Source organism: Symphodus melops (genome assembly GCF_947650265.1).
Source record: "Symphodus melops genome assembly, chromosome: 9".
Classification (NCBI taxonomy): domain Eukaryota; kingdom Metazoa; phylum Chordata; class Actinopteri; order Labriformes; family Labridae; genus Symphodus; species Symphodus melops.
In genome coordinates this window covers 25,918,245-25,984,403 of record NC_136699.1, presented here as the reverse complement: position 1 = coordinate 25,984,403, position 66,159 = coordinate 25,918,245, and the positions used below count along the sequence as shown (strand labels likewise).

At 45.6% G+C, this 66,159-nt stretch overlaps 1 protein-coding gene across 1 annotated transcript; it reads left to right on the top strand.

The window, feature by feature from the left end:
- Positions 1-10,290: 10,290 nt before the first annotated feature.
- gfra3 (GDNF family receptor alpha 3) lies at positions 10,291-51,462 on the top strand. Its single transcript, XM_079352718.1, has 8 exons — positions 10,291-10,791; positions 30,150-30,446; positions 35,966-36,037; positions 37,547-37,901; positions 38,252-38,361; positions 40,415-40,549; positions 43,335-43,471; positions 49,212-51,462. Exons 1-8 carry the CDS (start codon positions 10,752-10,754, stop codon positions 49,428-49,430), a joined length of 1,365 nt encoding a protein of 454 aa, XP_079208844.1. The 5' UTR covers positions 10,291-10,751; the 3' UTR covers positions 49,431-51,462.
- The last annotated feature ends 14,697 nt before the right edge of the window (positions 51,463-66,159 follow it).

Sequence of the window (66,159 nt, the reverse complement as noted above, 5' to 3'; positions counted from 1 at the left end):
CGGGGGACTCCGGCGCCCCCTGCAGGAACACACAGGGGACTCCAGCGCCCCCTGCAGGGACACACGGGGGACTCCAGCGCCCCCTGTAGGAACACACGGGGGACTCCAGCGCCCCCTGCAGGGACACATGGGGGGACTCCAGCGCCCCCTGCAGGGACACACGGGGGACTCCAGCGCCCCCTGCAGGAACACACGGGGGACTCCAGCGCCCCCTGCAGGAACACACAGGGGACTCCAGCGCCCCCTGCAAGGACACACGGGGGACTCCAGCGCCCCCTGCAGGGACACATGGGGGACTCCAGCGCCCCCTGCAGGGACACACGGGGGACTCCAGCGCCCCCAGCAGGGACACATGGGGGACTCCAGCGCCCCCTGCAGGGACACATGGGGGACTCCAGCGCCCCCTGCAGGGACACACGGGGGACTCCAGCGCCCCCTGCAGGGACACACGGGGGACTCCAGCGCCAGTTGGAGTCACCTTACGTGAGTAACAGAGACAAAAAAAAGAGATTAAGACCAAAAACTGAACGAGCAATGAGCTTATAAAAAAAGGATCATGAGCCAGGAAGAAGACAACGCTCTATGATAAACACACTGTCCTCTGTCCTCTGTCCTCTGTCCCTTAGCTTACAAAGGGAATAATATTAAATACATGTAAGAAACAACAAGTGATGTATGAGGATTCTCTAAAGGGGAGAACGAATAAAGCAGAACACAAATATAAGATAAATAACAACAAATTAAGAGGAATGATCCGAATCAGTAAAAGGAAATACGAGTGCAACGTACTGAATGACAACAAGAATTACATAACAAACAGCTGGGATGTACTGAAGGACATTATGAGGTCTGCAACAACAGGATATCCAAACTACGTCCTTAAAAAAGACCTTAAGTGCAAATGAATGTCATGATGTTTTTGGTTCTGTGAAGAGAGACGTGGAGGGTCTGAAGGTATAAACATGACTCTGATGACAGAGCTTAAAGGATTTAAGAGTAAGAACTGAACATTGATGTGACACATGGTGAAAAGTATCATTAACCTTTCACAATCCATCTCTGAGAAATGGAGTCTTAAAGAATAATGTAAGTTTATAAATCAGGTGACAAACACAGCCGGGACTCTTTACTGCATCAGTTCTCTAAGTCTGAGACAAACTATGTATCTATAGATGATTTTATTACTCAGCACAATATATTGTATGATCAATGATATCGATGTAGAAACAACAGGACGGCCTCAGTGACACTTCTCTAAGATTCATAACTTAAGGAAATGAATTTAAAATAAGCCTAAGACAGTGTGTGTGGATAAAGACAGATTCAGACATGCTGCTTTTTGAATTTAAAAACACGTCTAAACATGGTCCCAGTATCACAGTGGGGACACGAGTGAGTGTACATTTAAAACATGTCAACAGGCTGTGGACAATACAGTCTTCATTTAAATTCTTTCAGTTTCATATTTGGATACTTCTGACAGTTTTCAGCTCCTGAAATGATGTGAAACAATAAAAAAAAAAAACATGTCAGACAGATTGAGTGATTTAAAGAAAGAAAACAAAAACACAGCGGTAAAACGTCAAACTGCGAACGCCTCACAGTGAGGACTTTTCTCTCCTCCGACAAATGTTAAATATTTCTCTTCCTGTTTTGTGTTTTTTGCTGCCAATTTGATTCCTGACAGGAAGCTCTGCACGAACTGACGAAACTAAAGAAATGTTCACAGTTGTTTTTTTTTTTCTTCAGTCCAAAGCTGTCAGCTGTGAATCAAGAGCGGCTCAATTATTGTTATTAATACGTTTGGAGTACCTGCTGTTAGCCGAACACTTCCTGTTCACCTGCTGCTCCGCTGTCAGCTCTGATCACTCTGCGACGTACACGCATCATGAAGAAGAGTGAAAACACAGAACAACATCTAAAGGGTGACATGTGCGGGTACTGTTCACCGTTCGTAGCTTCTCAGTAAGATGGCGGACGTTGCTTTTACATCCTGGCAGGAAGGTCCCGCCCACTGCTCTGTGATTGGTCTGTAGGTTGACAATAAGAGGAACTAGCGATGATGCATGATGGGCGGGAAACAGGGAAAGTATCTCTTTAAATGATAAAATGATAAAATGTACTCCAGCGGTCTGGCAGTGACCCGGCTCGTTTTTCCTTTTTCTCTTCCATGTCAGATTTTCTCGTTCAGACTTGTTGAGTCGATTCACTGAAACGACCTTCCAGGGATTCAACGCGCTGCCGTGTCCCGGACCCCGACGCAAACAACCGCTCTCCTCCCGTCCGCCGGCCGTGAATTTGGTTTGTGAGTGAAAACTGGAAGAATTTAATAACACATGAAGGTGGTTTCCATTCAGCAGACTGAGGAGAGAACAGATTCACTCTTTCTTTAAAGGGGAGACACAATAAAGAAAATCGACCCACAAAATGTGAAATAAAAACCTCCAGTTGTTTGTTTGTGTTCTGCATGAGTCTGACAAAAAGGCTCCATTTATAATCTGCTCCCCTTGTGATGTCACAGTGGGAGAAAGTAGAAACCTCCCCTCCCCAGGTATCTCCCCCCATGGACTCCACCTCCAGACTAGAGCTAAACTTTTGCACAGGTCGGCCATTTTTATTCTCTCTACAGAGGAGTGATGTCTGCTGGGAAAACTCAGGGGGCGGGGCTTATTGCATTTAAAGAGACACACACAGCGTTCAGAGAGAGCTGGTTTCTTCAGGGTCACAAACCTCCTCTGCTGCTTCATGTTATATTTGGACCAAAGCTCAGAAACACAGATGTTTCATTCAGACCACAGGGGGGCGCTGTTTGGAAAGGTGAAGGATCTTTCCCCTTTAAGGTTCTAGTTTCTTTCGTCTTTGCTTTTTGAGAAAGTAATTTAAACCACCCATAGTGACATGCAGGTCATTACTGCATCACTGGCTGCACCTGCAGGCCTCCTGTTGGTTATTCACACATGATGCACCTCACAGTGGGAGACCACACCTGGCAGACTGGAGGGTCGGGGGTCGCAGGAGGCAAGACGTGGCGAGGAAGCTCTATGATGCTACGACGTGTCTCTCTGTCAACGCCACGTGTCGTTCAACAGAATCACAATCTGAACTAAAGAGCGGAGAAGAACACGTCGAGATACCAAGCGGGCACGTGCAGACCTTCTGTGGTCGTGCACCAATCACAGGGAATAAATGTCACCGCCCACTCCGGCTGAGTCGAGGTGAATTCTCCTGATTGTGTCGTTCTGCCTTTTCAAATCAGTTCCTCCGACTTCTGGCAGGAAAAAAAAAAAAAAAAGTCCAGGCATCGGCACCTTTAAGGTTTAGAGTAGCGACTGATCAATAACAATTTCTACTCACAGGCACGAGCTGCGTTTGAGCAAACATTGAAGAAAACCAAATTTATTACTTGAAATTACTGGACGTTCATTTGACTCTCACTGATCCAAAATGTTCCCGCCTCCAAAAGGTTTCCGCCCGACGTCATTCACACAAATGTTCTGAGTAAAACGCCCACAAGACAAACGTGCAAACTTCTGCAGTGAACATGCAGTGTGTGTGTGTGTGTGTGTGTGTGTGTGCGTGTGCGTGTGTGTGTGTGTGTGGGTGCGTGTGTGCGTGTGTGTGTGTGTGTGTGTGTGTGTGTGTGTGTGCGTGTGTGTGTGCGTGTGTGTGTGTGTGTGCGTGTGTGTGTGTGCATGTGTGTGTGTGTGTGTGGGTGCGTGTGTGTGCGTGTGTGTGTGTGTGTGTGTGTGTGTGTGTGCGTGGGTGCGTTAATGTAATATGACATCATTTTATGAGATAGCTTTAAATGACGCTCTCTGTGGTCAGACCTCACAGCAGCCAGATGTGTTCACAAAGACATTTACGGCCCACTTTGTGATGTCACAGCTGTGGTTGTTTGTTGTGATGTCACAGTGTTGTTCGCCATATGTCTCTCCCCGGAGAGAGGAGGCTCTCTGCTGATTAGCTGAACAGCTTGTTGCCCAACAGGCCATGAGGTTGAATGACCTCTGGGGGGGAACAGAGAGGCGTGTAATTTGCTTGATGGGACAAGGTTGCTACACTTCACTGTGCGTGTGTGTGTGTGTGTGTGTGTGTGTGTGTGTGTGTGTGTGTGTGTGTGTTCGTGTCATCATTAAAACAGACTCTCTGATTAGGGATTGAAATTTGTAAGTGAGGCTGAAAACAACAACAAGCGTTCAGCTCGTCTTCGTCCCCCCTCGATCTCGTTCTTCTGATTCTGTGCAGAACATTTTCTTTGGACTCTGATTCTTTGATCTTCTTTCTCCTGTTGTGTCTGAGACGAGTCTGTAACGTTCAGGCATTAGCATTTTGCAGACGCTCCCCCATAAAAACTCGCCACTATCTCAGCTGCTCTCATCGCCAATTAAAGAAATTGCATGTGAGGAGATTTGAGCACACGCGATGGTCGACACGTGTGCGTGTGTTCCTGCTATTTATGGTCGACGAGCCGTAAAAGTGTCTCCTCTCGTCCTCCACTTCCAGCAGTGCACTGAGCGGCCCGTCTTAGACTCCTCAGCTCCACGCTCAGGATGCAGGAAAAAACCCGACGCCATCCACGACGCCATCCACGCACTGATGAGCCGGAGACGGACAACGAGCACAGACAGGCAGAGAGCTGTAAGCAACAACAGTCTGACACATTTTTCCAGTTTTTCCCGTTTGAGTGATTCTACGTATTTTCTCGAGCTGTGTCCTTGAACGAGCGTGTTCCGGCGGGCTCGACCTGTTTCGCTCTAGCTGGTTATTTTCGTCTTTGCGTGTATATTTCCCCGTACTCGTTTGCTGCTGTTACAGGAACACGTGTTCATCAGCTGTACTCGTCTAACCAATGGCACGGCGTTCCAGCCGATCATCGATCTGCTCCCCTTTCTAAGTGTGATTCTTTCTCCGCCTTTAGTTTCTTCGTGCTGGTGTTTCGTGCACGCCTCCACCTCCCCGTCACCGCCATCTCCATCATCCGTCAATTCTTCACCCATCAAGTCCTCAGCTTCACCTCCACCAGGGTCCGGACTCCTCACATCAACCAGCCCCCCGAGAGTCCAAGCGCCAAAGCACGGTCACATGTTCATATAATTTTTAAGATAAAGAATCTCGTCCTGAGCGCTCTTGAGTCGGACACGTGCGTCGTCTCTGCAGCGACGGAGGTGTTATCGTCCTGCAGGCACTCGGAGCGTGCTCCTGTTTTTCTGATGTGCAAATGAAACAGGTGTAGCCCCCGCAGCCCTCTCACTGACCCCGCGCTGTAATCCTCTGCTGCTGAGAAACTGAACAACTTTGAAGACTACATGTGGGGAAATATTGTATTAATGTATAATCCTCCCATACTCGCTTCCTTTTATAGTTCCCATCCTGTGCTTGTCACCGCAGGTCATCTCAGCCTCCACACTTCTTTATGTGTACTTCTATGTGATTCCATTGTGGATGTTAATCTTAGTTCTCACTGAAAGAAAGGGGAAAGATGTCTCTGAAATAAAACACAACACATTTGAACATGATTATATGTAGAGGAGCTTCACGAAACAGCCCCAAAAAGGATCCGATCGGGACGTTCTGACAGATTCTCTGTTAAACTTCAGCTCTGAAAGGAAGAGAGTGAATGTGTAAGGGCGAGAGACGGACACGAGCGAGAGGAAGCGATCGGCTCCACAGAACATTTTTAATCACTTCTTGGTTTTTTTTTGTTTCAAACGAAGGGCTCGATGACCACTGAGAGTCCCCGAGCATAGCCTCGCACCCAAAACACTACAAGGATGTAACAGCACTGTGAGTGAGTTTAACAACGCTGAATCTCAAAGCTCCAATCAGAGAGCTGCTCTCTTCCTGTGTGATCATGAAGGAAACCTGCTGTGTTGAAGCTTCTCTGACAACAATGCAGCAGCCAGTATGTCCTCCTTCTAACTTTAGATTCTGCTCCTGAATGCTCTGGATCTGATTGGACCAGAGAAGGTAGGCGGGGCTTTGAAGGCCGTTTTGGACGCCCCTGGGTTTGCCAGATATGAGAGCAGTTATCAGGTGAACAGGTGTTGCAGCGATGGAAGCGGGCAGTGGAACTGCTTCAGATAGAAGTGATTGTAGCCGAGCTAAAAAGCCTCTGCATGTTTCTAATAAGCTCCAGCAGCAGGACGCTCTGCCAACGATCACGAGGAACCTACAAGACATATCTCAGGAAATATGGTTAGTAACTAAGATTTACAGATAGCAACATGCAGGAGAGAGAGAGAGAGAGAGAGAGAGAGAGAGAGAGAGAGAGAGAGAGAGAGAGAGAGTTTCCTCTGCAAATCTCGATCATGTTGATGATCAAATCCAATTTTACTTTGAAAAACCAGAATAAAATTAATATTTCTTACTTGGTTCCAGGTAAAAAAAAAACATATTTCCAAATCCAGAATAAACTTTTTTGGACATCAAGGCCCAAGAAATGAAAAATGATTATTATTATTATTATCAGAAGACTGCCTTTTTTGTTTTTGTAAAAAAAAACAGCCAAAACGAGGTTTAAACTAAAAAGCACCACTCTGAGACGGAGGTTAAAACGGACCCGACGGGATGAAAGTCAACAGCATGATGACTTTTCTGTGAAGAGAAAATAAAAAGCTCATCACTTAGTCGAAGTAATGAGCTTTTGCAGCAGTTGTGACGATATGAAGAGCAATTAAAATTTCAAAAGTATTCATTTGTAAATCACAACCGTCTCTCTCTCTTTCTTTAAGGGCTGCTGTCGAAACATGGCGAGCTTTGTGAAAGACGATCTGTCCCTTTAAAGATACGAGAGCCCTACAGTTTTTATTTTCAGGTGATTATACACATCCAGACAGCGTGTGCGTCGTGTGTCCGCTCCGGTGCTGGACCATCAAAACGGAGTGTTTTATTCTGAAAATAAACTACTAATGTTGTTTTGGTGTCTGACTTCCTGTCCTGCTCTCTTTGCTCTGTGATACGTTGATGTGTCAAAAAAACAAAACAAACTAAAATGTCGGCTTTATTTGGCCATGTGACACAGCTAAACTGATAAGCTAAATCAGCGACGTAATTTAGCCACGAACGACGGACGACTTGAGAAGCAGAAACGACCACGTAGACACAGCTGAGTCAGTTTGAACTGTTAGCACAGGAAGCTAACACAGCTGATGATGCGCAGGAGAAGAAGTGGGGCGTCTCTGATTGGTCGACGCTGCCCCCTGGACGATTTTAATGTTAATGGCTTTAAAATCGCCAAATTTCACAGCTAGCCATTTCAACGTCTTTTTTACATTTACAACAGAGGATCATGTGGTCAGAGTGTGCAGCTCGCTCCGACCTGCCCACACTGCTACACACTGTAGCTGTTAGCAACATGCTAAACCACAGGTTTACTTGATGTACTTCGAATCCAAGCTATGTTGGATAAGCTAGCATTAAGCTAGTACAGTCACCAGTTCATAACAACAATAAACATCTCTTCATTACTTATACAGCTACGTTTTCATTTTAATATTAATTAGCATTAGCATGTAAAATGTGTATTTGTAAGCCGCTGCATGGCGAGCTTTACAGTAAGACAGTCTGAGTCTTTATCGGGTTTGTTGACAGCTAGCATGACACACGTCACCTGCACCCAGATCAGCCAATTAATGAGTTGCAGTATCTATATTTCAACCTGTAGAGGGCAGTCACGGTGCATGTTTGAACACATGTTTAATTGAAACACTTCATACTCAAATGTGGATTTGAACCTGAATTAATCTCTTTTTTGGTCTCCACCAACTCCTGAGAAACACATTTAAGTCTGCAGCATCTCAGTGATCCAACATTTTCACCCTTTTTTTGTTATTTATTTTTTATCATACCAAGCATTTTCTTGCCCCGCCCACTGTGCTGTGATTGGCTAGAAAAACCAAAAGGTCAAACGTAGGACTTTTCATCCTGCAGGGCTCAGCTGTTCCAAAGAAATCTGATCACGTTAAAATCATCAGATTAGATCAGATCTTTAAAAAAAAAAAAAAAAAAAAAGACAAAGTGGTTTATGAAGTCCGATAAGATCAGCCTCTAAATGAAATGTATTCACAGAAAGAAACGACAAACTGTGCAGATTGTTCTTTTAGTCACTGGAAAGATATCTTCTGGTCAGGGTGTTGGGCGTTTGGAAACTCTCTGCTCCACACCGTCTGGTCTCTAAACGGGATCGTAACTTACTAAATGAACGCCATGCTGTCATGAAGGAGACGTGAAACTGGAGATTGAGAACTTGTTTGGAAAAGGTTGATTCATTCTTCTCTTTCCCTCCCGTCTTCACAGTTTTTGGATTTTTTAAATCTCGAGTACTTTTAGAGAAGCGACATACACAAGAGATTTCTTCCATCCCTTTTATGGAGGTCGGGTCACCGAGGCAGCAGGCAAAGTAAGTCAAACAATGACCGGCCTCTCTCCAGCTACGTTAGCTCCTCCTCGGGGGATTACGTTCCCAGGTCAATTGGAGTACATAATCCATCCAGCAAACCCCCGGGGTCTTCTCCAAGTTGGGTGTTGGTGAAAAAAACCTCCAAAGGGGGGCGTCCAGGAGACGTCCTAATCAGACGCCTGAACCACCTGAACCTGCTCCTTCGAATGAGAAGGAGTAACATTAAAAACCCTTTTATAGGGCATGTGACTGTTTCTGGTAATTTCCACAAACAGTACATACGGCCAGCCGTCTGCACCTCAGTGAGGTCGAGAAACACGTGATCCTCACTCAGCCAATCAGAAGAGATCACCCTACGTCACTGATCCTGCTATTGTGGCATTTTGAACCAAATATGGAAACTTTGTCAACGTTTGTTACACTTAAAAAAATCAACGACACGGAAAAGCACAACCAGCGAGGGATCACTACGCCACAGACTTTCAGGATTTGCGGTCGCCACCGTTTTGTTTCGTGTCACCGCCTTTTATCAACAGTGATGTGCAAATCCAGCGAGCTCATTGGTCGAAGAGCGTGTGGAGCAAGTGGAACAGGTCTATTTGAGGCGGATCACGTCTTGGGAAGAATCCGTTCTCTTTGGAAGTAAAGGTGGGTTTACTAAGAACTTACAGATGATGCAGCTGCACTTACCATCCTGACGTTATTCGTCCCCACAGCTAACATGCTGCACTCGATGCTAGGTTGTTGACATCATGTTGCAGCCTACAGGTTCCGCAACCGAAGTATAAAACACATTTCAAATGACCTATTTTGGTCTCATGAAACGTGATAAATTCACACTGAAGAGTGAAACATGTATTTTTGGAAATAGATGTCTGTGGTTCTGACCTTCACAGACTCCATGATGCCTTCCTCCGAAATATTTGGTCACATTATCTTTTCTTTAAACATAGTTTCCTAGCAACAAGGCGTGGCTCAACTAAGCCCAGTCTCCCCAGAGCTCCACAGCGTGGTTTTGGAAATGGAAATCTCATTTTCTTGGATTTGATCATCAGCTGTAATATTTGAAGGATCTCAGGGAGCGCGACCACGATCGACCCGAGCGTGAAACCAGTTCGTAGTTTTAAGACCAACGTGGGTTGGTTCGCAGTCTTGGGGAAAAGAACCGCATCACCCACGATCAAACAGTATCACAATGACTTTGTTGATAAGTGCGACCCGCTGTTACCATGGAAACGTTTTTTTCTCTCCCGCAATCAGCTGCTATTAAAGATCATTAAGTTTCAATGTAAACGTAATTTTATGAGAACCTTATTATTAACTAAAGAAGAATTTAAATAAAGGTAGAAGAGGCGCACAAAGCCACTGGGTCACGCTAAAATCGCAATGGATTGTGGGATAAGTTCCCTCGGCCTCAGGTACCTTTTTCCATTTTTCTCCATCTTCTTTTTTCACCAGATTAAATATTTTATAGTCACGAATAATCAGGTAGCTGGTTGTGATGGTTCCAATGATTATTAAATTTGATATGAGGATTTTCTGAAATGTCAAAGGAGGATTTAAACGGGTAAATTTACTTCCTGAAACAGAGCAAACTTAAACATGGGCGGTCTCTGGTGAGCTCCACATCTCTGTGGGACCTTTTCACCATGAACTCCTGGTGCTGAACAACATATCCCGGATTTACTTTTAAAACAGAGAGTTATTATTTTGTAGAATATTTGAAAAGTCAGCTATAAGCTATCATTTAAATATCTGCCTGCTCAGGTACTCTAACCTTTTTGTATGTTGTCCCTAAAGGTGATGATGATGATGATGATGGTCTGAGGAGGAGGAAGAGGAGGGAGAGAGGAGGGGGGAGAGGGAGGGATATCACCAGTTAATAACCTCAGCCCCCTCTGCCTGTCAGCATCATGATCGCAGAATGAACCGGGATCTCTTCAGCAGCGCAGCCGCGTCGTGATGACTGTCCGCGGGCAGAGCTGCAGCCCGGTGACGCTTGACATCCCCTCGGTGTGAATCTGGAGTCTTGGCACACACACACAAACACACACATTCACTCACACACACTCAGAGGCTGCGCGCACTCTGCTCGGACACATTCCTCCGAGGTTTCTCCTTTCTTCCATCTGGGGATTTGAAACTTGAGGGACTTTAACGCGTCGCAGGGGGAGAGAACAAAAGGTCTCCCGGACTGCCTGGAGGACGGATCGTGTCGGTGCGGTGCATGTAGCAGGGCAGGCTGGGTTCTGTCTGCGCGGCGCACAGCGGTGCTGCTGGACCAGCCGAGAACGCACCAAGTCCGGTCCCGCATCCCCGTCTTAACCCCCCTGTTGTCCCGCGCGCTTCAGCCATGATTCTCCCGGGGTTTGTGATCTTTCTCTTCTTCTCAGGTACGTTCACTGATTTCCATAATACATCGCAGTAAAAGAAAAAGAGATACACGAGCTGTTTGAACATCCACTCTTTGTCTGGATGGGCTCCGACGCGCGAGTTGGAGGATGAAGCTGGAGAGAGAAAAGTCACACTCTCTTCATCGTAGCCCCGCAGTAAAGTCAGATAATTCCCCTTCCTCTTCCTGTTATATATATATATTTTTTTGTGACCAAATTCCTGTATTGATATTTTTCCACTTTCCTCCTCTTATTATTTTGCTGAGCTGCTCTCTCTTTTTTTGGCTCGTTTGGTTGATTTCACGCTCTTTGGAGGCACGGTGATGTGACAGAAGTCTTTCTTCTTTTTTTCCATCCCAACTTTTCAGCACTTGCATGTCCTCTGTAACTTTCTGAGTAAATCTTGTTAATGTCTCCTTGACTCTGGTTCTTTGCTCCATAGTCCAGGGCAGACTACGCCCTTTGAGCTCCACATCCTGAACTGAAACTTTACTATAGGTGAGCAGACACATGCACTGCTCCTTTCATCCTTTCACTCCCTGCACTGATTTATTTTTTCATTTTTTTTTTTTTTTGCTGTTATAAAAACAATTTTACACTTTAAAAAAAATATGTATATATAAAGTCAGTCTGGCATGTTTTGCAATCCAGAGGTTGTAAAAAACAAAACATCCATCTGACTTCTCTCAAATTTAAAAAGTCAAAGCAGAACCTTCATGATGAAACGAAATATATCTGAATTATTTTATTTGACTGTAAAATCGATTTGAAGGATGTCAGCGTTAAAAACAGAGTAAGTCATTTTTTATCCTCGACGTTGAAGCTGTCGGTTTGAATCCATTTTATTTTGTTTATTAAATTCTCTCATTTTTAAAGGCTTTATATGTGTTCAACCATAATTAAGAGATAATCGTCCTCTTCAGATCTCTTCTTCAAACCTCCATCGATGCTTTAACTTGTGTTTTTTTTCGGTTAATCTTCTCGATGTCTTAAGATGAACTCGAGCTTTGTGTTGACGCGGATCATTTGCAGGATGACACGGTGAAAAAGTTTGTCTGGATTTCATGAAGAACAGAAACGTTTCCTCCAAACAGAATCAACACTGGAGGGTTAAACACACTTTGATTTAGTCATCGTGGCTTTAATGAACCGACTGTTCAACGTGAGCCCGGTGTTCTCCTGTTTCAGAGCATTGAGTCCAGAGGTAGTGTGTGTGTGTGTGTGTGTGTGTGTGTGTGTGTGTGTGGGCTCTCCTTGTTTGTGAAGCAGAAAGACAAGTGACAGAGAGCAGCCTTTTTCTAAACACGCTGCTCCTGAAACGAGCATCCTGTGTGTGCGCTGAAACAAAGAGCCCAACTTCAGGAGGAGATTCAGCACTGAGGGAACGAGAGTAGAGGTCAAGGTTGTCGTGTTGATTGTCCCTCTTTACACACACACACACACACACACACACACACACACACACACACACACACACTACGTGCGGCTCAGTGTGCAGCCACACGATCTAACCTGATGCCGAGTGAAAATGGCCGGACGCAATGAAAACAAGATGAGAGCAAACCGTGGTTAATCAAAATCACAAGGGTCAGTGATCGCAGGAAATGTTAGCGAAGGCTTCGCTGGGCCGTTTCTCCTCGCCCGAGTCACAACTCGACCCTGAAGAGTTGAAAACAGCAGCAGGAGATTTAATCGCCTGAAATTTGGTTTCGATTTCTCTTTTTTCGCCGTTTCAGGAGATTTGAGGAGGTGATATTTTTGCTCAGTTAGAAGTTTTCTCTCCATGTTGGTGAAAACGTGAAACGCTGACTTGCTAACTGAGCTGTACCAGGACACGCCCAAATTAAAAATGTCTGTCATCTGGTGACCTTTACATTTAACCCTCAACACTCAGCAGACGGACAAGTCCGCTCTGATCTTTGTTCTCATTGTTATTTCTTACAGTATTTAGATTATTTAGAAATATTATCATCATGATAACTTCATTTATTTAACCGCTTCAGAAACAGGAAAAAACAAAGGCAGCAAAGTGGAGAATAAAAGATTTCCTTAAAGTGCAGTTAGATTTCTTCTGAATGTAAGAGTTTGTATTTCAGATAAATAAACAGTTTTTATGAATAAATATCTCCCGTGTGGTCAAACACGCCCCGCTATCTTCCCGCTCTCCTCCGTGTTGACCTGCACGTGAAAGAAGATGAAGGCCACGACGAGGGGAGAGCCGCCAGCTTTAACTTTTTAGTCTAGAAGTCCACAGCTGGCAAAGTTTGAATTTGAGATGATGTGAAAGAGGATCCTGTTGGTGGTCTACCTTCAGCAGCCACAGGGGGGCAGCACACTCAGGGTCAAAAGACGAAGAGTGAAAGTCTTCCTGGATGACCAATCAATGACATGATGATGAGGATGATGAAGATGGAAGCTGACATCTTTGTGATTGATGTTTAGTTGTTAATGTGAACCATGAAGAGTCACATACAACATGTACATGAAGGGGGGGGGGGGGGTCACGGAGGTCACGGAGGTCATGGAGGTCATGGAGGTCATGGAGGTCATGGTCCATCTTAAAGTGAAGCAACGATCAGCAGATGTTTGAAAGATGATTACTCAACAGAACCTATTGTAACCCATATGAAATATAAGGCTACTAAACCTATATTTGTTGTTTAGATATAGGTGCAATATCCTATTTCCCCAGTAGAGGGCGCTTGTCACCAAGCAGCAGCAGTAGCGCGTGTAACGATGTCGCTGCTTGTGACCTGTCAATCACGCCGCTGACGTGACGTTCACAGCCACGAGCAGACAGAACGAGCATACCGGTATTATTGCTGTAAAATAATTATAAAACCGTGATTAATCTAGTCTCAGGAATATTCTGATGTTAATAAGTTCGCTCTTTCTAGCAGAAACAAGTTGTGAACCTGAGGACGACAGCTTTGGTCCAGTTATTATTGTTTCTATGACTCTCTCGTGTAGCATGTTAGCATAATGTCAGCATAATGTTGTGTTAGCCTCTCTGGTGAGAGAATGGACCAATATAAGCTGTTTAAGTTTAGATACGTTTGCTAAAGGATCAAATGTATTTATGAGATGGCTTTCTTAAGCTACCACTGTATTGTGGTGCACTTTATGTCATTGTTTATGTTTCGTAAAAAGATCGTAATGCTAACGCGGGATGCTCGCGCGAGTTGCTACTAGCTAATCTACTGTATTAGCCTGGTTAATTTGATGAGTCATTGTGTGCTAGAAGCTAGCGAATGCTAATTACTAAGCTCAGGTGTCATTCAGAGCAGCACATCTTCAAAGGTTTAAACCACAATTCAAATTTATTAAAATGCACTAGTTATGTTTAACAGTAGTTATAATTTAATTGTTTTTCCTGTTTTAAAATGCAAATCTTTATTTAAAAGAGTTTAAAGAAAGGAAATATGAAAAGTAAAAAGGTTAAAAAAGATAAATACTTCATTTATTTTCTAAAATACCATGACATATGGTGATTCATTGAAAGACTATATGTTTGTTGTTAAAAGGTAATTGTTGTGACAGACAGCATTTCATTTTGAATGTATTAGAGGTATTAGATTAGATTTTGGTTATACATTGACAAATACTGATTGAAGTAGAAGTTAATGAGGTCTCATGTTAGAAACAGAATAAGAACTAGATAATTTACAATTCTGCACTATTTGTGTAGGTTTATTTTTTTTTAAGTATCCAAAAAGAGATGAACTAGATGGCGAGCCCAGCCTGTGAGTGAGGAGTTCGAGGACGCAGTGTGGCCGGCTGCAGGACCGGCTCAGAGGACGTCGGATTGCTTGAGTCATTCATTCGTCTTATCCCAGATAAGACACGTACACTCTTCTCACCCGTGCACTCTTTTTTGCACGTTGAACGAGTCCAACTCGAGAGGACATTTTATTTTGGTTTTGTTTTCACAGAACTCTATTTTTCCTGTTTACACACATCATCACTGTAAATGGTTTTCATGCTGTTTTAGGACCTCGACTGATGTTAGTATCTATCCAACCAGGTTAGGACCACAGGTGCTGCACTATCAAAGAGTGAAGCACCTTTTATCGCTTCTCTAAACTGAAGCGCAAAGTTGAAACGCCCTTTTTGTTGAATGCTGGGAGCTCTCTGAGCGGAGCTGTGACGTTATGCCGAGTCCCGCTCCACAGTCAGCACGCTGAAACAGAAAAGAGGAGAGAAAGAAGGAGCTGGCTCCAGCACAGCCAGTCTCTGAGGCTGGATCTGGACTCTGCTGAGCTGGACTGGATGTGAACCGGGGCCGGAGGAAAATCACAAACTGACCTTTTGTAACATAACCTCGAGGAAGGTCTTTTGCTTTTTATAACTGGGGATAGAATCTGTTGTGAACAGTAGAAAATAAAGAGAGAGGTTGGAAATCAGTTTTTTTTTAAAAGAGGAACATTTTCTCTGTCTCTACAAATGTGTCCATGAATATAAAGAACAGAATCAACACAGAGCCCTCCAGCTGATTTATTTAGTCAGACTGACGATCAGCTGCTTATTTTTCCTTCCATTGTACTTTTTGAGACATGATCCGGGTTGTGCAGCAGCAGAACTTCCCCGTTGTGTTTAATCCTCTCTGATCTGGAGTCGGTGCTTCTCGCAGTGCTGCAGCAGGACTAATGAAATTCCTCCACAGAGGCTTTTACACGAGCGCACTGCTGCAGCGCGGCCCGCTCCCTTCATTAGCCATGTTAATGATTGTCCGGCGTGTAGTGGCAGGGTAATGTTGAGTGACAGGCTCGTCTCTCTCTCTCTCCCCCCCCCCCTGCAGGCTTTCAGGTCGTGTCTGATTTTCCTTTTTTTTTTTTTTTCATCTCAATCTAAATTCCTTCTCGGATTCAGCGGCGCGTCAGAATAAATTGTTCGAGTCGTTCAATGAGGAAGTGCAGTCAACCGACGCCGGCGTGCAAACACATTTGGAGCGGCGGAGGTTGACGTCTTATCGGTGCACGGGCAGGTGTGTGCGTGTTTGTGAGTGTATTTTTAGGGACGGTGACGGGGCTCATTTTACCCTGAAGCGACTTGTTGGTTTTTGAGGAGCCACACTGATACGGATACTTCCCAGAGGGAATATTTACCTGGATCATAAGCCCTTAACAAACACTCTGCTCAGAGGTCTCCCAGCTTCATGCTCCGAGTGAGAGGATCCTGAAAAACTCACACGATCTCTCACTCTGTTTCATCAAGAGACGTTTTAAATATAAAGAGGACATACTGATTCATCCTTTTAAAGTACACTGAAGATGCATCAGCTGGACGTCCCCAAACCCAGAGAAGTGAAATATATAACAGACTAAAGTAATGACAGGAGGGGTCTGGGGGGGGAGGGGGGGGATTCTCCCCCAGGAGGAAACTATTGTAACGTGCAAATGAAGATGTGATTGACAGTGAGAGTAAATATCATCACGATGTGAAACTGACAGAACTCTGTGGTGGTGACGGTGAAGTGTGATCTGCAGAGCGTTTCTCACTTCAGACTTCTGTGGTTGTGGTCGCTCTTATTTCAACTGTAGTTCATGTTTTTTTAACACGCTCTGAATCTGCAGAGTGTTCGCTCACTTTGTGCTGGTAGTCCAAACGGACAGGTCGATTCACGCCGTTAAACCCGCCGTGTCCCGGTGTATGAACATGGAGTGTTTATTGACAGTCTGTCTCCTTGTTTTCATTTCAGCCATCCAGCAGACCTTTAACATCCTTTAGCATGTTCACATCCTTTAGCATGTTAACATCCTTTAGCATGTTCACATCCTTTAGCGTGTTCACATCCTTCAGCCTGTTCACATCCTTTAGCATGTTCACATCCTTTAGCGTGTTCACATCCTTTAGCGTGTTCACATCCTTTAGCGTGTTCACATCCTTCAGCCTGTTCACATCCTTTAGCATGTTCACATCCTTTAGCATGTTCACATCCTTTAGCGTGTTCACATCCTTTAGCGTGTTCACATCCTTCAGCCTGTTCACATCCTTTAGCATGTTCACATCCTTTAGCATGTTCACATCCTTTAGCGTGTTCACATCCTTTAGCGTGTTCACATCCTTTAGCATGTTCACATCCTTTAGCGTGTTCACATCCTTTAGCATGTTCACATCCTTTAGCGTGTTCGCATCCTTTAGTGTGTTCGCATCCTTCAGCCTGTTCACATCCTTTAGCGTGTTCACATCCTTTAGCATGTTCACATCCTTTAGCGTGTTCACATCCTTAGCGTGTTCACATCCTTAGCGTGTTCACATCCTTTAGCATGTTCGCATCCTTTAGCGTGTTCGCATCCTTCAGCGTGTTCGCATCCTTTAGCGTGTTCACATCCTTTAGCGTGTTCACATCCTTTAGCGTGTTCACATTCTTTAGTGTGTTCACATCCTTTAGCGTGTTCACATCCTTTAGCATGTTCACATCCTTTAGCGTGTTCACATCCTTTAGCGTGTTCACATTCTTTAGTGTGTTCACATCCTTTAGCGTGTTCACATCCTTTAGCATGTTCACATCCTTTAGCATGTTCACATCCTTTAGCGTGTTCAGATCCTTTCAGCGTGTTCACATCCTTTAGCATGTTCACATTCTTTAGCGTGTTCACATTCTTTAGCGTGTTCACATCCTTTAGCGTGTTCACATCCTTTAGCGTGTTCACATCCTTTAGCTTGTTCACATCCTTTCAGCGTGTTCACATCCTTTAGCATGTTCACATCCTTTAGCGTGTTCACATCCTTTAGCTTGTTCACATCCTTTAGCGTGTTCACATCCTTTAGTGTGTTCACATCCTTTAGCGTGTTCACATCCTTTAGTGTGTTCACATCCTTTAGCGTGTTCACATCCTTAGCGTGTTCACATCCTTTAGCGTGTTCACATCCTTTTGTATGTTCACATCCTTTAGTGTGTTCACATCCTTTAGCGTGTTCACATCCTTAGCGTGTTCACATCCTTTAGCGTGTTCACATCCTTTTGTATGTTCACATCCTTTAGCATGTTCACATCCTTTAGCGTGTTCACATCCTTTAGCGTGTTCACATCCTTTTGTATGTTCACATCCTTTAGCGTGTTCACATCCTTTAGCGTGTTCACATCCTTCAGCATGTTCACATCCTTAGCGTGTTCACATCCTTTAGCATGTTCACATTCTTTAGCGTGTTCACATCCTTTAGCGTGTTCACATCCTTTAGCGTGTTCACATCCTTTAGCTTGTTCACATCCTTTAGCGTGTTCACGTCCTTTAGCGTGTTCACATCCTTTAGCGTGTTCACATCCTTAGCGTGTTCACATCCTTTAGCGTGTTCACATCCTTTTGTATGTTCACATCCTTTAGCGTGTTCACATCCTTTAGCGTGTTCACATCCTTCAGCATGTTCACATCCTTAGCGTGTTCACATCCTTTAGCGTGTTCACATCCTTTAGCGTGTTCACATCCTTTAGCGTGTTCACATCCTTCAGCGTGTTCACATCCTTTAGCGTGTTCACATCCTTTAGCGTGTTCACATCCTTTAGCGTGCGTGTTCACATCCTTTAGCGTGTTCACATCCTTTAGCGTGTTCACATCCTTCAGCTGACACAACATGAACTTTGTTTCCATCGTCTGTTTGTTCTCGCTCTCGTACCGTCGATGCCTCCATCTTGTTTTCTTTCTGGCTTTCTTCTGCACGTGTGGCGTTGTTCTTGTGGGAGTGGCGTGTAAAGCGTCTCGTCCTCTTTAGTGGCTGTTTGAGGCGTTTACATGAAACATGATCTTTTAGAATCACGTCTAAAAGAGTGAATTATTTCTGTCCGTCAGAGTGTCGATGAGGGATTGATTTTAAAGCTGATCAGAAGCGATCAACGTGGCGAGCGCTCGTTGTAGGTGAGAGGAGACGGGTTGTGTTGCGTGGTATGAAATGTACAGCACCATGTTTTCCCTGTTTGACTCTCAGCCAGCTCGCTGCCCGTGTGACCTAAAACAGGTCAACAGCACAAAGTAGCTGAAATATAAGAAACGTTCTGATTCATTTTCATAGATATTTAAATATTTGAGCTCTGATTATTTTCAATTACATATTTTTATGTTTCAGCTTCAGGTTTTTAGTGGATTCTACGATGAAGATGAGGTTGAGGTGAAGGTGAAGGTTATGCTTGAGTTAGAGTCCTGTATTTAAAGGGGAGTGGCTCCAGCTTCAACACGTATGACCCAACGTCAGAACAGATTCATGTTTCAACGCTTTAAATATTAAAACAAGTTTTCAAACAGGTAAATGTAACATGTCAGCCATCGGTAATACGATCAATCAGTCTCCGATCAGCTGATCTATCAGGCTGGCTCGGAGCCTGAGGCGGTGGAGCGATCTGCCAGAGGAGATCAGATCAGCGGAGTCAGTGAACTCTTTAAACTCTTTCACAGATTTCACTTTTATTCTTCTGGTGTTTTTAAGCAACAACGTGAAACTCGTCCAATCAGTAACGTCGTTCTCATCGCACATTAACTTTCAACAGAGCGCCGAGGCCTCGTCTTTGTTCGCCCTGCAGGACGCTGTGGCTCAGTGGGAAGAGTCTCTCTCTACCGGACAGTTGTGGGTTCAGTCCTCATGTCCGATGTTTCCTTCACAAAGTGAACTTGATCCTGCTGCTTGAGTTCATACTGATGGACTCTGCAGCAGCCTCTACCATCAGTGTGTGAATGTGTATGAATGGATGAGTTCATACTGATGATAATATTATATATATATAATATAATATATGAGACATGATAAACTTCATCTCACACGGCCACCATCAGGACAAACTCATCTACACACACGGCTCATTAAACACTCAGGTGTCAGTGGCTGCAGACTGCAGACTAACACGCCTTTAAGACGACAACAGGCGACTTGAGAAGGTCGAGAGAGAGAGAGAGAGAGAGCGAGCGAGCGAGCGAGTCTTATCTGTATTGATCCTCGGTGACAGACGGCGACGTCTACGAAGAGCAATGAGGCCGGAGAAACGAGCATCATAAACCTGCTGCGATGAGAAGTGGGAGAAAGATTGCTTCAAAAAGGTGCGGCCATCATCCCAGGTCAGGAGAGAGTGTGTGTGTGTGTGTGTGTGTTTGGGTGTGTGTGTGTGTGTGTGTGTGTGTGTGTGTGTGTGTGTGTGTGTGTGTGTGTGTGTGTAAAGAAGTGTGTGAGGTGAATGAACTTAGAGAAAGAAGTGAGGAAACCCATCTTCCTTCTTCTGTCACATTTAATAAAAAATGAGCAGCTCACCTGGTTCCATCTGATCCGTGTGTGTGTGTGCGTGTGTGTGTGCATGCGTGTGTGCGTGTGTGTGTGCATGCGTGTGTGTGTGTGTGTCAGCGCTCTTCTCAAAGGGAACGGTGTATCCAAGGGGCTAGTTTGGAGGTCTTCTGTGTGTTTTGTTGATAACTGGGATTTGGAACTCAAACACAGGAGCAGCAGATGGTGTGTTGGCTTCTGTGTGAGTGTGTGTGTGTTCAGTGTGTACACAGGCATTAGACTGTGTGTGTGTGTGTGTGTGTGTGTGTGTGTGTGTGTGTGTCCTTACTCAACATCAGACACGAGTCGTTGGTCCCTGAAGGTAGAGACGCTCTCTGTGGTCGGAGTGCGGGCTGATCCCGGGTCAGCGGTGGTCGACCTCCGGCCCATCTGCTCTCATGATGACAGATGTGTCAGGAGCTGGCTGCAGCTCCGTCCCCTGTCGGCCTTCCTGACAGGCCGCCCTCCATGTGGTCAGGACGAGCTCGAGCCGACGCGTTCTTCAAATCAGAGAGATTCAGAAACTCGCTGAATGAGACGCAGCAGCGACTCGACGTGTGGAGAAGACTTCACATGCGCTCCTGAACCCGTCCACAGAGTCTGAACCCCTGGCGTGCTCCGGCTCACACTCACAACACCGATGATGGCGTTCGTACTGTGTTTGTCTTTGGAGTAGTAAAATAGTCACTTTTTTATTTTTTAAGTTTAGTGTTTACTTCCCTCTGAATGAGACCGAAGAGCTGAGGTCCGCTTCAGGAGCAACTGTGCCTGTGTGTGAGAGTTAGGGGGCGGGGCTTCGGACGGAGCACATAGGGGGCGTGGCTTTAGACAGAGCACAGGGGGTGTGGCTTTAGACAGAGCACAGGGGGTGTGGCTTTAGACAGGGCACAGAGGGGGGGGGGGGCTTTAGAGGGCACAAGGGAGCGTGGCTTTAGAGAGCCACAGAGGGGGCGTGGCTTTAGAGGGAGCACAGAGGGGGCGGGGCACATAGGGGGCGTGGCTTTAGACTGAGCACAGAGTTCCATGCCACCTCTTCTCCAGCATATCAATCCCAACTCTCCCTGTCTTTTATCCCGTCTGTCCAATAAAGGAACAAAAAAAATCCTTAAAAAAAAGGACAGCTAACGTGTTTCCAGTTGTCGTTTGCGTCCACACTTCGTAAGGAGAACGTACGCTGCGTTGAAGTATCTGAAGCCGTCTCATTGGGTGCACTGAGGTCGTGATGAAACGGTGTAAGCATCCTCACTCGTGCATCGTCGTGGTGAATGTTGCTGAATGTTTCCTCAGAAGCAGAAACCTTGAGCAGAACCAAACGGATGCAGAGCAGCCTCTGAGACATCGAACCTTCAGCGTGGTGCGTTCAATTACTCAGGAGGAACGAGCGCTCACACAGAGGGTGTGAAATACCGCCCACTGCTAATTGGACCCTTTTTTTTTAAACTTTCCCATGTTGCAGTGCGGCTGCCTTTGTTCGGATTCAGCTCCCATCGACTGGCATCATGTAGTGCTCTCCGTGAACGAGTGTGTCTCCGTGAGCAGAGTTTAACTTCTCGTCACCCCGCGGGCCTCACACACTCTTTTTCTTGAGTTAAAAAAAAACAGACTTCACCGAAGCGCGGGGACACACAATCACACCGCGGGAGTGCTTTTGAAAAATAGAAGGAAAAATGGGAGGCATTCATCACAGTCTGAGACCTTTGCAACCATTCAGACATTATCCATTATTGTGCTTTTTGATCACAATTACACCAATTATAGCCCCTCTATTAGCTCAGATTCTCCTAAAGTAGGAGGAGAGGCTCTGTGAGTCAGAGTCTCTGAGTGTCTGTGAAATGTGATTAGAAATGTGCAGGTGACACGCTGACTCTTCTGCTTAAAGCAGGAGAGAGACGAGCAGCGGGGGGGAGGACCCGAGCTCTGCTCAGGTTGTTGATTTTCTGAAAATCGCTCCACACAATCCTACGTTTTATTCCATCGTTTGATTGGTTGACCTGCCCGAGTGCTGCAGAGCTAATTTTACCAGCATGACGAAGTTTTTAGCTCTGGTGAAAAGGTCACTCACACTCCAATAATTGGCTCTCAACTTAAGCAGAGAATAAGGAGGCAGAGTCCAACGCAGAAGTCCTTCTCCTCCGAGTCTGTTTCAGCCCCTCACACGCCACTCTCCTGAGGACGCCACTCTCAGACGGCGTGCAATGACTGACATCACATTGATTTGAGAATAGGAGGAGAAACCAGGTTATCCATACCGCTGTGCTCATGATCCTGATCAATCCTCTTATTCCGGTTTTTATGATCGTCTTGTTTGCACGGCGGCCGTGATGTCAAACGGGTTCTGTCGTGACCAGCGGACGGACGCCACCCATCTCGGCCACGATTATGTGACATTGGAAAGTTGCTTCCGCAGGAGTCCGGAAAGCGGTGGAGGAGTTCAAAGAGATGAGAGAGAATACTGAGGAGATCCGATCTAGCTGCTCAGACCGCTTTGAGTATGAAACGACCGTGCACGCCGTCCACGCCGCGCCGACCAAAAGAAGCATAAATGAGGCATTAAGCTTTTAGTTCTTTAATGAGTGCATAACAAAACTCAGATTTCATCATCGCTCCACAAAGAAGGCGGTGTTGTTGCTGCCGCCATGTTTGTTTTTGCTGTTCAGAAATGTGTCTGAAGCTGCACGTGTGCAGGTGGTCGTCAGCTGTCAGAGGAAACACGCCACAGTTCTGTCAACACGTGAGGCTGGAGCCGTGTGCACCAGATTATCACACAATCACTTCTCATGACTGAGTCTGCTTCAAACTGAAACAAGACTGAGCGAGTGACCTTTGACCTTTCATTAGTAAATGTCTGTTTGCTCCACCATGTTTTCTTCTTTGCATGTCCAAGTTTAAAATGACCCCCCCCCCTCCCCCGCTGCAGGGGGGTTCTGGCTTCACTTCACTGGACAGAGACACGCTGTCCATATTTGTAAACAGAAGTGGAGAAACGCTGTTTATCCGTGTCTGCAGGTGAACTCTGCTGAGGGCACGCGGTCACACAGTTCCTCTCTCTACACACTCAGATAGTGTTGAATTATTTAGTCAGTAAGTTTATAATTGCTCTCGTCTTACGTGAGTTAGTTTGATTAAAGCCAATAAGGTAGCTTGAGTCATATATAAATATAGTTTCTGATTCCTCCTTTTTGCAGAAAGAACATTTACTGTCTGCAGTGAAACACAAAGACAAACGGTGACCGCTGCTCCTCTTCTTCTTCTTCGTCTTCTTCTTCGTCTCTTTGTTCCAGACAAACTCTGACATTGTGAAACGCGTCACTTCGACTCACAGTGGTGGGAATAGTTTCACCTTCTGTCCTGTTTCCTCACCACAGCTCGCCCTCCGGTCTCTGTGGGCCGAGTGGAAGCAGACTTTATAATCTGCAGGTTAGTGCGGCCTTCGGATCACTCGCTGGATTAGCTGCTGTTTTGTACAATAATCCAGCAGCTCTGAGATGAAATCCCAGCCTGTGGCAGACAATGTAAAATACACCGTGATGATGCTGTTTGCTCATGGTGATTATATCCCCTCCTCTCAGTCGGCCTGTGAAGCAGATTAATGGAGGTGCAGCATTACGAGCTGATGAGCTGCTACCTGTGATAGGTGGAGCAGCCTCAGGTGATTGTATTGACCTCTGTAGTCATCATCACTGCGCGGGGGGGCGGGGAGGGGGGGGTGATTGAGTTGTTTATCATTTTTCTGAGCGTGCTCAGAGAGGGATGGAGACGCCTGGGGGGGTTTGTATAATTGTTTTTTATTCATGAAAGCACGGTGACCTGCAGACGCTTCACTCTCTGAATAATCATCTGTGTGTGTTAAAGGCTTTTAGTAATCCTGGACTGAAACATGTGTCCAGAACCAAACTTCCCCTGCTTCAATCAGAGGTCAGCTGACCTGAACACGAGCTACCAACACGCCGAATTCTGCATTTTGAACAGTAGTGGACAAGCGATGGTCACTATCCAAGCAATATACGCCATCAATATACCATCATGCATTGCGGTTTTATGAGCGGAGAGCGACCGGCGTAAACGCAGAACGACAGTAAAGTAAATGTTTGGAGTTTTTAATGAATCAGTTTAAATGAAGAGTAAATATGGTGTTAATGTTTGTGACCCTGATGATGGTGACACACACACGAGAGTCTGTCAGCATAAAGAAATCTCTTTCATTATATGTAACATTCAATATTTTATCTGTTTATTACATGTAAATGTTTTAGTGAACATAAACTCAGTGTTTCATTATTTACTGTTTTTATTGATCCTCAGCTGTTGCTAAGACAGTGATGTCACTGTCAGCGGCCGGCGAGGGAGTGAGGAGTGTCTTTTTTATTTTTTATTTTTTCCTGAGTCAGTGCACCAGATAGTCCACTGCATTAAACTCAATATATAGTTAGTGTGAGTGTCTGAAGACGAGCTGTCTGATCTTCAGAGTTGCTTTGTTAGCAAATGAAGTCAAATCTGAAAAGTGGAAAAACACGAATCAACAAATCCTCAGTCTGACTCGTACTGACCACTGAAGACTACACACACACACACACACACACACACACACACACACACTGCTTCAGAGCAGCTTCCACAGCTGACGAGAGACACATTTAGATTTTCACGATTCAGGGAATCAAAAACAAAAGGTCTGATTGGGATTACTTCCTGTGTTACCGTGGCTGTTCTGTTTTCATCTCTGACCTGGTGCTTTGCATTGTGGGTAACGGTACTCTAGGTCTGATGCAGAGTGTTATTTTTACAGAATCGGTACGACACCCGGGTGTTTCTGTCAGACTGTGGGTCTCACCTTCTTCTTCTGTAATCTGCAGCGCTGTCTCCTCGAGATCAGCGTGTGAGTCACCCGTCCTCGTGTTAAATAGATGAACCAAGGGAATCTCTGGGCTGTAGGAAAAGAGCGACACTTTCTGAAACACTCGCAGCAGCTTCAGCACACACTGAACCTGTGCAGAGAAGACAATCCACAACCTGCTGGTGCTGCCAGTGTTTATTTAACGGAACCATTATGAAGCTGTTTGGGGAAAAATTGGCCCATTTAAATCAGCGTCACTGCAAGAAAAAACAGCAGCCCTGATGGTCCCAAGCGTCCGCAGAGACAAGTCTTAACTCTGAGAGTTGGTGGTAACTGCGCCGCAGAATTTTGTCCTCATTGCAAAAAGCCTCTCTTTTAATGGTGCTAATGAACATAAAAACAAATCCACCTCTGTCTGAAAATATGACTTGAACATGTCTCTCATTAATATAAGCGCGGGTTAATTCAGTCCAGGGCTCCATACTTCATCCACGTGTGGAGCATTTATCCAATATGTCCCCCCCCCCCCGAGCTCATGACCTTTATGTGGTCAGAACTGAGGTCCGTCAATATGAGAGAGCAGCCCTGTTAAGCCCCGTTTCCACCGAGCGGTCCAGTTTGGTTCGTCTCAGTACGGCGCGCGTTTCCATAGACTAATCCCGGGAAAGATTCCCAAATAACCGATCCGTACTGTTCCACTTTTTGGGACCCTTCCGTTGGGGAGCCAAGAATGTGGAGCCGACCCGAAAAGGTGGAGCTAAACACTGCAGTCTGCTGATTGGTTGAAAGAATCGTCACTTCCTGTGTGACAACAGTAAACAAAACTCTGGCGTGTTTAAACCATTGACTGTAACACAGCTGAGTGTTTCCGTGTGTATTTGTCCTCGCCGCTCACAGCCTTCTCTGAAACAAAGCTGGATTGAGTTCTTGTAATAAAGAGTCACATGACAGTGACAGAGGAGATGACCTGATGGATGTCTTCTTCGTTGGTTTTGTTTGTGTAGCGTTTTTCTCCTTTGTTGAATTCATTAGTTAGCGGTTAGCTGCTATCATATGACGCTATTTACATAGCGGCTATCGTCATCCAGCTTACACACTGCCTAGCAAACAGGGCACGGGTGGCTGTGGAAACACAAACCGATCCGTACCGGACTGCTGTGTGGAAACGGGGCTTTAGAGAGAAAGAGAGAGCAGCTCTTTACACTTCCTCATCACAGCTTTATACTTAGTGAATTCGACCTTGAGAAGATAGAGGGAGCTCATTGTGCACATATATTTTTGAGCTTTTGCCAGCAGCCATTCGCTCCTGGTGAATCAGGCCCTGAAATGGTTACCTGAGTTAGTTGCATCAAATGAGTGTTGAATAGCGATGCTCTCAGACTGAAGCAGCTCTCAGCGTTGTTCTCAGTGTGCACATATTGCAGCAGATGGCACTCTGGATGTTGCTTGTTTTCGATGAGAAAACAAATATAAAGTTGTGCAGCAGGGATGGAGGGAGCTGCTGTCCACCTGCAGACTCAGCCGTGCTGCTGATGACAAACAGTCTACTGAAACAGAGGCACGTTTGTTTTATTTGTTGACGTGTTCTCTCTGTTCTTCAGTGAGAATAAATAAGTGAGGGGCTTTCTTCCTGTGACTGACCACTTTGGAGTCAGCACAGAGAAAAGGCTTAGTGCCAAAGTTAGCTAAACAATTTCTCTTCCCTGCCTGGCTCTGGCTGCAGTTAACCGGCCCTCCGGCTTGGAAACAAACACACTGTGACTTGGACTTCCTGTGGGAACACCTCAAGGGGCTCACCGCTCCAATAACAAGACATCCAAAACACTGGGAACCTTTTTCCTTTAATGGGGGCTTCCTCTGGTTCGGCTGGGGGTCCAGTCACAAACAGTTAGTTCTGGCTCGGTGAGCTCGGCACTACGTGTTTGTCTCTCTTATTACCAACTTTATTTATAATGCTTCAAAATACTGAAGTCAATGTGTTTACTACATTTACATAACAAGTGCATGCATGTTGAAATACAAATAAAGTGTCATTATAAGACATCTTTGAATGGAAGATATTTGTACTTATTCCAGACAGTCTTATTTTGTACTTTTTATACGTGTCCTCTTCATCATGTGTGTGAAGTGTGTTGTTGTAAATCCACTCTGATCCTGTATTTGATCATGTCTATAAACCCCTCTATTTCAGCCCTGCTCAGAACAGGCTGTTTCTGTGTCTGTAGCTTTAAATATGTAAATGAGCTGTGTCTGACCACGCCCCCTCTCTGGAAGGGCTCGGGTGTACCCGCTGCTTTCTGGCTCCATGTCCTATTGTTTACGGTGAGAAGGCAGACTCAGAGGGCAGAACAAACACCTAGCTGTGGGAGTGTCACCCACCTGGGGGAGGGGCTACTGCCCTTTGTGATGTCATGAAGGGAAAATCTCCAAACGGCCTGTTTGAGCACACATGGACTTTTGTCATCATTGGAGGGTTTGTAGAATAGAGACATGTGAGAGGAAGATGGAGGAGAGGATCGTGTTGAATGTGACCTTTAAGTCCACTTTCATTAACGTTCCTTTGATGTCTTCTTCTTTATTGCCCTTCATTGTTTTTGGACCAAATTCCTGTTGAGGCACATGAGCTGATTCTGATTGGCTGCGTGCAGGAGAACAGAAGTGTCGATGGCCTGATAACAATCCAGAAGTAGACTGAATAGAAAAGTAAAAAGCCTTTAATGAGAGGACGGACTGTTTCTACATCCTCATATTTAAAGTGTCAAACCTTTCTGCAGGGTCGACGTCCGACGCAGAGAACAACTGTTTTTACAAAGGTTTTCAACAAGTTATATTTGATCATTAAAATAAAGCAGAGTGAGACTTCGGGGTGTCTGAACATCTGCGTGCATGAACAGAAAAGAGAGTGTTGACCAGAAGTCAGCTAGCGCTAATTGCTGGCTGCACTGGAGACGAGTGTGAAGGGTTTACCGGCTCCCTGCACAAACCCACGTTCAGAACCAGTCAGTGATCTTCTAACGTTAACTCACTGCAGCTTTTAACAGGCGGAGTTTGGTTTCATAGTCAGACGTGCAGCAGAATAACATTCAGCAGCTGAGATCAGCTGTGTGTGAGGTGACCATCATCACATCAGCTGTACTCCACTGAGCGTGCTCGTCTTTCTTTACTTACAAATAATAATAATAATAATAATAATAATGACTGATTACAACACAGTGCTGAACATTTACAGTGTTGGCTCACACGCTGTCGGCATGTTTTAAGTATCTGTGGTTGTTTTATTAGATGTCATAATAATAATCTTTAAGTCCTGTCAGCGCCAAGTGAAAGCCATATAAAGTTACTCGTCATCACATGGTTTACTCGCTGTACAAAAACATCCTCTCTAAATAATTCCCTCCATTTTTGAGTTTAGCTCAGACAAGATAACGTGATGCTGTGTGGCAGGACGCCACGACTCCACGACGAGCTGCTAACATTTGGACTCCATTAATCTGAGGCCAAAGTTTGAGCTCTAGTCAGAGATCAGGTCTGGATCGGGTGTAGCTCAGGTCTGGCTCAGGTCTGGATCGGGTGTAGCTCAGGTCTGGATCAGGGTCTGGATCAAGGTCTGGATCAGGGTCTGGATCAAGGTCTGGATTAGGTCTGGATCAGGTGTGAGTCCGGTCTGGATCAGGTGTGAGTCGGGTCTGGATCAGGTCTGGGTCTGGATCGGGTCTGGATCAGGTCTGGGTCTGGATCAGGTCTGGGTCTGGATCAGGTGTGGATCATGTCTGGGTCTGGCTCAGGTCTGACTCAGGTCTGGCTCAGGTGTGGATCAGGGTCTGGCTCAGGTCTGGCTCAGGTCTGGATCAGGGTCTGGCTCAGGTCTGGCTCAGGTCTGACTCAGGTCTGGCTCAGGTGTGGATCAGGGTCTGGCTCAGGTCTGGCTCAGGTCTGGATCAGGTGTGGATCAGGTCTGGCTCAGGTCTGACTCAGGTCTGGCTCAGGTCTGGCTCAGGTCTGGATCAGGTGTGGATCAGGTCTGGCTCAGGTCTGGATCAGGTCTGGATCAGGGTCTGGCTCAGGTCTGGCTCAGGGTCTGGCTCAGGTCTGGCTCAGGGTCTGGCTCAGGTCTGGATCAGGTCTGGCTCAGGTCTGGCTCAGGTGGATGTTTGTTCGACCTCTGATGTTTTATGTATGTGGTTCGTCTTTCATCAGCACTCTCAGTATTCAATTTCCATAACGTCTCCTGATCCGCCGCTGAATGTTAAGCTGTTTATGCTCTCTCAGCCACTTTATTCTGACACCAGTGTGTGTGTGTGTGTGTGTGTGTGTGTGTGTGTGTGTGTGTAAGACAGATTGCTTTGCCCCCTTCGCCCCCTCCCCTGTGGTTGTGCAGTATTGTGTTCTGGTAGTAATGATGGGTTCTGTGCTTCCCAGTCTCCCTCCCAGCAGGACACACACATAAAAGGGTCCTTCTCAGGGCAGCCATGCGCACAAGTGTGTGTGTGTTGTTTTCTGTGATTGTGTGTGTGTGTGTGTGTGTGTGTGTGTGTGATTGTAAGAACATCATTTTCAGCAGTGCATGCTGATTGGGCCCCACACTGAGCGCGTGTCCAACCCATCAAGGTTCACATTGGCACCCTCTCTCTCTCTCTCTCTCTCTCTCGCTCGCCCTCTCCTTCGCTCCCATCTCTCCTCCCTGTGTGACATTCCTGCTGTCCTCACACACCTCCTCTGTGCGGATGAGCTATTGGATTTTTAGCGGGGGAGCCTCTCCTTTTCGTTATTGCAAATCGAAGCAGACACACAGTCGAGAGAGAAAACGACAGTTCCTCTTTGAGAAAGTTTGGGTTCCACACAATCCAAACACTGTCTGTGATCAATGTAATCAAGAACGTCCTCCACACCTGTAGGCGGATTAAAGATAATCTAAACCAAGACTGGAAACACCAGAGAGACTCTCAGTCAACACTTTGAAGCTGCTCTTTGTTTGATTTGTTGGACTGTCACGTGTCGTCCACAGGGGTCTCCTCCCGACCTCCGGGGTTGACCTCTGAGACAACAAACGTGGGCTCGCTTCATACTGTGGTAGGTCGCCATGGCAACGTCTGCTTAATTTACGGGATTACAGCGTCGTCATCCACAGATGATGAGCGCTACAGTCGAGATAGATGCAGGAAAACAGGGTCAAGTAAAACGTCTATGCTGCTCACACACACACACACACACACTCACACACACACTCACACACACACTCACACACACACTCACACACACCTTTGACTCTTCTGTCCTCCCTCAGGTGTGTCACCGTCCTCCTCACCCATCTTCCCCTACCCGCTGCCCCCCACTGACTGTGTGGAAGCCCACCGGATGTGCTCTGTGGACCCCCGGTGCGAGGCCTTGTATCGGGGTTTGGAGCTGTGTGCGTCCGACGCCGCCATGTCTCCGCTGAGCGAGCAGGTGGCTGCAGAATGTCTGGAGAGACAGGACGCCCTTCTGGCCCGATACCCCGCCCTGCTGGCCTGCAAGTGTCACCGTGGCCTCCGCAAAGAGGAGCAGTGTCTGCGCATATACTGGAGGGTTCGCCTGCTGCCAGGTCAGTGTGTGTGTGTGTGTGTGTGTGTGTGTGTGTGTGTGTGTGTGTGTGTGTGTGTGTGTGTTTTCATCGCAGGCCTAAAACAAAGGCAAAACTTTTTTTGAATTAATTCAAAGAAACAGGAACATCAACGTTTTTCATAGTTCAGATTAAAGTCATAAAAAAAACTTTTTTTATTGGATACAAAATTTAATCAAAAAATACAAAAATAATTAAATCTAAGTGTGGAATCAAATCAAATAATTTCAGTAAGGAGGTAATTGAACAATATAAGTTACATGTCACATGGTCTTATTTAACCTAACACCTCCGTGTACTGTGCTTTGTTCCATATGTGACGTTAGTCAGCAGCTCTTTCTCGTTCAGTGTGCAGGTGATAGTCAGTAACCATGGTGACGGTCTTACACATCTCCACCTTGGAAATCAATTTTTCAACGACTTCTTTCACAGTCACCAAAAACTCTGTTTTCATTTGTTTCCATGTGGAGTGGAGAGGAAATACTGTGTTTTCAGAAACCTCCAGAAAAGTTTACTTTAAAGTGGAGCATGTTCTGAGGGAGACCTCCTGACCCCCTATAAGACTTTCTGAATGTTTTTATAGAGGGAAGTTATCAGCTCAGATTTAGTGCATACATGGTAATAAGTGATTGAACTGGTCAGTATCTTATAAGATAAGATAATCCTTTATTCGTCTCGTAAGCAGAGCAGGATAGCAGAAGAAAATCACACAGTGCAAAAAAATTTAAATACATTAAAAAAATGCATCAAAACAAAAAAAGATCAGAATGAAAAAGAATCGGGATCAAATCATGATACTGACCAAAAAAATCATATTAATTTTTTCCCCATCACCCACCTGAAGGCTGGTGGTACTAGCGTGCTAACGTTAGCCACACTAAATCAACCATCTGACATTGTTTACTGTCACACTGAGATCACGTGTTCGCCACTTTACATAAACTGTGCTCACATGGGATTGTTTTATTTGTATTGACCTTACAGTGTTTTTACTTCTATTGTCTTTATGTCGATGGAGAAATGAGTTGGCAGAAACATGGCGAGTTAAAAGCCTGGTTCCCCTTTATTCTTGATCTTGACCAACACGTGCAGCTGGAGGCTGCAGGAGTGAAAGCGGATGGATTTAGTGAGAGGTGAGGCCCATTCTGGACAGGGTGAAGGTTTATCAAAGGGCTTAAAGCTGCGCCCATTTAAATATTCATATAATCAAAGACTCACATAATTTAGCTGAATGTGAAAGAGGTTACGTCTGTGCTGCTTGTTCTGCCCGGGCCTGGTTCTGAAAAGGCTTTTGTGCCGGTTAAACGTGTGCAAGTTTAATTCCCAGCAAAAGAAGGGCAGAAGGGTTAAACATAGATCAAATCTCTGGGCTGTTCCTGCAATATGGAATCGAGTCGTTTGGGAAAACAATGGTCCCATTTAAATTGGCCTCATTTTAAAAACTTCAAATGTACAGGCGCAACCGTTTATAGAGAGTTGGTCGTAACTGCGCTGTCGTAGAGACGCCGCTCAGAAAGAATCCAGCAAATCTTCAGTTTGAGCCCAAAAATAAAGGATCTGTAAATATGAATCTGATGTCACTATGATATGACCGGTGGGTTACATCAGTCCCGGGCTGGCAGGGGTGGACCCGGCCCACCTGCTGGGTGTGAAATACAGAGGGTCTAGGGGGGTCTGAGACCTCCTGATTGACTGTTGAATCCCCCAAAACAGCAACATGTTGGAGGTCTCTGGAAAAAAACTAAAGAAATCACCTGCGATTGACTTTAAACTCTGCAGAGGACCAGAGAGAGAGAGAGAGAGAGAGACAGAGAGAGAGAGAGAGAGAGAGAGAGAGAGAGAGAGAGAGAGACAGAGACAGAGAGAGAGAGACAGAGAGAGAGAGAGAGAGAGAGAGAGAGAGAGAGAGAGAGAGCGAGCGAGCGATGTCCACTGATTGGTCTTTGAACACAAAGCACACAACTACAAACGATGTCTTTTCCTGTTTCCTGCGGCTGCTTGCTGCAGGTGTGATTCGGCGCTCTCTTGGCGTTTGCTTTATCTTGATAAGAAATCTTCCCACACGCCGCTCCCGGATCAGAACATTTTAAAACTGGAGTTCTGTTGTCTTGCACGGAGACACTCGCTCGTCCAAACCGTTGGACACTTTGCAGCGTGCTGTATCAGCGTGTGAAGGCCAGTGTGAGCGAGTCACTGAAATGATCCAGAAACATCAGAACTCTGCAGGCCACATGTTTACACGAGAGTTCAAATGAATGTTGTTCTGATGAACAACTATAAAAACACTGGATTATAACTGTTTATAGAAAGAGAAAAGTATTAGTCCCGCCTCTGATAAGGCCAATAAATAGCCAATCTTTGATTTAGATTTTGGGGTGGAACCTGGGTCGGCCAATCAGATTCCAAGAGGGGGCCATGGCCACCACTGGTCAGCCCTTTGGACACGCCCCTGCTGTCAGTCGCTCAACACTGCATTCAGATGTGCAGAAACGTTCTGGAGCTGTAACCATGGCGAGGCTGTAAATGTGGTCGAGGGGTCGATTTTGTTTCTTCAGGTGAAACATTTTAATCTCCAGAAAATGTGACGTTTACGTTCCACAACACTTCAAACAAATCACAACAGTTTCAGCCAAAAGAACTGACGTTATTTAAATCCAGACTCATGAAGATATGAGGCCCAGTTAAAAGGACCCTAACACACACACACACACACACACACACACACACACTGGGAGTCACAGTCGTAAAGCAGTGCTGGTCTGATGTGTGCATCAGTAAGTGAGCTAACACTAGCTAGCGGACTCCTCCTCCCCTGTGGCCTATTAGTCAGCCGAGCATTAGTGTAATTACACACTCTTCAGTTCCCAATGCTGCTCGGCTGCTCTAGCGTGTCATTACCATAAATATATAGCCCAGAATAGGATTTACATACATAAACACTTTACATGCCATTACATTCCTGATTGAGTTTGTTCTTTGGAGTGTGTTTAAATCATTTGCAGGAACAAACGGCTCGTCCACTCGTCAATCAAGACTCTGCTGACGGCTTTAACAAGTGGACAAAAGCTGTCCTCACTTACATGAAATCACTGTGACTACAATCTCACATTTGTATTCTCATAATGGAAGCTCCATTCGGGCCTTGTTGATGGGATTTAAATGAGAAAGGAGGCTGGTGTAGGTAGTTCATTACATTCTTTGAACTGTTGTAGAAATACTCACACATGATGTCGTGTATTAGTCAGATTAAAATGTTGAAAAGTGGCGCCACCAGTCTTGTCCACATTGCTATGTATCCCAGCATGCTTTGTCAAAGCACACTGAAGGCCTCTGAATATTTGTTTGGTGTTTAAGTGTTGTCTTAAGTGTCTTTTAATCTCGTCTTTGTGATGCGAGACAAATGTTATCAATCAATCAATCAATAATGTCTGGGGGCTAATCTTGAGTGTATTTCGTTGGTCACTGTGGTAGAGTGTGGTGGCTGCCCTCGTGGTCATGACCACATGTCAACTTGCAATATCCCAGGTATTGTAAGAAGACATGAGGGTGAGTGCTGATTTCCAACCCGGCACAGTTTGGATGATTATATTGATTATATTGATTATAATATCAATTATAATCAATATATCATCATGGTTATATTGGTGATATAGACGGGAAAAGTGATGACGTATTTTTGTAGGCCAACCCAGAAGAATCTTCACCATGAGTTCTAATGAGGATCCTCTTATGGGATTTTGGATCATTGCAGAAAATAATCTGTGTGTCAAACACACGTTTCTGATATGTAGCTGTTTAGTTCAGCTGGATAATCTTCACAGATGAACATCATTTATATGAAGTTTGAAAAGTTAATGCAGCCCAGAGAAGTAAAAAGCTAATGCTACGCTACAAGCTAACGAGACTGTTGATTTTGACATCATGACCGTTATGCTTCATCGCTCTAATCAGTGGATTTGACAAGCTAGCTAAACATTAGCTTAATAAGTTGTTTATGAATCTAATATTTGCAGGAACACTGAAAACATGACTAGAGGCTGTAAGGAGGATTAGGGAGAGAGTTCCCAGCGTGATGACGTTTAATGTCTCCATGACAACCACTGTAGTTTCAGTTAGCTACTCGTTAGCAACCGCCGTTTTAAGTATGCATAAAAATTTTAGTGGGGGTTTTAGCTAACGTAGTTTATCTCGTCTAACAAAACGTCAACATCTCTTCAGCTTGTGTTAACCACAGATCTTATTTCAGTCTAAACACAAACGCATTCAAAATCCACTTTGACTTTTAGAGTTAGGAACCCATGGAGCTAACATGCTAACTCACATCCTGGTTTTAGGACTCGTTCTGGTGCCGGTCTATTAAGGATGGTTTTGCTGCTGATCAGGACTCTCATGTGTGTCTGATTGGACATAAAGCTTCCTCCACTCTACATCCGTGCTCGTGTTGTTCTCACTCTTTGATGTTCGTCACTTTGGATAAAAAACATCTAAAAAATTAAACATATAATTAACTTTTCATGCATTTGGGATGACAAAACAAGACACACCTCATTTTCTTAAACACTTATGTTGCAATTCATGAAGCAAAATCCATCTTTAAAATCTAAAATCTGTTATTTTCCTGTTTTTTTTAAAGATGTTTTTACTGCAGTTTGTTGATTCAATTCAGAAAGGTTCCCAATTCTGTGATCTTGTTAGCTTGTTAGCTTGTTAGCTTGCAGCAACAGTCTCACTCAAAATGATAAACTATATAAGGATCTTTTCTGGGACTTCTGAACTTCTCAGGTTTTTATTACAATAAGTGTCTATCACATTTTAGAGGTTTGAATTCTTCTCAAATCTTAAACTGGTTTAGATTTTTTTTACCAACTAATTTGAGAGAATTTAAGACATTTATTAGCAATTTTATAGATTAAGCAGCTTTTTAAACTTTTTTTAGAAGTGACCTTGTTGTGCTCGTTTGAACATTTTATTTAACATTAAATACTTTATAAATAACCAGCTGCCGAGTCGACGTGACCTTGATAAGACCTTTTTCTGGTCTCGGATTTAAAAAGCATTTTGACTCCGTCACGACCACCACGGACTTCTTTCCCACGTCAACACCGGGATTAGAAGGAACAACATTAATTGATTCATAATTTGATTGTGACAGCCACAAGCTTCCCCGTAAAGAAGTTACCTTCCTGTTGATGATTCTTCACTGATATTCTTGGTCCTGGTCTTGACTGGGTCTGGATCCCTGGGTCTCTGTCCCCGCAGCACTCTGGGCTCGGGTATGTCTTGGTCTCGGTTAATGTGGTCTTGACTACAACACTACAGTCTAGATTCTAGACCTTCTTCAGGTGCTTTTGAGGAATGCCTCATTGGTGTTTCTGCATCACTGTTCTCTCTCCTCAGCTTCATGTTGGTCTTGGATGTGTTCCCTCCTGTGGCCCACTTTTCAAACCTTAACTCAATTCTTGCCGGTGGCGTTCTCTCTCTCTGTCTGTTTTTTTCCCCAGGGGAGGATGAACTGGAAATGTCTCCCTATGATGACACACTAATGGATACTCGCATGGCCTCCTTAGTGGCAGGTAAAACACACACACACACACACACACACACACACACACACACACACACACACACTGAGTCACTCATGCGCTCTTTGTTATGATTGGGTAGTTTGCATCAGTGTCCATCAGTGTCACACAACGAATGTATAATGACAGACGGCTCTATTGCTCCATCTTACCAGTCGTCCTCAGTGACGCAGTTCAATGAATCATCAAGCCTTGGACATGTTAATCAATATGTATGAATCAATAGAGACATATTAACTCCCAACCTGCTGAGGACACTCTGCTCTTTATACGTCTCCTCTGCTCGCTGGCTCAGCCTCTATTTACAACCGAAGACTGAATAAGAAAACCGTAAAGGTTCCCAAGGACGGTGAGACGTGCTGTAAGTTGGATTTCAATCAGTGCAAACGATAATTACTGTCAGTCGCCAAGGTAACGGGTCTCAGTCCGTCAGTGGGACCAAGCAACCACCTCATCCGCCCAGATCTCGACGAGGTGTTCCAAGTCAGCCCATGACTCAAGTGGTTTGTCGATGAGCTAGCTAGCCTTACTCAGCCAGATCACATGTTAACAGTGAATTCATTCTTATTCGTCTTCTGTCTCCTCAAATCACTGTCACACCGAAGGTCAAAGCCCGACGCTGCCATCAGTGTCCCAATCCTACACATTCACACGCAGCCAACAGCAACAAGTGTCTCCACCTAGGACACATGGGACATGTGTCTACAGGAGCTGGGGATCGAACCCCTGACCCTCAGGTTGAGAGGCGGCCTAGTTTACCACTGGGGCACAACCGCCATATTGTATTTGTTTACCTATTGTATAGTTCTTACAAAGAGTAAGCTCAAATTATTTCATGGTTCACAGATCAGGCTCCGCAGTGGTTAACACTGTTTCATAACAGTAAGGATGATCCTGGTTCGAATCCTCCCGTCGGACAGCCTCTCAGTTTGGCATGTTCGTGGGTTCTTAGAGACCCATGACTGGACGGATTCTTGAACCTGAGTTATAGTTTCTAATTTGTTGAATCAACTCCTTTTTTTTAGGCAAAACTTCCAAAGAAAAGAAGGATTTTTGTTTTTAGGACTTTTTTTCTGATTTGTTCATGAGAACTGGTTTCAGCTGCACAGGTAGCTACTTTGTTGAATTGCACGTAGCATAGGCTAATGCTTTCCAGCATAAGCCCCTGGTGTGACGGAGGTGACATCATGACAGGAAACCACAAAGACAATAGATATTTAATAAATGAAGAGACTTATCCATAGATATTATCCATAATCTATGCTAACAACTGACGTTAGCATTTAGCCGCTTCCTATTTAAAATGTACGTTTGAGAATCACGTAAACAACACGAAAGGTACATAATAATTCTAGATATTAATGCTCATATTAAACCTAATTATCTAAGATTCAGCGTCATGAAAACATCAACAGAAATCTACATTATAACTGTCTCTCAAGCACCAGGTACTGACTGCCTGACTGCTTTCTGTTGGTCTAATGTGACTCCTCCTTTCAGCCTCATCTTTCATGCAGCTGGATGGTGAGAATCAGTGCCTGAAGGCAGCACAGGACTGCGGCCTTTATGAGAAGTGTGGCTCCCTGAGATCAGAGTATGTACTGGCTTGCACCAAAAGGGTGCCGGGGACCAACCGATGCAACCAGCACAAGTGCCATCGGGCCCTCCGACGCTTCCTGGAACGGGTGCCTGAGGAGTACAGCCTGGGTGTCCTGTTCTGCCCCTGCACCAACAACCTGTGCGGTGAAAGGAGGAGGAAAACAATCGTCCCGTCCTGCTCTTACCAGGAGATGGAAGGACTGCAACCGAACTGCCTCCACCAGCAGAGCTTCTGCCGCAGAGACGACCTCTGCAGGTGAGTGTTGCAAATATCGTTCACGTGTCTTTGAGATGATCGAGGAGGACGATGGTCAGAAAAACGTAGGACATAGTTCGATCCAAATGGTGGAGAACAATCCCACAAGGAAGATGACGATGCAACTGGCACATTTTTTAATCCTTTTTTTTAAATTCCTTTTTAAGGGGAAGAAGAAGCTGGAGGGTACAATGAGTGCAAATCAAAGAAACATCCAGAATGGTTATGAATATAGATTGAGAGACGTAATGACACTCAGCTTCATCTGAGACATTTGTATTAAAACCCCCGAACGTACAAATCCAGATTTCTTGTGTTTGATGTGGAGTTGTTGTTTGTGTTGTTGCCAGGTCCAGACTGGCTGATTTCCTCAACAACTGCCAGCCCTCTCCTCTGACGGCCAGCGGCTGCCTGAAAGACTCAGCAGGCCTGTGCCTGCGAGCCTACGCCGGACTCATCGGTAAGGGGGGAGGCAGGATGGATGGATATACGGGGTGGGAAGATGAATAGTTGTCTCAGAAAACAGATGGCTTTATTCACTACCAGCGGAGGTTTTGGCACGTAATCCAGTTCATCTGCAGGACATTTCAAAACCCTTAAACGGAAAGACCTCGGGCACGTGAACTCGGGATGGAAATCAAGTCGTGATTTTATTTTGGAAAACTATTCAAAGTTGAGCTAGAGCAACACATCCACCTGTCAGTCAGCCAAGCTCCACCGCCATTTAGATGATTATGAAGAAGTGAGCTGTGCGGAGGGATTAGGGCAACATCAACAGTTGTCACGAGTTGTCACTTCCTGTTTTTTGAGTATGATTTGATTGTAATGCAAGACAAAGACATGAAGTGGTATCTTATGTTATCCTACCTGTTGTTGTTGTTGTCATGAGCTTTGGGTCGTGCTGATAGAAGGAGAGTTTCCTCTGATGGGTGGCCGGGCTCATCCAGCCAGCTGAGGTGGTTCGAGTATTCGATTGGGATGCCTCCTGGTCGCCTGCCTTCAAACATCAAACTGAGGGTAGATCCAGAACCAGCTGGAGGGATAATATGGCCTCTCTTAACCTGCTGATACAAGGACCTGACATGGAATAAGGATGGGTCTCATATGACAGCTGATTCATCTACAGCTGGCTTTTCCTTTTTCTTGAACGCTGCCATTAAACGACGACTGATAGATATAAACCGTCCCCAGAGATAAGAACCTCTGTCCTTTGTTTTCAGTGTCAGGGAGCGAGCGGATGGAGGCTGGATGTGGAGAGTAATAGATGCAGAGGCGGAAAGTGTTAGGAGGTTATCAGACAGAGCAGAAGTGGAGGTGGGAAAAGTGAGGGTGCATGACAGCTGACAAGAGATGTGGATAGAGAAAGTGTAGAGTGGCTTCCTGCTCGCTCTGACGATGATGGATGACTTTTTTCTTCTATGAGGCTCAAAGCTTTCTTAATAAAGGTACAACCCGTAACCCACGTTGTGACAGAAGGCTCTCTCGTACTTTCACTTATTTTATTAAGCCTCCGTTAGAGAAAGAATAACTCAAGATGTGGATCTTTTTGAGCGCCCATGTTGTTTAAGGGTGAGATGCAGAAACTGAAGGAACGTTTCTGTGGTTTTGTGTTGGAGGACTTTGAAACCCATGAGGACATTTGGGACCTGCTGTGTTGAGTCACTCGGGGAGCGACTTCAGTAGATGGCGCCTCGGTCTCATCCCTGACGTCACGCGATGGTTCGATTGGACTCCACGTCTCGGCGTATTTTAAAATAGTAGCAGTACAACCAGGCTGTGTGTTTTAATAAACTATGATCAGCATGGAAACCCACACACGTGTCATTGTGACCCAGAACGTTACAACGTGATGACCAATATTTGTTCCTGCATGATAAGTATTTGTTTTTAAAACAGATCACTGAGTCTTGAATGTGACATGATAGCTAATAGAGGAACCGGTGAGACCGAATGTTGAATAGGGAGCTGTACACACGTCTGTATGTCTTTAATTCAACTTTGGACCTTGCTAGTTTTCCACTACTTGGATTTATGCTAAGCTAGGCTAATTGAGTCATTATGTATGCTTTAAAACTAACCATAAGGACCTCAGAGTTGTGTCGGTTTTAGAAGCTCTGTAGCATCTAAACGTGTCGTATTTTGGGATTGTGCTACACTCATCTATGTTTTTTAAACTTTGTATTTCCTGGCTTTGAAAAATGCTTGGACGGCAAAAAAGCAGAAAAACATAAAAGTCCAGGATTCAAAATGTCCTTCAGCTCCTTTAGGAAACCCAGAGTCTCTGCTCTGTTTTTCCACAGGCTTAGTTTCAGCTTTTCTCTTTGTTCCTGCCATAACGCAATTTAGCTGATTTCAGAGTTAAACACAGAGCAGCCGCCAACAGAAGCTTCCAGGTTTTCTAAATGTGTTTCTCTTGATTGTGTCTGAATCTCTGAATTCCTTTGACAAAGATAGGTTGACATTATAGTAATGCATGCTGGTCCTTTGCCTGCTTCTGTCTGTGTGACTTGCAGGAACCCTCATGACTCCGAACTACATCAGTAACAGCTCTGCAGACGTTTCTCTGTGGTGTAACTGTGAAGGCAGCGGGAACCAGTGGCAGGACTGTCTGAGGCTGCAGCGCATGTTCACCCACAACATCTGCCTGCGTGAGTGCTCAGCTGCATGTCTCCTCTGACCTGCTTATGTGCTGCCTTTCATATCTGCAGGGACAGATTTAAATTGTTGTCTAAATTGTATTGAACTGAATTTATTCACCAGAATCACTTTAGCCATGTGTGTTCAAACAAGCAAAGAGTTTAACCTTGGTGAACTGTGCTCTGTACAAACATGCAAGATTATTAATAAACAAAATAAACAAAGATTAACATGTAATAGATAAAATAACACAGTGTAACTCTCCTTTAACAACAGGTGAAACTCTCCTTTATTAACAGGTGAAACTCTCCTTTATGAACAGGTGAAACTCTCCTTTAATAACAGGTGTAACTCTCCTTTATCTACAGGTGAAACTCTCCTTTAATAACAGGTGAAACTCTCCTTTAATAACAGGTGAAACTCTCCTTTATCTACAGGTGAAACTCTCCTTTAATAACAGGTGAAACTCTCCTTTATCTACAGGTGAAACTCTCCTTTAATAACAGGTGAAACTCTCCTTTATTAACAGGTGAAACTCTCCTTTATCTACAGGTGAAACTCTCCTTTATCTACAGGTGAAACTCTCCTTTAATAACAGGTGAAACTCTCCTTTAATAACAGGTGAAACTCTCCTTTAATAACAGGTGAAACTCTCCTTTATTCACAGGTGTAACTCTCCTTTATCTTCAGGTGAAACTCTCCTTTAATAACAGGTGAAACTCTCCTTTAATAACAGGTGAAACTCTCCTTTAATAACAGGTGAAACTCTCCTTTAATAACAGGTGAAACTCTCCTTTATTCACAGATGTAACTCTCCTTTATCTACAGGTGAAACTCTCCTTTAATATCAGGTGAAACTCTCCTTTAATAACAGGTGAAACTCTCCTTTAATAACAGGTGAAACTCTCCTTTATTCACAGGTGTAACTCTCCTTTATCTTCAGGTGAAACTCTCCTTTAATAACAGGTGAAACTCTCCTTTAATAACAGGTGAAACTCTCCTTTATCTACAGGTGAAACTCTCCTTTAATAACAGGTGAAACTCTCCTTTAATAACAGGTGAAACTCTCCTTTATCTACAGGTGAAACTCTCCTTTAATAACAGGTGAAACTCTCCTTTATCTACAGGTGAAACTCTCCTTTATTAACAGGTGAAACTCTCCTTTAATAACAGGTGAAACTCTCCTTTATCTACAGGTGAAACTCTCCTTTATCTACAGGTGAAACTCTCCTTTATTAACAGGTGAAACTCTCCTTTAATAACAGGTGAAACTCTCCTTTAATAACAGGTGAAACTCTCCTTTAATAACAGGTGAAACTCTCCTTCATCTACAGGTGAAACTCTCCTTTATCTACAGGTGAAACTCTCCTTCATCTACAGGTGAAACTCTCCTTTAATAACAGGTGAAACTCTCCTTTATCTACAGGTGAAACTCTCCTTTATCTACAGGTGAAACTCTCCTTTATTAACAGGTGAAACTCTCCTTTATCTACAGGTGAAACTCTCCTTTAATAACAGGTGAAACTCTCCTTTAATAACAGGTGAAACTCTCCTTTATCTACAGGTGAAACTCTCCTTTAATAACAGGTGAAACTCTCCTTTAATAACAGGTGAAACTCTCCTTTAATAACAGGTGAAACTCTCCTTTAATAACAGGTGAAACTCTCCTTTATTAACAGGTGAAACTCTCCTTTATCTACAGGTGAAACTCTCCTTTAATAACAGGTGAAACTCTCCTTTAATAACAGGTGAAACTCTCCTTTAATAACAGGTGAAACTCTCCTTCATCTACAGGTGAAACTCTCCTTTATCTACAGGTGAAACTCTCCTTCATCTACAGGTGAAACTCTCCTTTATCTACAGGTGAAACTCTCCTTTATCTACAGGTGAAACTCTCCTTTATTAACAGGTGAAACTCTCCTTTAATAACAGGTGAAACTCTCCTTTAATAACAGGTGAAACTCTCCTTTAAGAACAGGTGAAACTCTCCTTTAATAACAGGTGAAACTCTCCTCGCTCTGTGGACAGACGCAGCTTGATCCCTGTGCGTTTTGAGTACGACACATTTTGTCTCATACAGCAAATAGAAAAATAAACGCTTCTGTTTCAGTGTACAAGATGTGCGTAACCTTTTTTTTTTTTCTCTCCTTTTTTTGGTTAAATTACGAATCCATAAAGAACGCATCAGAATCAGTTTTAAGTCCTGAACATGTGACACTTTTGGGAAGAGATTGGAATTGTTTATTCTCATTTTATCTCATCTGGATGACCAAACATTTCACTGACGTGTTTGAGGGTCAGAATTAAGAAAACAGTGAACATGAGAGACTCTCTGGGAAACAATCAAATGGAATAATTCAGAAAAACGTCTCCTGAATCTGTGTGGGTGGTCGATCCCCTGCAGCGGCGCTCTCAGCGTGACCTGAACTCTGCCTCTTCATGCCTCAGCATGTGTAACAGCCCCACAGTCTGGATCTGCAGCGTTGGGTTTCTGCAGGGCTCCTCAGATGTGAGCCCGAGGGTAGAGCCCTGCAGCTGTCACTCAATCACAGCAGCTGTCAATAAGCCTGTCGATACACACTGAGCCTGTATGTCCAAACACTAACGCCCCGATCGATGCCTCAATGCTCTTCCCATAAAACCCGGTGATTTATCAACCTGCCGACAGCTCAAACAATAAAGCTGCCACATAGATATGTAGGTTCACGCCTACTGAGGTGCAGCACCGCAGCACTCACACACACACACACACACACACACACACACAGGCAGTGATGGGGCTGTGTCTCCTTGCAGGTAACTCTATCAGTTGGATGGGAAGCCCCGGCTCCCTGCCTGCAGACATCACCCCCCCTCCGGCTCCCAGACCCTCCCCGCTGGTTCAGGAGGACGACCTGCTGAGCAACAACCACCTGCCTGAACACAACAACATTGTGAGTGCGCCGCAGCGTTCACACTTTCAATTACCTTTCAGACTTTGGTGTGCGGGCCTTTTCCATTATCTTTGCTTTGAGCTCATCTTGTCACTGTCACACACATGCTGTTCTTTATTTATTGTGGTTTCATCTCCATTGTTGGGCCCTTTTTTTTTTTTTTACCGTTTTCTATTTTAATCATCTTTGCTGTTTTGCTGTTTTTTAAAAGCTAAAAACTTTGAATTCATCGTCTTTCTTTGGAATCGTCAGCAGAAGATGGAGATGTTTTTTTAATGGGTTTATTTTGATCGAAAATGTGTTTGATTAAATTCACCACGAGAGGTCGAACTCAGGTCTACTGGACACAGAGTTGAGAACAACAAGTCGCCTGGCCTCGTTTTTAGTTGTTTAAACAGATAGATAGATAGATAGATAGATAGATAGATAGATAGATAGATAGATAGATAGATAGATAGATACTTTATTGATCCCGAGGGAAATTCAGGCACATGTCAGGCCTCTAGTTTCAGCTCTGCGAGTCTTTTATAAGACAGAAAACATATTTTACCTCACATGATGTAAGTTTCAGGCTTTAACTGCTTCGAGGTAAAGTGCTTAAAGTATTTTAAAGAAGAGTTACTAATCAAAACTCATCAAAACGAGAAAACAAGTTTGGACAAGTTTGTTCAAATAGGGATCCTGTAAACAGCGTTTTTTAGATCGGGGTTCGGGGCATGATGAACAAAAAAAAATAGTAAAAAATACCAATTGGGTGTCGTCTAAAGGGGGCGCCCTTGAGCCAATTTGCAAACTTTTTTTTTTTTTTTATGAAAATACAAAAATATCGACTTTTTCACGATGACCTTGAAATTTTGGTGAGTTTTCGTTCACTTTCAGGCCCCTTAAAAATGGCGGCGAAGTGGCGGAAGAATAAAAACAGTCTTAAGAGAAACAATAGGGTCAGTGCAGCGAGCCCTAATTAGACTGTATGGTCTCTGTGTATTTACAGTCTGAAAGTTAACTACCATGAAAGTTTGTGCTGACGTATTATTGTGAGATATTAAATGTCAAACAGGCGAGGACAGCTGTGCAGATGGATTCCCCCCTCCTCCATAACAGTGAGGTGATGTAGTCGTCCGGTCAGGGGGACAACAGAGCCCACCTGGAAGACCCCTGCAGGAAGGTCCACACGCATGGATGCAAACAGGGAAACTGGACCTTCTCCTCACAGAGGACTTTTCACTGACGGTGGTGTTCAGCAGCAGTGTGAGCCTCCCGTCAGCGTCGAACACAGCAGTGAAACAGCGTTTGATAAAGACATGGAGGACAGGAGTTATCAAAGCACTTTGGCAAGTCTTCAAAAGATTCAACAGAGTTTGTGAGATCCTCCAGGAGCTGTTCCAGGAGTCCACAGGATGAGTTCTGCAGAACTGACAGAAGGGCTTGTGTTCGTCAAAACCAGAAACTGTCTGAAACCGCCACAATCAAAGTGCACTTCCTGTTTGGAACGACTGAGTAGAGACAAAGCATCAGCCTGGGCTGTTGACGATTGGAGCCGATGAGGAAGTGCAAAAAGCCAAGTAAAGCCCATCAGGTGCAGAATGTGATCCCCAGCTCCTGCAGCCACACGTGTCCTTGAGCAAGGCACTTAACCCCAAGCTGCTCCTGCTGCTTCGTCTGCGGTGTGTGAATGTGGATGAGTTAATACTGATGGAGCTCAAGTCCATTCAGCATAACTTTTGATGAATGCTAAGATGTTAGCATATTAAGGGGCGGGGCTTAAGGTATTTGTCTTGTTATCAGTCATCAGAATCAAAGTTAGTTTGAGTCGTCATCCATCGATGACTTTCTACACCTCCGCTCCAACCAATGGGTGACGTCACTAAAACCACCACGTCCATGTTGCTCTATGGAAGTTACACAAAGAAGAGTCACTTTGTTTGACGACAGAAATTCAGAATCAGTCCGACGTAAGTTTCCACTTTTTGTTCCATCCAGACGGCAAAACTGTTCGAAGTGTTCAACACTTCAAAAAGTAACATTTACATCGACGCTGGCCGCTGCGGTCCGATAGGTTGGGTGCTCAGCAGGTGTGGCGATCAGACATTACTGCAGTCACAGACGTGTCTCGGGCGTCTCGACTACGTGCGGTCACCGTGTCTCTCGCAGGCCTCACGCCGTCACGTGGACCATGCTGGCCCTGCAGCGTTGTATTTCCGTCCTGTTGGACCGCGTGTTTGTCCGCCAGCTCAGTAATGTGCAGACACTAACAGACGCACATATGTTCAGCTCCTGGCTGTCCTTGTCCAACGCTGACCGTTAAATGTGGTCCAATCCAATCCCGGTCCTGGCTACTGTAACCTTGGCCAGACCACAATCTGCCGCGGCTGAGGCTCCCAGCATGCCTCACTGCCAGAGATAATCGGGGCCGCCAGACAAGAGGGGATTCCAGCTCTCTCTCCTCGTCGACCGTCCTCCTCCTCTCTCTCTCTCTCTCTCTCTCTCTCTGCCGGCGAGCGGATTAGATGAGGTGTTGGTTGGAAGCGGTGCATCAGTCAGGCTTCATTAGTATGAATTTATTCATGCCCATATGTCACCCCCTCGTTCTCTTCCTTCCCCAAATCTCCCTCTCTATGCTTCCTTCCTTCCATCCTCCCCTCACTTCCTCCATCCTTTCCTTGTCTTCTGCTTCACTCTCAGTGTTTTCTTCCTGCTCTCGCATCAGTACCTGCTCCACACCTCCTCCTCCTCCTCCGGCCGTCACTCAGCCTCTTGTCTTGTCTCTCCGAGGAGCTTTGCCTTGTTTCTCTAAAGTGATTTTTCCAGAATTTGAAAGGTTTCACTTCAAAAAGCTGGGGATCGGCTCAGGCAGAGGAGAGAGAAAAGTGTCACGCTTAGAAACACAGATTACCGCTCTTTGTTTGAAATGTTGCGTCTCCTCAAGGAGTGCAGTGAAGACTGCAGGAGAGACCAGATTTTAACCAACTGGAAATAAATCTCCTGAACTCATCAGTGAAAAGTGATCAGAGAACACAAAGACGCACGTCATGACTTTGAGTCAAGCTGACGACAGGCTGAGAGCCGGAGCTGTCAATCAAGCTCAGCGACACGCCTTATTGTGAATAACTCTGATCCTTCATCCAATCAAAAGTGATGAGTCATCAGATGAATTCCCCTCTGCACACATGAGCTAAAACTGTGTCTTTGTTGTACCAGGCTGTAAACATGTTCATGTTCAGGTCAACATGTGACCTCCGGCCTCGAGCGGACACTGGACCGCCTGCAGGATTTTGCACTTCTGCATTGGATTAAGTTTTCAGCACTGCAGGCTGCTGCTTGGTGAAGACGAGTGAACTGCATGTAAAACCTCCTTAAAGTCAAATGTTCTATTTAAAAGTCTCGTTCAGTTTATAGAGTTTAGACAAAGTCGATGAAATGAATGTCGTGCACGGAGCCGTGACGGACTGGAGCGGACTCACAATGCACACGTGTGTCTGGTGGAAGTCTGGTAGATGTTCACCTAATGAGTTCTGTTTGTCACATTCAGGGTCAAAGTGAAACTCAGCTATCCGGGATTGATCCGTCGTCTCCATAGCGACCTATCAGGAGAAAGATCAATGCGGCTTTATCTCACTTCCTGGATTCATAAACCGAGACCAAGTAAACATTCAAAATAAGGGAAGCAGGGTGACATCACATGCTGCAGCCAATCAGATGCAGTTATTACAGCATAGACTTAGACTGAACTTCATTGATCCTTTTGGGATGACTCCCTCAAGGAAATGTAGGTTCCAGCAGCAAATACAATAAAATAAAAATGTAGCAGGTAACAAAAAAGTAACAATATAAAGAATAAGATAGAATAAATAATAGAACACTCTTCGGTTGGAAAAAATATGCATGAAGAAGCAGAAAAAATATACAAGAAAGGCTATAGACGATTATTATTGTGATTATTGCACTTGGTTGAGATGATTGCACATACAAGTGAAAGTGTCCATGTGTTATTGCACAGTGAGGGTAGAAGGAAAGACGCTCCAACTCCTACCCCTCTGTCCCGTGTGCTCTCGTCCTCCTCCCCCCAGGTGAGGAGTGAGCGTGATGGCATGATGGACAAAGGAGTTCTTGAGTCTGTTGGTTCTGCACTTGGGAAGGAGCAGTCTCTCACTGAACCGGCTCCTCTGGTTACTGATGACGGTGTGCAGAGGGTGCACACATAATATCCAGCAGTTTGTCCAGCATCTGCCCATAATGACTACAAATCCATAATAAATGGCATTAAATGCCTTTAAAAGACGTGCTAACATGTCGTCGTGGTTTTCAGAGTTCATCGAGGTGTTCGGATGACTCGTGGAGGCCGAACGCTGCATGTTGGAGAAAAGTTTAATCTCAGACAGGAGGTTCTGTCTCTGCCGGTCAGGACTTATCAGAATCTACTCCAGCATGATTCACCAGATGACGTTCGCACTACCTCACCATAAATGAAGAAGAATCTCCGAGTGATGAGTTTTTGCGCCCTGAAGGACAAACAGACGACTGTTTTAAAGCTTCGACGGCTGTCAGACGAGATGATGAAGGGTTCAAAATAAAAGTACAAAAATGTAAATATCCAGACAGGAGCTGCTGTCTGAGGCAGTATTTCAATGAAATGATGGAGCGATGTATTATTATCAGCCCAAGAACAATCTGCCAACTATAACCCGGGAGCAGCTCGGGGCTCCTCCAGATGTTTGTGCAGATCATTGAGGATGAACAGCTGGGCGTCCTCAACACTCGGCTCCAATAAAACGACACTCAGTCATTTTCATCAACAGCTCTAAAGTTTTAAATAATGACTTCTCCTCATCAAAGTCTTCTCACATCCACTCAGGAAGCATCAACAATTCTAACAAACGTGACGCTCAGTCGGTGGAGTCGGTCGTCTCCTAACTGGGAGGTTGGGGGTTTGATTCCCCAGCTCCTGCAGCCACACGGCCAGCGTGTCCTTGAGCAAGACACTGGGGAGCGGGAACCAGCTGAACGTGGGTGGGATGATGCTGTGTTCAAGGCGACTTGGAAATACGGGACAATTCTGCATTTTATGGGACGCCGAGTCCTGACTGTCTCCAGTGAGGGAGAAGCTGGAGTCCTGCTGGCTGTGTTGTTGTCAGAGCTGTGTTTACATGGCTCCTCCTCCTTGTGTATAAAAGATGTTTGAGTCAAGAAGAAGAAGAACACACTCACTGATTGTTTTATCGTCAGTTTACGTGAAGCTAATGAGCTAACTAAAGAGCGCTAACATTAGCATGCTAACACAACAATGCAGGACACAGGTGATCGCAGCTCGAGACGAGGACGACACTGCAAAGGCAACTTTATTTATAAAGCACACCAGACACGAAAAGCAATTTAAACATTTCACGAGACAAAAATAAAATAATAATAATAAAAAAAAAACTTCCTTTTAATGAAAACCAAGAAGCCCCTCTTGTTGTTGTTCTCGGCTCTGTGTTCACGTGGACTGCACTTCTGCTGTGTTCATGTTTTAAAGTAAACAGAGAAATGTAACATATCTTTCATATTTTGATTTTAGTAAAAGTAGAAAGTGTGTGTGTGTGTGTGTGTGTGTGTGTGTGTGTGCGTGTGTGTGTGTGTGCATGCAGGATCTTGTTTTTCTGGTAGACTAGAACAATGAATGTGAACTCTTAAACTCAGCATCAGAAGTTGCAGGTGATGAAAGTCGTGTCAGTTGTGACTCACGGCGTCTCGTCCCTGTCAGGTGGTTGAGAGCGAGGAAGAGGAGGAGCTGACGCAGACGGAGGAGGAGGAAGGCGATGAAGGCGGTCAGTTCGATGTCATCCCGCTGTACTCGGAGAGAGCCACCGTCTCCAACCTGGGCTCGTCCGGTCCGGATGGAGCCGCGTCGCTGCCCGCCGGCCCTCCCGCACCTCTCCTCCTGCTCCTGCTGCTCCTGAGCGCCTCCCTCAGCTGGGGTTAGAGCGGAGCCGAGACACACACGGACACACACAGATACACGCATACATCCACAAACAATGGACCTGCCCGGACACCCTGGACTGACGAAGAAAAGGACTTCACGTTTAGTCAGTAGCACCTCGTCGATTCCTCGCTTCTTTCCTTTCCTCCTTTGCAAAAGGCACTTTGTTCATCGTGGTCTGGCTGCAGCTTGTTTTAACGTCCGGGGAAAACACAAAAGAGCAGGTGGAGGTGTTCACATGCTGCCCAACAACCAATCAGCATCATGTTTCTGCTCGTGAACGTTAGCTAGAGACGCTGTCGGGATAAAGTTGCTCGCCCGTCATATTCTACACAAAGTAAGAAGAAAAAACAGTCACATCGCAAACACCGGTCACGTTACTATAGCAACGGTTCACCTGGTGGAGCTCTTTTATAAGTTAGTTGTAAAATAGTTTAAAAAAAATAAAATAAAGCAGCTCAGTCCGGCTTCACACGAGACAGTGTTCAAATCTGGACTGATTTTAAAAACATGGCCGACATGAGGATTGTTTCCACGTCGACGATTCGACCCGACCGTGAGACACAACAACAAACAAACACGGAGGGCGAGCGTTAAAACTTAGCACGCTAAGAAGCTAATCGGGCTAAAGAAAAGAGAAACAGACTCATGACCACGAGGACACGAAAGGATGTGAACACCTCCGGCTGCAGTCAGACCTTGTTGTGTTTGTTTAGTTTGTTGAACTTCTGGATGAAGGCTGGTTCTGGTCCCGCTGGTGGAGGCTCACCTGTCCGACTGAAGGTGTGCAGCGCGCTGATATACGACACACACACACACACACACACACACACACACACACACAGACTTTCTCACGCTGATGGATGGAGCCATCGTCTTCTCCCGGCCGCCGCGCTGAATGACAAACGACACACTCGTCTCTCATTGTTTAATGAACGTCAGGTGCCAAGTGTGTGTGTGTGTGTGTGTGCGCGCGTGCGTGCGTGCGTGTGTGTGTGTGTGTGTGTTAGCACACACGGAGATTGCTGAGAAAATTGAGTGAAGCTTTTTGTTTTAATTTAAACTTGCACTTCATCGTTCCCACCCACGTCAGCACACACACACACACACACACACACACACTTCCTGTTGTGTGTTGAGCCGATGCAGCTCTTTCTTGCTTTATTGCTTTATCCCCGTCCCTACCTGGCTCCCCGGCGACTCGGGGACCGGGACCTGCAGCGCCACAGGCAACCGATATGAATAAAGCGGACATAATAAAAACAACACACCAGAAACAATATGAGCTCTAAAACGGCAGAACAAATCAAATAGCTCCCCATCAGGCACACACACACACACACACACACACACACACACGCTACTTCTGACAGCGACAAAGAGATGAAATGAAAAGAGTGGGAGAAGGAGTCGGAGAGATTTATGGAGGAGAAATTAGGGGAAAGAATGAGGCCGAGTCCCTGTGTGGTCTTTGTGCGTTTGATGTTTTACTTGTTTTTAGTTGCCTGGCTGATAATCAGTCTCTGACAACATCTCTTTATCATCTGACAGGCTCCTGAGGGGGAGCCGTGTGTGTGTGTGTGTGTGTGTGTGTGATGGGGGGGGATCAGGCAGCGATAGAAATAGTGCGTTATAGCGAGAACAGAAAGGACCCCGGAGCACAAACACACTGAATCGCCGCTTCTTGATTTTCTATGTCTTATAAATCTTTTGCTGACACTAATTTTTTTTTTTTTTTTTCTCCTCTTTCTCGTGAGCGGTGTAAAATTAGCTTCCATCTTCCAGGGGCGCCGGTGATAGTGGAGGGCAAGGAGAGGAGACGAGGAGAGGAGGAGAGACGCAGAAGGAGGAAGTGAGGAAGGCGAGAAAATAGAGAGCGATAAAGGTGCGGAAGGAAGAAAGAGAAGGAGGGATAGGATGGAGGAAAGGAGGGATAGGATGGAGGGAAGGAGGGATAGGATGGAGGAAAGGAGGGATAGGATAGAGGAAAGGAGGGATAGGATGGAGGAAAGGAGGGATAGGATAGAGGAAAGGAGGGATAGGATGGAGGAAAGGAGGGATAGGATAGAGGGAAGGAGGGATAGGATAGAGGAAAGGAGGGATAGGATAGAGGGAAGGAGGGATAGGATAGAGGAAAGGAGGGATAGGATGGAGGAAAGGAGGGATAGGATAGAGGGAAGGAGGGATAGGATGGAGGAAAGGAGGGATAGGGTGGAGGAAAGGAGGGATAGGATTGAGGGAAGGAGGGATAGGATAGAGGGAAGGAGGGATAGGATGGAGGAAAGGAGGGATAGGATAGAGGAAAGGAGGGATAGGATAGAGGGAAGGAGGGATAGGATGGAGGAAAGGAGGGATAGGATAGAGGAAAGGAGGGATAGGATAGAGGGAAGGAGGGATAGGATGGAGGAAAGGAGGGATAGGATAGAGGAAAGGAGGGATAGGATGGAGGAAAGGAGGGATAAGATAGAGGGAAGGAGGGATAGGATGGAGGAAAGGAGGGATAGGGTGGAGGAAAGGAGGGATAGGATGGAGGAAAGGAGGGATAAGATAGAGGGAAGGAGGGATAGGGTGGAGGAAAGGAGGGATAAGATAGAGGGAAGGAGGGATAGGGTGGAGGAAAGGAGGGATAGGATGGAGGAAAGGAGGGATAAGATAGAGGGAAGGAGGGATAGGATGGAGGAAAGGAGGGATAGGATAGAGGGAAGGAGGGATAGGATGGAGGAAAGGAGGGATAGGATAGAGGGAAGGAGGGATAGGATAGAGGGAAGGAGGGATAGGATAGAGGGAAGGAGGGATAGGATGGAGGAAAGGAGGGATAGGATAGAGGGAAGGAGGGATAGGATAGAGGGAAGGAGGGATAGGATAGAGGGAAGGAGGGATAGGATGGAGGAAAGGAGGGATAGGATGGAGGAAAGGAGGGATAGGATAGAGGGAAGGAGGGATAGGATAGAGGGAAGGAGGGATAGGATGGAGGAAAGGAGGGATAGGATAGAGGAAAGGAGGGATAGGATAGAGGGAAGGAGGGATAGGATGGAGGAAAGGAGGGATAGGATAGAGGGAAGGAGGGATAGGATAGAGGGAAGGAGGGATAAGATAGAGGGAAGGAGGGATAGGATGGAGGAAAGGAGGGATAGGATAGAGGGAAGGAGGGATAGGATGGAGGGAAGGAGGGATAGGATAGAGGGAAGGAGGGGAGAGCTGAAAGAGAAGGAAAGGAGGATTCAAACTACAAAGTGAATGAAGGATGAGAGAGAGGTGACAGGTCTGCAGCCTCTCCTCCTCTCTCTACACACACACACACACACACACACACACACAGTGATAAGACACTGAGTAAAGCTCACCTGAGTGCTGCAGCGTTCACAGAGAGTCACAAACAACAACCTGCAATCAGCGTAATCTCAGCGTCTGATTACCATCAAACGTTGGTCCTTTGTAATGAGTGTTTTCATTAAGACAGACGAGCGAGACGCAGGTCGTGACCGCGCTGGAACAAAGTTGGAGGAGCGCCTCAAAGGAGGATTCAGTCGGGTTTTTGACGTGGATACTCGAGGAACACGCGTCGTTTTAGTCGACGATCGTCTCGACTCGAGGCGAGCGGAGCTCGACATGTGACGCCTGGAAGCACGACGGTGTCTGAAAGCTTTTAGTTCAGAGAGAGAGAGAAAACGGAGCCACCAGACTCCGTCCACACCTGCAGTATTTACACCCGGGACGTAGTCCAGGAGTTATTGAGTGTCACATAAATCAACAGGGAGATCGTCGACAGGTTTCCAGGAGCCGAGAAAAAAAACAAAATCAGACAACGTTATTCACATATTTATAAAAACAAGTCGCGACATTGATTGAAAAAATCTCTTTCCAGGTGTTTCTGCTGCACAGTCTGATTACACTGTTAAAAACGTCTCCATGGCGGCTGAGCGGCGTCTTTAACGGCGAGGACGCTCTCCTCCAAATTCAACGTCTGGTGTACGGCGAATTAGCTGAAAAGGCAACGAGCGTTTCCTCTGACCTGAGAAACGCTCCCTCCATCTATCCTCCGCTGCGTTACATAGAATTAGAAAGACAGGTCAGCCCCCCCCCCCCCCTCCCCCCCCCCCCCTCCCCCCCCCCCCAGTTGGGGTTAATTGAGGTCATCGGGGGAAGGGCAGGTGCCTGATTGACGTGGCCTGATGGGGCCGAAGCGATGGCCTTTTTCCGAGCCCCGTTGTTCGTCTTAATTGTTGTCTCTGCTGTTTGTGGTCGGGGGCAGACACCCGGCGACAGAGCGACAAGAGGGATGGACCGAGAGAGAGAGAGAGAGAGAGAGAGAGAGAGGGGCGAGAGTGGACGCCAGTGATTTACATTAATATGTACTGAAATAAACAAGCGAGGAAGCCATGCGTTAAATCAAGTCGGAGAGAGAGACAGAGCGAGATAGAAGAAGAAGCCTGCAGGGTGAGAGAGGAATAAAGACGCCGTGTGTGTGTGTGTGTGTGTGTGTGTTTGGAAAGAAGCGCTCTTTTTATTGTTCTATTACCGTGCAGTGGATTTACACGCACGAACGCGCACGCACACTCACACACAGCATGTCAGATTTGAGTGTAGTGTGTCTGCTTTCTCTCTCCAGTATTTTAGTATTCTAATCCATCATTGGCCTGACATGGGGATGCTGTCTCGCTGCTTTCTCTCCTCCTCTATGTCTCTCTCTCTCTCGCTCGCTCGCTCGCTTTCTCGCCGTGCTGCTGCACATACACGGCATCCAAACGGAAGATAAAGGCAGAGCAGGGGGAAAAACAAACTCCACAGCGGGGAGAGCTTTATCCAGAGAGATAAAGCGGTGGAATAAAGCGGCGACGGAGAGATAGAGAGGAAGAGATGAGAACGAGAGAGAGGGGGGAGGAGGAGGAGGAGGAAGGGGATGAAAAAGAAAAGTAGGCAAAACAGGGAAGGAGAGGAAATAAATGAAGAGAAAAGAGGAGGGTGAGGGGCGAGCGAGAGAGAGAGAGAGAGAGAGGCGTGTGTTGCAGTGTGTCGCGGCTGAAGCCTGAACCTCCCTGCTCCATTTCACACTCTGTAGGTCCTGACGCATCGGCACTCAAAAAACACACACACAGCCAAACACACTGACACGCACGCCGTCCTGCTATTTTGATTTCAAACACACACACACACACACACACACACACACACTTTCTCAGGCATGCAACGCAGATAAACAAAGAACACACAAACACACACACACACAGGAACAGCTCGACTGAGATTCCTGCCGCTCGTGCCCTCGACTCGCTCTGCATTTGTGATTTTTAAATCGAGAACACCGAGAGTCCAGAAACATTACAGAAAACGTCCACGAACATTTAAATGCTTTTATAAAAAATAAAAAAACACACGGAGCATTCACTTTGATTTTTCCTCCCCTGGGCTGCTATTTTGCACCAGTGACCAACTTTGATAAATCTGTCAGAGAAGCACAGAGGCGAGTCGGGTCAAGAAGAGCTGATACAAGTAAAAAGTTAATTACACGACAGAATGTACTGAGGGGAGACCACCAGGGTCCCGGAAAAAGACTCCACATACTTTCTCTCCGATCTGCTTCAAACAATGCTTTCATTTCACCGGGAGCTTTCTGTTGAAGCACGCGTTCATGAAGGTGATAAGGAGTCTGTAAGACACATGCAACAGTCTCACATTACCATAAACCTCCTGATTATTTTAGAGGAAATATACATTCTGAATATTACCCAGTGATATATTCACAATAAGATGAACTAAATCAAAACCATCTGTTCATGATAAACACATTTTATAGACTCAAATGTTTTAAAGGTTGCGTTATTCAAAAATGTTCCTCTAACATGTCCGTCTCCAAACCCCCCAGTGATGAGAAAAGTCCATCCTCTCCGTCTTCTCCCTGCTCCACTCTTCAGAAAATGTGTGCTCAAACAGGCCGTTTGGAGATGTTCCCTTCATGACATCACAAAGGGCAGTAGCCCCTCCCCCAGGTGGGTGACACTCCCACAGCTAGGTGTTTGTTCTGCCCTCTGAGTCTGCCTTCTCACCGTAAACAATAGGACATGGAGCCAGAAAGCAGCGAGTACACCCGAGCCCTTCCAGAGAGGGGGCGTGGTCAGACACAGCTCATTTGCATATTTAAAGCTACAGACACAGAAACAGCCTGTTCTGAGCAGGGCTGAAATAGAGGGGTTTATAGACATGATCAAATACAGGATCAGAGAGGATTTACAACAACACACTTCACACACATGATGAAGAGGAGCGAGGACACTGATTTTAAAACTGTTGGATAATATGTGATTAATTCACCTTTAAAGGATCCATCGTACTCTTTGGTTCTTTTGTTGAAGTTCACAGATTGGTTATCAATTATTGGACCTTATTTTAATGTATGAAGGAGATGTTTTTATGTTGCTGTAATTCACACTGAAGTTGTGTTTGTGCTGCTTGACGTGTTCAGCCTCGCTTAGCAGAAAAGCAGGGGAGAAAGTTACATTAGCTACAATCTGTAATGTTTACTAATCTAAACAGCCTCACAGCTGCTTCTATTGGACTTTTCTAATCACATATATCAACACTTTCTGAAGCTACCAAGACAAATAGACTGAAACCAATCAGTCATTAATATGAACCCAGAACAACATGATGTTTCATCTTCTCCAACAGCCACACCTTGTGCTAAGCTCGGCTAATCACTCCTGGAGCGATGCGTCTCACACAGATTTATCTCATCTATAAATTGGGTTTTCCTTAAACATGAACCAGACTATTCATGTCTGTTTTTTTGGAAATTGGACTATTTTGACTTTTTTTTTTTTTTTTTTCGTGAGGCCGCTTCGAGCTCTGAAGTTAAAAATCTTTCAACTTGTCAGAAAGTTTTTCTTTTTTTTTCAGATGTATGATATTCTCTGTATTTTGCCGCTGACAGATTGTGTCTTGTACCCACGTCCTCCTCGCCCCGTGTCTGAGCGGGTACAAAAAGACTGAAATATAAAACATGCAGCAAAAAGTAACAGAGCCGTGTGGTTGTCAACAGGCTGTGCAGCGCACAGAACGCCAGGCGTAACGTTTCCCCTCCTGACCCATCTAAAGACACACTCAGCACATCGTTAGCATTATTTCTAAATGCTGTGATTTAACTCTGCAACATCGTTTATTTTTCCCTCTCTGCAGAGTGTCGCAGACGTGTGTCGTTCTTTTCATTTGTCAAACTGTCGGCATGAAGGGGATTGTTTGTGTGACACGTCATTAGCACTTTTGTTTTCTGTAATTTATACATGAGAATATTTATGCTGCTTCGGTTTTTCTTTAAATAAATGTAGTGACTGTTTGGGACCTCCTGGAGCCTCCTCCAGGACTCCTCCAGGACTCCTCCAGGACTCTTCCAGGACTCTCGGATCTGTTCGACAAACGTTTTATAACATGTTTTTTTTTTTCCTGTCTCGGGGTTGAATGTTTTTTCTGAGCGCACACAGATGCAAAAACTCGTCACGGCGGGAATGTGTTGCCATGGCTACCCCGGTCTAACCTGGGCTGTTGCACCCTGGGTGATCCCAAAAGGTAAATGGAGCTGAATGATCTCCAGAAGTCTGATTCTTTTCAATACAGAAACACCTGGCGAGGGGGCGGCGGCCATTTTGATGCTTTTTTTCCCCCCGGCTCTGCTCTGCTTGACTGACTGACTGCACCTCCCCCTCCTCCATCCTCCTCCTTCACCTCTTATCCCGGCAGGTGCTTGGCTGAATGGGACATCATCGGCACGGAGATTGAGGCGATGACACGCACACAAACACACACACACACACACACACACACACACACACACACACAGACTCGGAAATGAGACGCTTTCATGAGCGAGCGGCTGCAGAGTCTGACTCGTTGAAAAGTTGTCTCTCCAGAGAGACGACAGGCGCGTGGATTGAGCTGTCACAGGAAGAGAACTCTGCTCCGCTCTTTCATCCCTCCGTGTGAGAACGGACGCCTCTCTCCTCTCTTTCATTCTGTCAGATGTAAACCTTTCCTCTGGGTTATTCCAGACTAAAGCCCGAGCTCAGGAGACAAGCAGGTAGAGATAAATGCACTCCATATAAAGAACATTGACAAGGATGAAAACCCTCCCCCCCCCCCCCGCTTCCTGTCTATAAAGCATGTCAGTGTACAGAGTGAGGGAGGCAAATCTCCGCAGGGCTTTTCCCCCCTCTCGCCCATGTTAGTGTGATCCATCCTCGCGCTCCTGTGCTTTCTGCCTGTCGGACTGTTGGTGAAACTCGGACTGCAGGGCCGTCCCTCCTTCAGTCACATGAAAACATGAGATGGGAGCTTGATTGGGGTTTTTAGAACTGTGTTGGTGAAAAAAAAAAAACGTGGTATCTCTCTGAGGGGGCAAACATGCCGCCCCGCATGAAGTCGTTCTATTTCTGATCATTCGTTGACATTTTGCCCTGCTGAATGTCCCCCCCCCCCCCCCCCCCCCCCCCCGAGGGGATCAGAAACAGTCCATGCCTCTGCTGTGTTCACCTGTGAATAATAAAATAAATGTACAAGCTGACATTTCCTTACCTTGACGTCCAGCGTGTCTTTTCTTCTCTGATGACTTCTTATAGATCTGCACAATTTCCACGTGACTTTATTCTATATCTCATCCCTGACCTTACATCTGTCAGCTGTCTCGTCCTTTTCAGAGACTAATCGTGACTTCTAAAGGTGTGTTAGTGACTTTAAATGGACGTGATAAATGTAGTGATTATTGTGCACGCTCCATGTACGGATTCTGTGGTCCTTTAGGTAGAAAGCCCGCCTCTCTCTATCTTTCTACCCACAGTCCAGTCGACTAAAAGACACAAAATAAATCTTTTAAAATATGTTTTAAATGCATTTCTTACAGTGCAATTCCTTCCTGACGTCTCGCAGCTTTTGCAGCTTTCTTCTCTGCTGCCGTCTTCCTCAGATTAGTACTGAATCACGCTCGTCTCTGCCCTGATACAAATGGATCTGCAGGTATAATTACGAGCTGCATAATGATCCGGTACTTGAAGCGAGAGCAGCCGAGGAAGTTTAATGGGCAAACATTTGGCTGTCCTTTATGGGAGGAGTCTGTCCACTGACCTCGATCCACCCGAGCATCTGCTACAGCGCAAAAAGGAAAGTTCCTGAAACAAGAGAGAGAGAGAGAGAGGTGTTGATGTCTGCAGGTCATTAACTTCATTTATTACATTCTGAAATCATTATACTGAGATTCTTATCGAAGTCTGTCAATGCACCACAACCTGCTTCATGCGTTAGCGAACGTGACGCATGCAAAACAACGCTCTGCACATTCATTGGTTGCCTGTTCAGGTTTTAGATATTCTCATGTTTTACACACGGAGCCGTCTCTTCATCAAACAGCTCAATCCAGCTGTGCAGGAGCGGACAGATGTGATGAGCTGCAGGAAACATGATCACACTTGTTGAGGTTTGGATGGTTCACGTCAGCTGGATGTGACGGCGGTCCTTTATGACATCACGTGTTTTTAAAACAATGTGACCTCTGACGGGAAAAGTACTGTGCAAACATTTTAACATACAACATCTATTGACACAGACGGGTCGGAGAAGAAGGACTCCATCAAAGCATCTAAACACATTAACAATGTTTCAGCATGGGACCATGGCCGAGTCCGGTTCTGTTCCAGGTTTCTGCCTGTTCTACATGAGTCTGGTTCTGTTCCAGGTTTCTGCCTGTTCTACATAAGTCTGGTTCTGTTCCAGGGTTCTGCCTGTTCTACATGAGTCTGGTTCTGCTTCAGGTTTCTGTCTGTTCTACATGAGTCTGGTTCTGCTTCAGGTTTCTGCCTGTTCTACATTAGTCTGGTTCTGTTCCAGGGTTCTGCCTGTTCTACATGAGTCTGGTTCTGTTCCAGGTTTCTGCCTGTTCTACATGAGTCTGGTTCTGTTAAAGGTTTCTGTCTGTTCTATATGAGTCTGGTTCTGCTCCAGGTTTCTGCCTGTTCTACATGAGTCTGGTTCTGTTCCAGGTTTCTGCCTGTTCTACATGAGTCTGGTTCTGTTCCAGGTTTCTGTCTGTTCCACATGAGTCTGGTTCTGTTAAAGGTTTCTGTCTGTTCCCCATGAGTCTGGTTCTGTTAAAGGTTTCTGTCTGTTCCCCATGAGTCTGGTTCTGTTAAAGGTTTCTGTCTGTTCTATATGAGTCTGGTTCTGTTCCAGGTTTCTGCCTGTTCTACATGAGTCTGGTTCTGTTCCAGGTTTCTGCCTGTTCTACATGAGTCTGGTTCTGTTCCAGGTTTCTGTCTGTTCCACATGAGTCTGGTTCTGTTCCAGGTTTCTGCCTGTTCCCCATGAGTCTGGTTCTGTTCCAGGTTTCTGTCTGTTCCCCATGAGTCTGGTTCTGTTAAAGGTTTCTGTCTGTTCCACATGAGTCTGGTTCTGATCCAGGTTTCTGTCTGTTCTACATGAGTCTGGTTCTGTTAAAGGTTTCTGCCTGTTCTACATGAGTCTGGTTCTGATCCAGGTTTCTGTCTGTTCTACATGAGTCTGGTTCTGTTAAAGGTTTCTGTCTGTTCCACACGAGTCTGGTTCTGTTCCAGGTTTCTGCCTGTTCCACATGAGTCTGGTTCTGTTCCAGGTTTCTGTCTGTTTCACACGAGTCTGGTTCTGTTCCAGGTTTCTGCCTGTTCTACATGAGTCTGGTTCTGATATAGGTTTCTGTCTGTTCCACACGAGTCTGGTTCTGTTAAAGGTTTCTGCCTGTTCTACATGAGTCTGGTTCTGTTAAAGGTTTCTGCCTGTTCTACATGAGTCTGGTTCTGGTAAAGGTTTCTGTCTGTTCTACATGAGTCTGGTTCTGATCCAGGTTTCTGTCTGTTCCCCATGAGTCTGGTTCTGTTCCAGGTTTCTGCCTGTTCTACATGAGTCTGGTTCTGTTCCAGGTTTCTGTCTGTTCCACATGAGTCTGGTTCTGTTCCAGGTTTCTGTCTGTTCCCCATGAGTCTGGTTCTGTTCCAGGTTTCTGTCTGTTCCACATGAGTCTGGTTCTGTTCCAGGTTTCTGCCTGTTCTACATGAGTCTGGTTCTGTTCCAGGTTTCTGTCTGTTCCACATGAGTCTGGTTCTGTTCCAGGGTTCTGTCTGTTCCCCATGAGTCTGGTTCTGTTCCAGGTTTCTGTCTGTTCCCCATGAGTCTGGTTCTGTTAAAGGTTTCTGTCTGTTCCCCATGAGTCTGGTTCTGTTCCAGGTTTCTGTCTGTTCCCCATGAGTCTGGTTCTGTTAAAGGTTTCTGTCTGTTCCCCATGAGTCTGGTTCTGTTCCAGGTTTCTGTCTGTTCTACATGAGTCTGGTTCTGTTAAAGGTTTCTGGGCCTTCACACAGCAGAGATTACAGCTGGGATTAAATCAACTCCATCAATCAGCTGGTGTCAGAAGACCCAACAAAAAACGTCCTTTTCTGTTTTGAACGACGATGAAGAGACGACAGACGTCTTTGAACACTTCTTTCGTACAGATGGACGACGACGACTAAACATTTCTGTGCGTCTGCAAAACTCTGCATTAATCAAGTTTCCAAATGGCGAAGTGATATTCTCGCTCGCCGGGGAGGGCATTCTGCTCGAGCATATGGCGGCAGTAATAGACATGCACATACATAATGATGCACACGTACTACATGCAGGGATGGCTGTAATTTGAATCGACTTTACGGGCAGATTGATTTTCCTTCAGGCAGTAGTTTTAAGTACAGGACAGATTGCATCCCTCACAAACGGCCTGATACAGCAGGATGCAGCCTCGGTAACAGTACCTTGATCTCTGCATTCAGCTCAGTAAAAAGTCTGCCTCGCGAAACAAACACACACTTCTGCTCTCGTCCTCCACGATGAGCCCGGAGGATGCTGTGAACTATCGGTCGTGTCGCTGTGATTCGACTGCATGTTAATGTTGGCCCCGTGTCGTCAATAAATCAAGTTCAATAAAAATACATTAAAATTGGATTTTTGTTAACTCCTGTCTGCTCTCCATCTCGTCATCCCGCTTGCCATGGGAATTACTCCTGTCACACTGTGACGAGAATGAGTCCAAGGGTGTTTTTAATAGAGCCTGTCAGTGTGGGACTGATGAAAACACACTGATATCTGAAAACTCATTTGATGCTGGCACAAAGAAAAAATGCACGCACACACACACACACACACACACACACACACACACACACACACACACACACACACACACACTGCCAGAAACAAGGCTGTGATGCTATACTTGCAGGGACCTGCTACTGATCACATTCACTTCCTTTTAGTCTTTAAGAAGTTTCACACTTAAATAAAGACGATCTCTGGACTTAGTCGTTTTATGTTAAGCTGTATAAATATGGACGTGGTCTCAGTGACGTAAAGAGGCGTTATGAAGCCCAATGATGGTCGGCGCCACGTTGACTCGCCGACTCAAACTAACTTTAGGGCGGCCTAGAAACAGACAATGAGTTGGAGCAGAGGCGGGACTACAACCCACCTGTCAATCAAAACAACCCACCCCTAGTTCTGTCTTTAACGGTCCAGCTGCTCGTGGCTCGAGCGTTACCATGGAGACGTGATGTTTTTATCCAGACTAATGTTTGTGGATGAAAGCTTTGCATTCATGATCCTTCCTTGTGTCTTGGTGCGTCAGTGTTCAGGCTGTCTGCCCATGAACTTCTTCACTTTGCTGATGTATCAATCACGTGCACGAGATGTGAACTTTTAAAAGCTGTTTTTTATCCAGTAAAAAAAAACTTTGTTGAACAGATTCATTGTTAATTCTTTTAATTATTGAAAAGAAAAGCGGGTCTTTTGAGAGACATCAGAAATGCTTCTCATGTCTCTCCGTCCCTCTGAGAGGGGAGGTCTGTGTTTGTGCTTGATTGACAGCTGAACTGCACAGAGACACAATATAAACAAAGTGGAGCTGAGAAGTCGAGTCGACGTTTTATCAGAAAAAGAGTTTTTGGAGAAAAAGACACTTCAGACATCTGCTGCTGTTTAAAGATATTTAAAGTGAGAAATGTCCTCTGAGAAGACGTTTGATCCTCGGTGTGTCTCCGTCATGACTCTCCAACATTTGATCATTATTCCAGGTTAACCCAAAGTTAACTCATCAGGCAATCAACAAACAACGAGCTTGATTACAGGAAGTGACGGGTGACGTCACTGAGGCGTTCATGAGGGACGCATCATCACCGCCCGCGCTCCAAGACGGGCCGCGGCGTGTTGGCTCGTTCTCGTTCGTTTGTGTTTGAGGATCGACTTCAGGATCTTCCTCCTGGTCTGTAAAGATTTGACTGGTCTAAATGTCACATCTACTTATAGGATATAAAACCTCCTGAAGCTCAGTGTGTCTGAACAGACTGTTCACACTCCTGTATATAAATAAAGTTTTACATCACACACACACACACACACACACGCACACATGGTCATATCGTGAGTGACTCCTCGGTCTCTGCTCTCCGTGTTGACAGACGACACAGAGCGGACACGCCATGCACACGGATCCGGTGGAGGTCGGAGGTCATGTTCCTGGGTGACGGCGCCGCAGATGTGACGGAACGTTGGAAGAGTGCGATACGTGGAAAACGTTTCTTTGTTCGGCGTTTTCTCGTCCTCGTCCTCGTCGTTCGACTCGACGACGAAAGCGAAATGTTGACGACACTTTGATGCGTGCTGATTGGCTATGAACTCACCTGGCAGAGCGCTCTGACTCACCGGCACACGCAGGCAAAGAGAAACACAGTGTGTGGAAACTAGCTAAACATGAAAGTGTAAAATAACACAACTTTTACTGAGCAGTTCTGCACAGCTCTATAGATCAGCACTATAGATCAGCTCTATAGATCAGCTCTATAGATCAGCTCTATAGATCAGCACATCGAACCTGCAGCAAAGTTAGCTGTTAGCATGTTAGCTTAAATCCTGGATATTTATGTGTCCCTCTTACTTTGTTTTAGAAACCTGCAGCTGTAACAGATCAATAAATTAAATCTATGTTTAATCCGCTCTGTGAGTCCAACATGAAACAATTAGCCGTGACCTTTTTCTGTCTTAATAAAATGTTATAATTCCTAATATGGTGTTGCTTCCTCTGCGGAGCGATCTCTGCATGGTCTCTGTTTAGAACGGGCTGATGTGATTGGTCATCCCCACGCCTGCTGCTAATGTATTCTGACTAATCCCACGCTGTTTGTGACTCTGCTGCAGTGACACTGTGCTCCTCGGTCCACAAAAAATGACCACACATCAGCTCGCCACACCCCGTGCTCCCGTGCTGTGCACCAGTGGTTCACCGTGGTCGAGCCGCAGGTGTTCACAGGAGCGAAGATCAAAGCTTTCATAGAGCGAGCTGAAGTCGAGTCGCCGTGGTGTCGAAGGACGAGAGGAAGGAAAGTAACGCCTTCTTCATTTCACTCGAAAGTCCTAACAAAGACGAACCTGCACACACACACACACACACACACACACACACACACACACACACACACACACACACACACACACACACACACAGGCTTCTCTCCCTGTGAGGTCAATTCTGAGGGCTATTAAATAATCAGACGGTTTTCTTCCCCACCGGCAAAAATCAGAACCCATCAGCTGCTCCTCACATAACTGCTGTGTGTGTGTGTGTGTATGTGTGTGTGTGTGTGTGTGTGTGTGTGTGTGTGTGTGTGTGTGTGTGTGTGTGTGTGTGTGTGTGTGAGAGTGTGTCTTTAGAGCTGCCATGTCGTCTCTGAGGAGCGGCTCCAGAATTAGCGACGAGTATTTTCAGCCTTCATGGCTCATCTCTCGCCAATGACCCTGTTTGAATTCAGCCCTTAACGTCTCTTTACCTCCAAATCCACCTCCGTCTCTTTGATCTCCACCGCCAGCACCGCCCGCCCCCTCCCCATCAACACACACACACACACACACACACACACACACACACACACACACACACACACACACATCTAGAGCTTAAAACATCCCTCCCTCACTCGGTCCAAACAGCCCTTCTCTCTCTTCATTGTGACTCCGTGTTGTCTAACTGTATGTTATGCATGTGATGTCATCACCATGCTAACTGACCAGCTCATGTTCATTGGTTTAGATTTAAACGCTTGTTTGAGTAGCCGCCTGCTGAAGGTCTCTGCAGGTAGCTTCAGTCCTCGGCGGATGGAAGGAGGACAGGAGGAAGTTTGACTCCTCCCCCTGGTTCTGTTTGTGTTTTGAAATTGACCGGACGCTCTTTACGTCTCCTTGTCTGACTTCCTGTCCGGGTTGTCATAGTCGGTCCAGCATGGCGTGGGCCTGCAGCCTACTCGACCCGGAGGCACTCTAAAGACGGACCGCGGCGCTCGCTGTGGGAACATATTGTTGACTGATGGCAGTGAACTACAGCGGCGTGCGCGGTAGTTCTGCTGCTAAATCAGAGCCTGCCTCAAGTGGCCATCCAGGGAACTGCAGCTTTTGCTCCTTGCCAGTTTGTTGAAATATTACAGCAGGTTTTTATTAAACGACCACTGTGGCGTCACTTCCTCCAATCACGCTGCATCGTACCAGCTGTATCAGACGTTAATGTGCCCAGAGCTGACCTTCAGGAGAATGCCTCCATCACCCTCATGTATGAACACGTCTCTGTTTCTCCACGTCTCAGCCTCACTTCTCATTAACATCCCGTCTCTTCTCCTCCTTCGCCGCCTAATCCTGTCTTCACTGCCGTCATCTACGCAAACCCGAGTAACTCTCCAGAGCCCGACAGACGAACGCAGAGAGAGGATGACGGCAAGCGAGGGGAGGACGAGAAGCAGGCGGAGGAAACAAAGTAAAGCTTTTAATCTGTAAATGGAGAAGGGTAATGGTCATTTAAGCATTAAGATATCCCCTCAGTCCGTCTGCTCCGCCTGCGTCTCCTTAATGCTCCTTAAACATTTATGAAGGCCGATAACAAAGAGAGACGAAGCTACGCAGAGTAATCAAATCACTGCTGGTTAAAGGCCTCTACTCGGAAGAGCCAGGGAGGGGGAGACGGGGGAGACGGGGGGACGGGGGAGGCCGGGTATTAAGGCGAGAGCAGAGAGTGACAGTGTGAGAAATAGAGAAAGAAAGGGGAGAAGACAAAGAAAAATATATTGGCACTTAAAATCGTCGTCTTTCTTTGTGCAAATCGTCGTGCAGCGTTCTGCTGTCAAGGAGAATATTCCAGCATGTATATTACTCAGTCCCTAAACACACCTCTCCCTGTCTCTCAGGGCCGCATACCAAAACACAATATTCTGATTTCTCAGAGTGTGTTCACTGAAATTCATGACTCGCTGCTCTCGCAGCTGCAGAGAGCAGATTTTACAAGCTGGAGCTGAGGCAGCGATTAGGTTGGATGAAACCCTGATGTGAGTCTGATGCTGTTAGAGTTTAAAATGTGACAGAGAGAGAGACGGGGTCATCAGTCAGGAGTCATGAAGGACAAAGAGCGTGAAGGTTTAACCCAGGAGTGCCCGACCAGTCGATCGCCGTCTACTGGTCGACCGTGGACTGGTTCACTGATGAGTCGACGTAAATATGGCAAAATCACAGCCGGCGCGACATGGCGACGAGGAGGAGGGTCTGAGCGCTCAGCCACGCATCTCCAAGATTTTGTAATGACCCAGACGTCTTCACGCCGACCGCGTTGCGATGATTGGCGACCGAGCGAGATATGTATGACAGGAAGTTGACAGCT

What these genes read in the sequence shown, in the direction of transcription:
- gfra3 (XM_079352718.1), top strand. Translation starts at nt 10,752, where the DNA reads ATGATTCTCCCGGGGTTTGTGATCTTTCTCTTCTTCTCAG. An exon ending in CATGGCCTCCTTAGTGGCAG is followed by an intron (nt 36,038 to 37,546) that starts GTAAAACACACA and finishes TCCTCCTTTCAG; the next exon opens with CCTCATCTTTCATGCAGCTG. An exon ending in TGCCTGAACACAACAACATT is followed by an intron (nt 43,472 to 49,211) that starts GTGAGTGCGCCG and finishes CGTCCCTGTCAG; the next exon opens with GTGGTTGAGAGCGAGGAAGA.